This window comes from Rhinopithecus bieti, unplaced genomic scaffold (assembly GCF_001698545.2).
Source record: "Rhinopithecus bieti isolate Rb0 unplaced genomic scaffold, ASM169854v2 scaffold_13348, whole genome shotgun sequence".
In the NCBI taxonomy this organism is placed as follows: domain Eukaryota; kingdom Metazoa; phylum Chordata; class Mammalia; order Primates; family Cercopithecidae; genus Rhinopithecus; species Rhinopithecus bieti.
The window spans coordinates 5,094,156-5,166,244 of NW_016808764.1; positions in this window are offsets into that span (position 1 = coordinate 5,094,156).

Sequence of the window (72,089 nt, forward strand, 5' to 3'; positions counted from 1 at the left end):
ACTACTTTCTCTTCTAAATGATATTCTATGATTCTGTGAATTCTTATGTAAAAATACCTATGAGTAATCTCCAGAAAAGAACAGCTCTCAAACTCTAAGATGCCTCCCAAATCTTAGTGTAAGCAAAAACGTCTTAAAGATAGATATGCAGTTATTGGGATGAAACCATACATTTTTGAAAACAAAACTTCTGAATTTGAAGGAAATAAGTGGCAATCTTTCAAAAAATCACATCTGTTTTTAAAGGCTACATTTTTTTCTTCCCATATTCTGACCATTTAAATGCCAAAACTCAAAGACTCTTTTTGGATGTCCTATGTGTGACGCCCACAATACAAGCACGTGGGTTCCTGAGACACTTGTCTGCCAAGTAGCCACGCAGTTTCTGAACTGCATTTGGAAGCATCTTTCAATGAAGAGCATCTTATATGATTTCTCAAGCAAATAAAATTCTTAGGTTTGGTCATTGATTAATTTTCTCTGACTGATGTCCATTGATAAATTTTAGATATGAGAAAAGCCTGTTTTAAGGGTCCCTCCGTGTCTTTCCCGTTTTGAATTTTTCTCTTTTCTTCCCACTCCTCCTACTTCAACATAAGGACAGGATCCTCTGTATATACTGCTAGAGTTTGAATGTTTAAGGCTCAGAGATTGTATCACTTGTACTAATGTGGTTTATTACCTTTTATCTCTGTGTGCTCCCATTATTACTTACAAAGGCTGAAAATTTCAAATAGAGTACTTAATTTACAGCCTACTTTGGGATTAGCTGGGACATAACAGACCAATGAGACCTCAGAGAGGCAAGAGAATATGCATCAAGAGAAATCAAGTGTGGAGGGAGGTAAGATGGGAGAGATAAGCAGGGGACTTACAGAGAGATGTAGGGAACATATTCTTCTTTCTGCCTTTGGGTGTGGACATCTGTGAGCGTGTTATCTGTGGTAGTGGCAGCCAGCTTATGATCTAGAGAGCATAGACCTGAGTATTGAGGCCAGCAAGCTGGACACAGCTAAGGAGAATGATGGAAGCACTTGAATCATTGATGGCGCCATTGTTATGTTTAATGAACAGACCCTGGGACACTCTATATCTTGCTTCGTGGCAAAAGAAACAAGCATATTCTAAGTTGTTTTAATTCTGCTAAATGCAGCTAACATCTTTCTGATTTAAGTCCAATGTATACTTGGTGAGAATTTTCACCCTCTGCCTCTTGCACCATGTTTAGTTCACAACCACACTAGAAGGGAGGTGATACATTCTCCCTAATTTCTAACAATTGGGGGAAATTTTTGATATAGTGAATAAAATTTAACTGTGAACAGTACATGGAATAACTATTTATATTTTGAAGCATAAGCCAAAATTTATTTACTTTGCAATTGTAAAAAAAAAAAAAAAAATCACAATTTTGGTTAAGGTAAACATAAAATTAAGGAAAATTTGAGCACTTGGTGGGGTCAAGCAGGAGACACTTTGTCTCAGGGCTAAGGGATGTAAACATACTTTATTACAAATAATGTTTAAAAACCAAGGCTAGTAATACCCAAGGCATCCGAGTTATAAAGCCTGTCCTTCGTTCATTGGATGGGCTGAGGGCAATGTAATGCAGATAAATGCACACTTATTTCTTCCTGGTTTTCATCTGAAGTGTTCTAATATCTAGAGACCATAACTAAGCAATAATAGTCACATATCTTAATTATGGCCTTTGTATTGCTTTAGTTACCTGCTTGGCCTCAAATCATCGCTTTCAAAAAGTATTATAATTAGCTAAAAGATGGCAAATACCTTTCTTAGTCTCCTGTGATAAACAAGTGTCCTCCTCAAATCTCGTAAGCAGCTTCAGTACTATTTGAGAGAATTGGGGGAATTTAAAAATGGCATTTTAGTTATCACTAGTTAATATTTTGTTCAGTAGAGAAATATTAATTTGCTTAATTTGTTGGGGGTGTTATTTGTCTCACACTAGCTGGCCTCTGTGATCTACTGGGATCTACTCATCAGCTCTGGCTCACCGTGTTGAATATATTGCTGTAGATTATTACTTTCCTACTAAAAATACAGAGAGAGAGAAGGAGTTTAATTATTGAAATAAAATTTAAAAGTATATTTTATTTCTGAGAACATAGCCTAGTTAAATGGAAATTAGAGTAACATTCATTACTGAATTGTTGTCCACAAATGCATTGTGTCCCCTGGGCTAGGCTGCTTTTCTTGGTAGCAGAACTCATTGCTAATTGCTTTCATCAACATGTCAGACTGAGGCTGAAAAACAAACAGTATATTTCAAAATGTCTTCTCTCTTAATTAATTATGACAGACTAATTTGATTCAAGCTTAAGGCCAAGTCGGAACTTGGCAATATTTTTTTAAGATGTTAAGAGGAGCAAGTTTATAAAGGCATAGAATGAAAGGGCATGTCCTTGCACAGTTTTTTTTTTTTTTTTTAAATAAGGTGTCCAAACAATTTTACCATATTTGCTGAACTAGCTGTTATAAATATTAACTTTATTTAACTGACACGATTCTTCTGCTATCATTAATGAACTATGAAAAATTTGGTCCAGATGCAGAAATCATTTGGCAATTATTCAAATGGTTGGAGTGTTTTCCCAGGAACAATGATAAAAGTGTAGTGCCAATGTTGGATGGGCACATATTTTATACATTTATCAGTACTTGGGTAAAGAGTGAGCTTCTTTCTGATACTGAGTGTGCTAAGGGTTCTTTACAGAGAATATTGAGTGAAGTCATTCAGTTCAACAAGTATTTATTATATCTTTACTGTATTTATGGGAACCACCCCTTCTGTCCCACCCACACTCAATCAACCAGCTACAAAAGTGAGATTACAGATAGTTTCACACTCAAGAATAAACACATCTGCCATTTATTAAAAGCTCTTGGATGCAATGCTTGAACTCTTGAAAAATCAGGCCCAAGGAATTTATAAATTATGCCCAGGAAGGAATTGAATCAGGATTCAGATAGTGGCTATTTTGTTATTCCATAACTGTGCTCTTAATCTTTCCTATAACTCAACGCACGCACACACACACACACACACCCCACACACACACCCCACACACACGCGCGCAGCACAAGGAAGGTTGCTGTGGTGCTGACACTAACTGCATTGAAGGGAGAAAAGAAAAATATATTCTATAGGAGAAACTAATGAGGGTCAAAGCCAGTGGGTCTGAAAGCTTCTCCCACCAGATCCTCAAAGGTTTTGGTGACTGTCATAAAGAAAAATTATGAGACAAAACTGTGGGCTCCAAATTCAAAGTGTGAAGACAAAGTCGTGATGAACTTCCTGTATCTCTTCCTGTGAAAATGTATTAGACACTAACTGAATAAATCCAGTACAGGTAGGACCAGCGCATAATCCTATTTTATTTTCTTTAAAATACGTATTTACTTAAAACATGTAAGAAATAATTTTAGATACACACTTTGTAGTATACATGGGTCTTATTTCCCATTTTATTTTTAGAACAAATATAGCTAAACCAGGAAACATATCATGCCATACTCAACTAAAGGATTTTCAAAACTCAAACATCCAGAAAATTATAGTATCCTCTTTTTATTATTTAAGTATTATTCAATGATATCATAAAGCTGGTTGAAAGTGAGATAAATTATACAAGATTTGAAAGGGACAATTGTAGAAGTAAAAGGATAGTAGATATAAATATTACTGAGAAGACCTGAGCAAGGCAGCCTAGCACATGTAGGTGGCAACTAAATATTTGATAGATTATTAAATAAATTGGCAATGCGCCGGTGCGTATTAAACTATTGCTTTAGAGTATATGAACAATTTATATCGTATAACATTTTACTTTGGTCATTGGGACACAAATGCTCAATGTCTTGAAATTTTATTTAAGTTATAACACCTGGAAAATATCATTCATTCTGGAAGACATACAGCGAGAAAAAATTCCGCATTTGATATGCTAATTTTTTTTAAATAATATTAAAATATCTCCCAGTGCCTTATTTCATTTGATATATAAGGGATTTTTGAACAAAATAATCATGGAGGGGAAATTCTTCAAAAATTTAATTATTCCCTGTATTTATAGACGGAGGATATTCATGAGGGTCAGGAGAAACGCTTTCCTTTTTTCAAAATGCTTGTAGGGTTTTTAAAAATAAAAAAAATTATTTTAGGAAAAAACTCTCTTCATGGGGTTTGCGAAATGGGGTTGGGATTTTTATAAGTCTAATCTCTTCTGGTGAAAAATAATTTTAAATGGAATTTCACAAAGACTGATTTAAAACAAAAGTGGGTTTCTTAAGAGAGGTTCAGATTCAATTTTATTTTAGTGGTGGTTGCTCAGTGACTTGCATAAAATAAATTAGCCTTGTTTAGAACAACAGAAAGTACATAATAGAAAATGTAGTTAAGATTGATTTTAAAGTAAGACAGCATGGTTGCTTATCTGGCAAAATAACAGAAGAAAATATTCAGCTCATCTTTGTTAAATTATTAATCTAGTTCCCTTTTACAAAATGGTTAATATCTGTGGCTGAAAAGGGGAGGGGATGTAAAAGCCAAACTTATCTAGTCAGCAGCCTGGTTGAAGAAGAAAATTATGTTTACTCACACACATTATATTTTCATTAGGCTTATCTCAGTCCAAATAAAAGATGGATTTTCATTATTGATTATTTTATATGAAGTATATAACAAATTCTTAGTTAACTTTTTTCTTTTTAAACTATTCTCATATATTTTTCTGGATGAACCAAAATAATCTAATGAATATATTCCATTTGCATCAATGTTAACAACAGATGAAGTGCTGATTTTATGCAAGGTACTGTGTGTGCTAGGAATTGGAGCTATATGGCGACTCGGTACTCCAGAGGCTACTGACCTATCTAATAAGAGTGGAATGAAAAATGCAGTCATTTATGAGGTTTAACAAAAGAAAAGCTCTCTCACCTCTGTTCCACACAACTGAGGCTCATCCACTGACAGAGTCTTTAGCCTTCTCAGAACTCCCTTAGCATTCTCTCATGCTTTCTTGTTGTATGAGGAAAATTATAGTGTCCCTTGTTCCTGAATATTTATTTTTCAAGTTGTTTTCAGAAGGTTGTTTTCGTCTTATGGAATCTCCTTCAGTGATCAGGAGTTTTGATTTTTTTTTTTCTTGATTTTTCTCTCAGGGATACTTAAGGCAGGTTGAACATAGAACCCATATTAGCATGTATCCACATGAGCACACTTCCCATGTTAGCACATGCCTGATATCAGTTAATGGCCAATGTCAGCTCATCCCAAGTTAACTGGCATTCCGTTTTAGAGCACGTCCCATGATCATGCACATCCCAAGTTAGCACATGTCCACAATCGTACAGACCCTGCGTTAGCCATCTCCCAAGGTAACACATACCACATATTAATGCATATTACTTAATAAATGTAAGAAATAATTTTAGCTACACATTTGGTAGTACATATGGGTCTTAGTTCCCATTTTATTTTCAGAAAAATATAATCTCTTTTCATTATTTATTATTCAGTGATATCATAAAGCTGGTTGGAAGTGAGATAAAGTATATGAGATTTGAAAGAGACAATTGTAGAAGTAAAGAGGACAGTAGATATAAACAGTACTGAGAATGGTGCCTAGCACATAGTAGGCACATCCCAAGTTAATGCACAGCTTAGGTTAGTGTGTATCCCATATTAGAGCATGTCCCATACCAATGCATGTTCTCGTTAATGCACATCCCATTTTAGCCAATCTTCTGTGTTCACACACACTCCATATTTGCCCATGTGCCCTGCCAGTGTGTATCCCATTTTGACAAACACCCAATATAAGCACATGTACCGTGTGAGCATACAACACATGTTAACGCCCACCCCCTGCTAGGGCTCATCCCATGTAATGCATGCCCCATATTAGTGCATGCCCCAGGTTAGTACCTGTCCCACATACAGCATATCCCATGCCAGCACATGTTCTGTGTCACTGCACATCCATGTGAGTGCATGTCCATGTTAGTGCGCATTCCATATTAGTGCATAACTCATATTTCCTCACATTAATGGCATCCAGATCTAGGGAATCTCGAGCTGTACAACTTCTATGTGATGACATCTGCAATACAGGCCCATGATATCTTTCCTCCTGCCTTCCTTGGTGCATGTTTCTGCACAACTGTCACCTTGCGATTTGACAAAGGCCTCTGTGCTCTGGTCCTCCAGTCTGCATTCTGGCAGGAAGGGAGATAATGGGACAGATGTGGAAACAGCAACATCTGTGTGTATGTTTTTGGTCAGCACTGTGTCTTATGGCCTATTTCTAAGTACAAAAGAGCTTAGTAATTGGATATTTTACCTTCTACAGACTCTACAATAAGGAGAGGTAAAGGGTAAATGGATGAAAAAATGGAGATAGTTTCACCAACATACAGTGTCAGCAGTAGTGGAAATGTATGTGTATCTCTACACTTTACCTGAATGTTAATAAGAGTTATCACTAAAAGCTCTTGGAAGTTCTGTAGAAATTGGGAATTTTCTCTGCCTTAATATTAATTAAAGGCAGTGTTTTCTTCCTAATAAGTGGAGAGAATTTTTTTAATTAAGAAATCTAAATCTTCTGAGAATTATATCTGGTTGTCAAAGAATCTGCAAACACTCACTGACTATGACATCTCCCAAGTAAAGAAATTCTAAAGACCTTGGTTATGTCCTTTTCTCACTTGCTTTCACATTTGCTTACTTCATTTCTCTGGATCTAAAGGTTGATTCAATCATTTTGGAAATGTCATTACAACTAACTCTTCAAAATGTCCTGGGTTTTATATATTTCACTGATAGACTATCTGATGTCTGTTTTTCTCTCTAATTTTTTTATTTGGTGTCTCTAAGTGTCCTGCTCTGGGAAGAAAAATAGCTATTGACCTGAGGCTGACTCTAAGATTGGTATCACTCAAGAAAAGCAACTGTCCTTTATTTATTGAATTATTTTCTTGACATGGCTCTATCTCAACATTTAAGATATAAGACATCTGTAGCTAACACCGAAGCTCTCCACTTGGTACAGTTTCAAGGATGAATCCAGTCCCTGACACGTCCCAATATGGTTTCTTTCCCCACCTCCAGCCTTTTTGTTCTGTGTGTGTGCTTGTGCATGTGGGCTCTGATTAAAAGTGGCTTCCTCCTGTTCTCTCCTATCTGAATGTGAATGTCAACAGGCATCTGAGGGTGCTAAGAAAGTAACAACAGCTGGGTTTCTTTTATTGGCTTTGTCCTTTAATGTTGTAGACTTTCTTCATGTCAAAGACACAAAGGGAAAGCACTGATGACTCTTTCAAAACAGCATTAATAACATGGAAAAAAATTTCCATTTTTTCCATGTTAAGAGTCCAGGAATAAGCACAGAGTTCATTTAAAGAGCTGAAAGATGGAACTGTAGTGAAACTGGCTTTTTTTTCCTTTTTTTTTTTTTAAAGGACATCATCAGAAGTTAAGGGCTAGGACCAGAATCGGTCAGTTATATAGGTTTGTGCAATTCATGCCTATGGGTAGCAAAAGAGATGAATCAAAATAATCAACATACAGGCAAAGTCAGTCAGCTGGTTCTGCAGATTCTTTAATCCTCAGTCATCCAGTCTTTCATTCTCACCCACTATTATGTTTTGCTCATTTTGCAAGGCTCCAGCTCAAAGAGGCCATGTGTGTAAGAAGGACATGTTTGAGGATCCCAGAGGAAGAAACTAGAACCCAAGAATCAGAAGTATTGATGGTTTGCAGAAAAGCAAGTGGCCTAAGAAGAGGTAGCAGGAGAAGGTAGAAAAAGCAAAGTGTTTGGCCTCCAGGTGACCAAGGTTCAAATTCTGACTCAACCACTTTCTCCTGTGAAACTCTGGGCAATCATTGCACCTCTGTGAGACTCAGTTTCCTCATCTCCAAATTGGTGGAAATAACACTTACCCTACAGAGTTCTTGTGAGGATTGAATTTGATAAGATGATGTGTATAAAGAACACAGAGTAGTGTTCAGCAAATTAGGGAAATTATTAAGAATAACTCAAACTATGTCAACAGGAAGCTCAGGATTTTGGAGTGTTACATAATGCTGCGATAGGGACAGGTGTAATTTTAATCGTGTTTATTATTTTCTATAAATAATTGTCGGTGCTGAGTGTCATGTGCGTCCGTGTGAAAAGACCACCAAACAGGCTTTGTGTGAGCAATAAAGCTTTTTAATCACCTGGGTGCAGGCAGGCTGAGTCTGAAAAGAGAGTCAGCAAAGGGAGATAAGGTTGAGGCTGTTTTATAGGTTTTGGGTGGGTAAAGGAAAATTACAGTCAAAGGGGGGTTGTTCTCTGGCGGGCAAGAGTGGGGGTCACGAGGTGCTCAGTGGGGAGCTTTTGAGCCAGGATGAGCCAGGAAAAGGAATTTCACAAGATAATGTCATCCCTTAAGGCAAGGACTGGCCATTTTCACTTCGTGGTGGAATGTCATCAGTTAAGGCAGGGCAGGGCATTTGCACTTCTTTTGTGATTCTTCAGTTACTTCAGGCCATCTGGGCAAATACGTGCAAGTCACAGGGGGTGCAATGGCTTGGCTTGGGCTCAGAGGCCTGACACTGAGAGTGGAAGCACTTGCTTTATAGCTGTATGTTAAAAGCTCATCTTTCTTCCTTTAATGAAAGGTAGCAGTACAGAGATTTTCTTTGATGTCCATCGTTTTAAATCTTTTTGATTAATTATTCCATAGACAACATTTTAACTGCTGAATTTTGGATCTTATTTCCTTCATCTCCTTTTTGCCTATAAAGTTCATTGCAGAAATTTAATTATAATCACTTTATAATTACTGTATTACATCATTAATTGATGTCACATCAAGCCTTTAACGATATTATTTAATATAAACCTCATCAAGTCTCAATGATAACCCGTGATGTCTCTATAGTGACTAATCTCTTCTTGGGCTGTTTTGGTTTCCCCCACCAATACATTTGAAAATGCTTTTGGGTGGTAGTTGGTCTTCAGTCCTACCCTGGTCATAATCCACAACACCCACAAATGTCTTGTAGAACCTCCTTTCTCAGTCACAGCTTTGTTTCCCTCCACAGACAATTACTTTCTTCCTCTCCCCTACAACTAACTTGAACTCTTTTTTTTTTTTTTTTTTTGTGAAAGGACATCAAAGAGTAAATAACAGTTTCAGAAACAGTGCTGCTTTGTGACCTCCCTCAGCACTGGCCTGTTATCATGCAATGTCAATCCAATGCCTGTTATTCCGTTATCATGGCTTTGCGACCTCTGTCTAGACAGCTTTGTGTATTCTGGACCAGACCCGCAAACCCATTAGAGGAAAACTATGTAAAAGAGAATAGGACTCTTTCCAAGAAGATTTCTATTTTATTTCTACCTAAGCTCTATGTGAGATTCTCAGTAAGTTACGTCGCCGTTTTTGGGCTTTAAGCTTCTCATCTGTGATATGTGAAAATTGGATGGGATAGTGGTGAAAATTCATTACTGCTCTATGTTTTAAATATGTATTTAGTTCAATTTATATTTTAATTGTTTACAAGCTAATGGAATCCCATCACTAGCTTTTATGTGAAAAAGAAAATTCTCTTTATCATTTGTTGAAAATTACTGTATAAATTTTATTAACATATAAATATTATCTGGCCGGGCGTGGTGGCTCAAGCCTGTAATCCCAGCACTTTGGGAGGCCTCCCTAAATCCCTCTCCTCCATTTTAAGTTGGTAAACAGTAGTTCCTCCTTATCTGCAGTTTTGCTTTCCCTGATTTCAGTTTCCGATGGTCAGTGAAGAACTGAAAATATTAATTGGAAAATTCCAGAAAGAATTCATAAGTTTTAAATTGTGCGCCAATCTGAGTAGTGTGATGAAGTCTTGTACCCTCCCACTCCTTCCTGACCTGGACATGAATCTTCCCTTTGTTCTGGGTACCCATGCTGTATATGCTACCCAAGGTCACTTAGTAGTCTTCTCAGTTATCAGGTCAATTATTTCAGTGTCATAGTGCCTGTGTTAAAGTAATCTTTGTTTTACTTAGTAATGTTCCCAAAGCACAAGAATAGTGATGCTGGCAACTTGGATATGCCAAAGAGAAGTCATAAAGTGCTTCCTTTAAGTGAAAAAGTGACCTTAGCGTTCCTTGGCCAGGGTTCAGTACTATCAGTGGTTTTGGTCATCCACTGGGCTCTTGGAACATAGGGGAATCCCCTATTAATGCCTAGAGGATTAGGGGGAACTACTGTATAAACCTTTTATCTGACTATTGAGTGAATTACTCATCACTGAGCACTCCCATGACAAACATAAATAAATCTGTCTTTTCTCCTATCAACCTGCCTATTATCAGATAACGTCCAGGTCTCCAACAACTAAACCCAAATTGGAGGAGGGAAAGTATTCCTCCCAACAGATTTGTCAGTGAGGTTGGGATGGTTGGGATTCTCTGCTTGTTCTGAAAACTGCAACTGACATCCCAGGACCTATGACCCAGCCAATGAAAATAAACATTTTACCTGTCAGACCGTAGATCTCGGGGTCCAGCTGAGCAAGGATGTTAAGAGGTTCTGCTTTCCTTATCTCCCTTTGCTGACTCTCTTTTCGGACTCAGCCCGCCTGCACCCAGGTGAAATAAACAGCCATGTTGCTCACACAAAGCCTATTTGGTGGTCTCTTCACATGGACACGCATGACATTTTGGTGCCGTGACTCGGATCAGGGGACCTCCCTTGGGAGATCAATCCCCTGTCCTCCTGCTCTTTGCTCCGTGATAAAGATCCACCTATGACCTCCAGTCCTCAGACCAACCAGCCCAAGGAACATCTCACCAATTTTAAATCGGGTAAGCGGCCCCATTTTTACTCTCTTCTCCAACCTCTCTCACTATCTCTCAACCTCTTTCTCCTTTCAATCTTGGCACCACCCTTCAATCTCTCCCTTCTCTTAATTTCAATTCCCTTCATTTTCTGGTAGATGACAAAGGAGACACGTTTTATCTGTGGAACCCAAAACGCTGGCGCCGGTCACGGACTGGGGAAGGCAGCCTTCCCTTGGTGTTTAATCATTGCAGGCACGCCTCTCTGATTACTCACCCACATTTCAGGGGTGTCTGACCATGCTGCAGGGATGCCTGCCTTGGTCCTTCACCCTAAGCAGCAAGGCCCGCTTTTCTGGGGGAGGGGCAAGCACCCCAACCCCAACCCTCCCTGTCTCTACCCCTTCTCTCCTTTTCTGGGGGAGGGGCAAGAACCCCGACCTCTTATTTTTGCGCCCTGACCTTATTTTTGCAAGACTGACACTGCCCCATCGCCTCAGAAGCCTCCTGGACCATCACAGACGCTTTTGGGTAACTCTTACAGTGGAGGGTAAGTCCGTCCCCTTCTTAATCAATACAGAGGCTACCCACGCCACATCACCTTCTTTTCAAGGGCCTGTTTCCCTTGCCTCCATAAATGTTGTGGGTATTGACGGCCAGGCTTCTAAACCACTTAAAACTCCCCAACTCTGGTGCCAACTTGGACAACATTGTTTTATGCATTCCTTTTTAGTTATCTCCACCTGCCCAGCTCCCTTATTAGGTCGAGACATTTTAAATTATCTGCTTCCCTGACTATTCCTAGGCTACAGCCACATCTCATTGCTACCTTTTCCCCCAGTTCAAAGCCTCCTTCGCATCCTCCTCTTGTATCCCCCACCTTAACCCACAAGTATAGGATACCTCTTCTTGGCGACTGATCAGTCACCCCTTACCATCTCATTAAACCCAATCACCCTTACCCCATTCAATGCCAATATCCCATCCCGCAGTACGCTTTAAAAGTATTAAAGCCTGTTATCATTCGCCTGCTACAGCATGGCCTTTTAAACCCTGTAAACTCCCCCTACGATGCCCCCATTTTACCTGTCCTAAAACCAGACAAGGCTTGCAAGTTAGTTCAGGATCTGTACCTTGTCAACCAAATTGTCTTGCCTATCCACCCCGTAGCGCCAAACCCATATACTCTCCTATTCTCAATTCCTCCCTCCACAACCCAGTACTCTGTTCTGGATCTCAAACATACTTTCGTTACTATTCCTTTACACCCTTCACCCCAGCCTCGCTTGGCTTTCACTTGGACTGACCCTGACACCCATCAGGCTCAGCAAATTACCTAGGCTGTACTGCTGCAAGGCTTCACAGACAGCTCCCATCACTTCAGTTAAGCCCAAATTTCTTCCTCATCTGTTACCTCTCTCGGCATAATTCTCATAAATACACACTCTCCCTGCTGATTGTGTCCGGCTAATCTCCCAAACCCCAATCCCTTCTCCAAAACAACTCCTTTCCTTGCTAGGCATAGTTAGTGCGATCGGACTTCTTACACAAGAGCCGGGACCGCATCCTGTAGCCTTTCTGTTCAAACAACTTGACCTTACTGTTTTAGCTTAGCCCTCATGTCTGCGCGCAGCGGCTGCCACCGCTTTAATACTGTTAGAGGCCCTAAAAATCGCAAACTATGCTCAACTCTCTACAGTTCTCATAACTTCCAAAATCTATTTTCTTCCCCAACCTTTGCTCAAGACAATGCTTATGCTGATAAGTTAGCTAAAAAAGCAGCTAGCATTACAACTTCTATCCCTTAGGGCAGTTTTCCTCCTTCACATCAGCCACTCCCACCTACTCCCCAGCTGAAACTTCCACCTATCAATCTCTTCCCACACCAGGCAAATAGTTCTTAGACCAAGGAAATTATCTCCTTCCAGCCTCACAGGCCCATTCTATTCTGTCGTCATTTCATAACCTCTTCCATGTAGGTTACAAGCCGCTAGCCTACCTCTTAGAACCTCTCATTTCCTTTCCATCCTAGAAATCTATCCTCAAGGAGATCACTTCAGTGTTCTATCTGCTATTCTACTGCCCTCAGGGATTGTTCAGGCCCCCTCCCTTTCCTACACGTCAAGCTCGAGGACTTGCCCCTGCCCAGGACTGGCAAATTGACTTTACTCACATGTCAGAAAACTAAAATACCTCTTAGTCTAGGTAGACACTTTCACTGGATAAGTAGAGGCCTTTCCCACAGGGTCTGAGAAGGCCACCGCAGTCATTTTTTACCTTCTATCAGACATAATTCCTCGGTTTGGCCTTCCTACCTCTGTACAGTCTGATAACGGACCAGCCTTTAATAGTCAAATGGCCCGAGCAGTTTCTCAGGCTCTTGGTATTCAGTGAAACCTTTATATCTTTAACCGTCTTCAATCTTAAGGAAAGGTAGAATGGACTAAGGGTCTTTTAAAAACACACCTCACCAAGCTCAGTCACCAACTTAAAAAGGACTAGACAATACTTTTGCCACTTTCCCTTCTCAGAATTCAGGCCTGTCCTCGGAATGCGACAGGTTCCAGCCCATTTGAGCTCCTGCGTGGACACTCCTTTTTATTAGGTCCCGGTCTCATTCCAGACACCAGAACAACTTTGACTGCACCCCAAAAAACTTCATTCCTACTGTCTTCTGTCTAGTCATACTCCTATTCACCATTGTCAACTACTCATAAATGCCCTGCTTGTGTTTACACTGCTGGTTTACAGTATTTCTCCAAGCCATCACAGCTGGTATCTCCTAGTGCTATCCCAAACCGCCACTCTAAATTCCCTTTTAAAGGTAAATAAATAAGTCTTTGCTGGCAAGCTATGCTCGAGCCTGCCTTGAAGTACTCTGCTAGATGGCTAGTATGTCCTAGGTCCTCCCAACTTCCTTAGGTCCTTTTAATACCTGTTTCTCTCGTCTTTGTTGCTGGTATTCAGGACGTTGTTTGTCTTCCGTTGTTGAGTTTTTTAAAGTTCATACAAAGCCGCATCCAGGCCATGCACCAATCATTCCAGATACGGACAAGATGTTCCCCCCACAGTATCACCCCTATACCACAAGATCTTCCTTCAGCTTAATCTCTCCCCCTCTAGGTTCCCACACCGCCCCTAATCCCGCTTGAAGCAGCCCAGAGAAACATCGCCCATTCTTTCTCCATACCACCCCGCAAAATTTTGCTGCCCCAACACTCAACACTATTTTGTTTTATTTTTCTTATTAATATAAGAAGGCAGGAATGTCAGGCCTTTGACCCCAAGCCAAGCCATTGCATCCCCCTGTGACTTGCACGTGTACGCCCAGATGGCCTGAAGTAACTGAAGAATCACAAAAGTGCAAATACCTTGCCTGCCTTAACTGATGACATTCCACCACAAAAGAAGTGAAAATGGCCAGTCCTTGCCTTAAGCCATGATATTATCTTGTGAAATTCCTCTTCCTGGCTCATCCTGGCTCAGAAAGCTCCCCCACTGAGCACCTTGTGACCCCCCTCATTCCTGCCCGCCAGACAACAACCCCCCTTTGACTATAATTTTCTTTACCTACCCAAATCCTATAAAACGGCCCCACACTTATCTCCCTTTGCTGACTCTCTTTTCGGACTCAGCCCACCTGCACCCAGGTGAAATACACAGCCATGTTGCTCACACAAAGCCTGTTTGGTGGTCTCTTCACGCGGATGCGCATGATAAGTATCTAGCAGTTTTTCAACCCTGGCCTACCCCTTCCCTCCTCCCTCTAGGAGTTCCCCATGTCTATTGTGGTCAAGTCATAATGGCCTCTAAACTCATACCTCACCCCCTTCCACTACATACCATGCTCAGTTCAAAATTTTTCAAGCCCCCTTCCGTTTTCCCTTATGGTCATTCAAATCCTATTAGTCACCAGAGTTGGACTCAAGAGCTATAGGCTCTAGGAAGGCCTCTGACAATTCTAATTCTTATTTCTCTATTATTTTTGGAATCCTGTTGTCACTATTTTATAGTTTAACATCAAATTATTCACATGGTAATAGGCATGAAGAGCTGTAAACTTATTAGCTTTTCCTAAGCTATGCTAATTAATCAAAAGATTTCAGGTGTCTTAAATAGCATACTATGTTGATAATAATTATAATAGACTACAACTTTAGCTTCATAGATAATTTAATCTTTTCCAAAAGCTTTCACTTGAAATCTTCCTCCACCCTTAGACTCCAAGATAAAATACACAAATTACTTCAGCTTTCCGAAGGAAAAAAGTTACACCATTATAAATCACTAGGAAGTTTTCTTAGAGAAGAAAACGTGAATGTTATTTAAAAATTAAATTCAGAATTTTAAGCCTTTACTTTCTCATGGTGATTGAAATAAAGATATGCTCTGATGAAAAAAACCTAAATCAATTTTGGTGTTCTCATTGAGTTGCAAACTTTGTTATTGTCCCTCTAGCACAATATAGATGCCATAAACTATGTCTAAGTAGACAAAAGAAATTACTTCCATTGGAAGTTTTAAGTTGGATGAGACTTTCAAGTTCTCGTGTTCTATCTTATAAGTGCATTTTAATTTAAATGTATTCTTAATCATAGTTTAAGAAAATTCATCTTATGAACTAAACAAAGTGCATTAATTTCTAAAGTAAAGGCATATTTTAAAAATTCATCCAAAATGTTCTTAGTTGAGGTATTTAAACATTCTACTTGTATTATTTTTTAAACATATTCAATTGCATTGCAATTATATAGAGGCTTTTTTAGTATTGGAACACATGAGGTGATTGCAAATTGCTCAGCTTCCATTTCCAGGCACATTACTAGAAGAATCCATGTAACAGAGTTTACCCAAAACAGGAGGCTTCAGGAATCCACTTGATGAAGAGCATGGAGACACAAACTTCTGAAGGTTAAGTCAGACAAAGATAAATTTAATTAAGTATAAAAAAGTGGGGGTTTGAGATGGAAAAGAAAAGAAATTTTAATTTACACACAGTACTTTGTAGGATAAATGATCTGCTGAGATAAAATGCCAACTTTATAATTTTCATATTCATGGCAAATCCTCACTTTCAAAGCCTTCATTTTGAAGGACTGGGCAATCTGCCAGGCGAGAGGGAGGGGGTTATTTCTGGTATATGAGTGACAAAATTGAAGTGTCAGATTTCTGAACATATATCATCTTAAGAACAAAATCTATTGATTCCTTCAAAAGAGTATGCTGAGCAGAGATGAGATCAGCATTCCACAGGGACAGATCTTCCATTGGGATATTTCTTACAGAACGATCAGGCCCTTCTGTCTCTCCTGTCTCTTGAGAAATATGTTCAAGATACCCTAGAAAAGGCGTTGAAAAAATAATCCTAGAAAGGGGCTGGTTACTCATGGCCACTGACCTAGAATGAGTCTTGAACCCAGATTAGGCCTAAAGAAAGTCAGAGATAAGTAATTATCTTATGTGACACTCACTATGTGCTAGGTACTGTTTTAGATGACATATAGATAGGTAGATAATTAAAAGGTGGATAGATAGATAGATAGATAGATAGATAGATCCTTATTTAGTTTCACAACATTCCTGAAAGGAGTTAGGTAATCTTATTAAGAGCCTCCTGCAGATCCCCATGGGGACCTACATCTGAAAATCTTTGTTAACTAAATGACTGCATCAGTAAGCAATCAGAGAAGCAGAACCAATAAGAAATATACACATATATAGTGTGTACCTATCTCCAGTACTAAAAAACCTCTATACAATAGCAATGCAATTGAATATATATGTATATAAAGTTGCCTTTAACAGACATTGGACCACACTCAATTGTGGAAACTGGTAAAGCAATTTCTATAAGAATATGACCTTTGCATTGTGATGCTAGAATTTGAAGTCCATGAGTCAGAAAGTTGAGATTATACATATCGAGGGGGTGGGGGAGATTAAGAATAAGTTGGAACCCACAGGCACAATTTGGAGTCCCAGGAGAATAAAGTAAAAAAAAGTGTCACTTCTTGTTGCTTCTGATCTTAGGGGTATAGGTATCCTGCAGAAGCTGGGCCCCTTTGCTGTGGAGCAAAACATGCACATCTGGCCCAGAGGTCAGAAAGGTTACATGATGATCTAGAAAAGGTGGAGCACTTCCAGATCTAGCAGCTGTCTCCCACCAATGAGGTAAATCAGCAGGTCCCTCACAATATGCGGAAGCTGCTCAGTGACTACCGCTCCCCTCCTATTCTCCAAATCTCACACAGTAATGTCTTTTGTAGCTCCCCCTAACTGGAAATGGATCTCTGGGAACTGTAGTTGACACCTTACACATTTCCAAGGTGACAGAATGCTACCACAATGACATTTCTGACCAGGAAGTGTTACCGCAAAAAATCTCATTCTTAACCCCTCAAAACATTTAATTCACTACAGGGAAATTGTCTACTTAATTATCTTTCTATTTCTAGACTAGAATGCATTTGAGGGCAAATATGTGTGTCTATCAATGTTATAGCTCTAATACTGTAGAACTGTAGACATAATGGGCAATTTAGTAGCTATTTTGATAATAAATGAATAGGTGAATAAGAGGAAAAAATCACAACAAAATTATTTCAGATAATACAAAATATTTTCAGATGGCTTAGGCTCAGGATTCTTAAATGCCTCACTCAGTTGAATATTTACAGACAAAAAGAATAAATGCATAAATAAATAAAGGAAGCCAAAACTTGCCATTGAAGTTCACAGAAACTTACTGCATTCAAAAGTAGTCACAGGAATAGCAGCCATGGTAAATGACCCCTAAGTCTTGTTTTGTCACTGTTGAGATGTTGATAGCTCAGAGGCAGATATTGTGTCCATTCTCTTTTTTAATTATCTATTGTACCTTGCTTTCAAAAGAGATGATTACTGATTGACGATCATGAAAGGAAACACATTCCCATTTGATGCTTTTGGTGTAATTTAGTGTTTCTGTCTCTCTCTGAGATAAATTTTCATTGTTTTGTAGTATGTTTGAATTCCTTATCTTGATAAGCAACAGTAAGACTTTCTCTTTGGGTTTTAGCATTTCAAGGAGAGGTTGACATACTTTTAAAATGATTTTGTTGTTTTTATCAAAGAAGAGTTGATGCCTATTAAAGGGTTTTCCTTTCCCTTAGTATTACCAAATCTCATTTGGGGCATGGTTTCTACAGCTCTCAAGACTGTTCTTTTATTGAAGCAAAACTAAATTTTCTTTGCAATATCTTGAACCAAAAATGGAGATGTTATTAGTTCCACACGTGCAGTGGTATTATACTCTTGGAAACTACCAGCCATGACTCTGACAGTCAATGTTGCCATCTTCATTAGCCGAATATAATGACCTTTAAAAAGAGCGTTCAAATTTTTGGAGCAAGCTTGAAAGTGATTCATCCAAAGATGTAGCAGACAATAAGGATGAGGTGCCTCTCTGGAGACAAGCATTCATTGGAAGATTTTCGTTTTGCATCTTTAAGGAATTTTACTAGGCGTTACTCTAGGCGGTGATTCTTCAGTGTGTCCATATAAATGTGTGTCTGTGTGTGTGTGTGTGTGCACTCGCACGTGTTGCTAAAGCCTGAATTTTTGTGTTCCCCTTAATTTCGGTTGTTGAAATGTAATTTCTACTGTAAGGTGGTGTGGAGTGGAGGCAGGGCATTTGGAAGGTGATTAGGTCATGACAATAGAGGCCTGTGGAACTAGAGCCCCTCTTAAAGAAATCCCAGAGACCTCCCTCACGCCTTTAGCCATATGAGGACACAGTGAGAAGAAGGCCAGCTATCTATGAGCCAGGAAGTGGGCCCTTACCAGTCACTCAATCTGCCGTTGCTTTGAGTTATTTCCATCCTTCAGAACTGTGAGAAATAATGTCTTCTGTTTATAAGCCACCCAGTTTATTTATTTATTTGTTATGGCAACCCAGACTAATACACACACACACACACACACACACACACACACACACACACATTTGTCAACAGAACCTATGGTTTTCCCAGAAGAAAGTGGTTTTTCTTTACCTTTTTTAGTTTCTCCCTACAAAATCTATTGGGTTTTTTTTTTTTTTTTTTTTTTGATATTTTATTCACATCTCTGAATGACAGTTTTGAGCAAAGACTGGAAATTTAGTGCATTGAAAAAAACATATAGGTATAACCCAGGCCAGGAAGGAGGCTCCCAGTGGCTAAAAGGGGTTGGACTTTCTTCAAAAGCCAGTCAGAACCACAGTGTGTGAAGCCCAGTTGCATCTGGAGTATAATATTATGCTGTGATCTCAGGGCACTGCCATCGTTACATCATCAGTTGTCTACTGAGCACCTTGCTCATGCCAGGCAACGTGACAAGTGCTGAACACAGAAGGCAGAGCTGGACATCTAACATCTATGGAGCTTCCAAGGGCACATTATACACATTGGTTCATCTTTGCAGTAGCTATCATGATCTCAATTTAATACATGAAAAAATTAGTGTTCATAGAGGTTAAGTGACTTTCAAGAAAGCAGTAGAATCAGGATTCCCACTCAAACCTACCTAAACTTAAAGCTGTTCTCCTTTCTATATTAGGCCACAGTTACCAAAGCCTGGCTAGAAAACCAACATATGTGTAAGTTGTAATGAGGTGGAGATAATTGTATTTACTAAGGTTTCTCTTAGGTTTTACTACACATTTTTAGAAGAAATACTTGGACAAACCCCTTGGAATAGTATATTACTAAGTAAAAAATTATATCCACCAAACCAATCTGTATGGTAAAATAAGAAGGATTTATTTTGCTCTTAGAATGTGAGGGTGGAGACTGAGAATACAGGAGTTGGAGGAAGCTAAAAAAGTAGTGGGGAAATGAATAAGATGGTGGAAAACTGCACTATGGATTGCATTCTCTCCCAATGATACACAAATGTTCAGTTGCAGAACTCATCAATGCTTGACATCAGTGAAATATTTATGAAAAAGTAGTTCAGGAATTTAAATGTCCAAATCCAAAGTGGAGATAAACATAAAAGTCATGTGCAATGTCAAAGATGGAGGCCGGGGGCCAGGAGAAAGTAGAACTTCTAACTTGGTAGAGGTTATTGCAGAGACTTTCAAGGGCAGTGCAATTGGGACTTTTAACCAAGTTTTAACCAAAAGATAACTTGGAGTGCCGTATAATACAGCGTAAAGCACCTGAGTCCTAGATCTCTAGTGCAGTGAGTAGTCGGAGGAAAAAGTCATTATTATCTGCTCGGCTGAGAGAGATTTCTCAGCGGAGGTGGGCTTTGACCAAAGGTTGAGTGACAGGTGGTACTAACGTATACAGAGAGGAAGGAGGCTTCCTTCCATGTAGATGGAGCAGAATGAGCACAGCTGTTGGTAGAGGGTTGAGTATGTATTTTCAAAGGTATATTATTCAAAAATCTAAGTGAAAATTATTTAAACACAAAAGATTTATTGTCTCATGACATTGAAAAATCCAGATAGCTTTTCTGATAGTAGGCAGAGCTGGAAAACAAGTTCATCAGTAATACCTCTCTCTTTCTTTCAGCTTACTTTTCTCCATATTAATTTAATTACCGAACAGTCAAAATGTGTAACTTAGTAATTTAGTTTCAAAATATATTTTAAAACATTTTTTCTTGTCTCCTTTCTTCTCTCTCAAGATGTTAATATTAAAACAAACAGTAGAAACTTTTTTCCTTAATCTTAAAATACAGCCTTGAAAGATACTTTGAAACTCCCCTCCCTTCCTTTCCCACTATGTACTCCTTTACCTCATGCACTTTTGCAAAATTCCAGAGATTACCTCATTTGCAAAATTCCAGAGATTACCTCAGGGTAGCCAGTCTAAAACCCAGTCATTGCTGAGATGATACCAGCCTGCACTCCAGGGGGATGGTGGCTTGAGATAGCCACCAGAACAAGATACACAGAACTTATACCCAACATCCCTCCTGCATGCCTTCCATTCCAAGTTCCTTTTTTTAAAACTCCTCTTCCCAACCTAAAGTTTGAAGGGGTTTCTGGAAGCATAAGCTGGCTGCTTGCCCACTGCTAACTCTGGAAGTAAAGTCACCTTCCTTTCACTGCACTTTGTCCTTTTTATTGGCTTTGCAAATGTCAAGTAGTCAAGTCTGCGCTCTGTTACAAAAATGGTAGCAAAATGGTCTCCACTAATTCTAGGCCTAAAATTCTCTATATAGGTTAGCCCTCCAAAAGTGAAGACTCTGTTTTGCAAAGGTTTAAGAAATAGTCTTGGCCTGAACAGGTATCTTACTTTCCCAGCTTAAATCACATGCAAGCAATTGGAAATTTTCATTATTCAATAAAAAAAGGATTTAAAATGTGACACTAGCATTGAGACCAGGTGGCAGGTGAAAGGAGGAAGAGACTTAAGAAGACTGTTGGTGAAGTCTGAAAGTATAAGGAGCAAACTCTTACTTGAAGTTAGAAGAAAGGAGACTCGTGATATGTAGTGGCTGAAAGTTCAGCAAAACTGACATCTCCCATAAAATAGAAAATGCATTTAATGAACTTGATAATCTAGTTAAAGAGAGTGTTGAAGGTGCCACCTGCCTTCTTCAAGCTGCGTGTAGTAAAGTTAGGAGAGATATGAACTAAAGAATGAACCAATCAGTTGTCTAATGGAAACTGGAAGATATGTTAAATGCTCAGAAAAGTCTGTTCGATCAGTAGAAGGTTCTCAAAGTAATAAGCAGCCTCAGGGCAAAGATCAAGTACAGACCTCAATTGTAAGATCCTTTGTTGAGACCTCAGAGCTAAGTCAGTGCTTTATAGACACTTCAGGCACATAAAAGGCACCTGATGATCCTCGATTGTGTTTCTAACAGTCCTCTGTTAAACAATAGGATTTTTAAGAATCTTAAGAGCATTTTTCCACAAGAAACTCATAGGGTGTTTAAGGTCAAGAAGGGATTATTTCTAAGAGAGTTGTAGGTTTGGCTTTGGCATAATTGAGTGGATGATAAAATAATAAATAGGAAGTTCATAATCATTTTAAAAATTGTATTGTAATGGTTTATATTACAATACCAAAACTGTAATATTATAGTTTTTTTTTTCTTTTTTTAGTCCCAGTTTTGACAAACAGGAACACTATACAAAATGAAGAGAGGCTTTTGCGTTCCCAAATTTCCATGGGCAGAAATCAGATGAGATGGCCATTGTAGTCTCCCTTTATACGTGTGGAATTCGTTCCAAGACCCCCCAGTGGATGCCTGAAACCATGTATATTGAGGACCGCGGTGGTGGTGGTGGAGAATGAACAGACATAAGAGACAAAGACAGAGAACATGGCGGCCGCGCCTAGAGCCTCTGCCTCACTTTATTTATACTCCATAAACCCCACGTCAGCAAAAATAACACAATGCAAAACAAACTTTCTGCACCCAGATGTAACCTTCTGCTTAGTTCCTTGTCTCTAAGCTCTTTCTTATTTGTCTGCCTTCTTGGCGCCTACTAGAGTTCATTAAAAGTTCAACTAGAGATACTGTCCTTGACTACTGGAGTTCATTGAAAGTGCAACTAGCTAGAGATACTGTCCTTGAGCCTTATCTATTCTTAGCATATTGTTTTCAATGGCCCCTGCAATGTATAATACTGAACCCAGTTGCTGCCTATTGGAACACATTTCAGTTCATGTCTTCCACCCACAAATTTAATGCCCTTTCCATCTTAAGCAAGCACATATTACACACTCTGGCTGTAATTTTTGCGGTTTGAGGTGGAACAGCTAAACTAGAACATATTTCTTTCCTTCACAATATTATGGATAGAAGATTTGTTCTTACTGTAGTCCTTGGCAACCTCGGCATACAATTTTTTTCTTTTCCTTATTACGTCAAGAACTTTCATTGTTTTACTTAAAGAAAGTACTTTATAGCTTCTCTTTGGCATATCCAAATTGCCAGTATCACTTCTCTTGTGCTTTGGGACTATTATTAAGTAAAATAAGGGTTACTTGTCCACAAGCATTGCATTACCTACATGGTGGGTGTGATAGCCAAGATGTCTACTAAGTGAATAACAGTCAGGTAGTGTAGACAGCATGCACAGGCTGGACAAAGGGATGATTCGCACCCAGGAGGGATAGGGAAGAATGAAGCAGGATGGCATGAGATTTTATTATGCTACTAGGGAGGTAATGCAGTTTAAAATTTATGAATTGCTTTTTTCTGAAATTTTCCATTTAATATTTTCAGACTACAGTTGACCAGGAGTAACAGAAATCACAGAAAGTGGAACTGTGGATGAAGGGATGACGACTGCACTGTGTGACAACTACAGGCTATTTCTTACGAAAGATGACTCAGAAAGTAGAACCAAAAGTCATGGAGAATAATACCCAAGAAGTGAGAGTGAGCCCTAATCATGAAACTACCCACATGTGTGCAGCTGAATTTCGGGATAATTTTACTCAGTAAGCGCTGGCTGCCTCCCATTTACCCTGTTTTTGAATGATAGCTTTTGTAGCAGATATTCTATGTCAGTTTTGACATTGTATGTTGTTATCCATGGGGTAAATTTCTTGTTTTTTATAGAGCATGCTTCTTCAGATATAGAGGAATCACAGTAGAGGAATGCACACAAGGAGTCTCATGCACATGGGAACTGACTTAAATGTTGATATGCTGGACCTTGAACCTGGTAATAAAATGAATGAGATTCGGTATGGGTGGAGGGAACGTAGGTGTCTCCAAAACAGGTAAGAGTATTTTAGATATGGGAGAGATATAAAGTTTGTTCTCAGAAGATGAATGGTTGCAGTTTAATTTTATTTTAATAATTGTGATTTTTTTTTTCTTGAGACAGAATCTAGTTCTGTCTCCTAGGCTGGAGTGCAGTGGAAAAATTACAGCTCACTCTAGTCACAGCCTCCTGAGCTCAAGCTTTCTACCTCATCCTCCTAATTGGCTGGGACCATGAGTACATGACACCACACCTAGCTACTTTTTTTTTTTTTTCCTTATTTTTTTGTAGAGACAACACCTTGCTATGTTACCCAGCCTGATCTCAAACTCCTGACCTCAGGTAATCCTCCAGCCTCAACTTCGAAAGTGCTGGGATTACAGGCCTGAGCCCCTGTACTTGGCCTATGGATTTTTGACATTATATTCACCAGTATGCTCACTCTCCTTTGAATCTACATGGGCAGATGACTTGCGTGTAATCAGTACAATGCAACAGAATTCACACTGCCTGGTTCCTAGGCCAATGGCAACTTCTACTTGACTTGCTGGAACACTTGTCTTTGGAGCCTTAAGCTGCCACATAAAAAGTCAAGCTACTCTGAAACATGCATGCTTTGAAGAGGCCAAGCCATATGGACTCATCACATGTACACTTTAGGACTAGTAGTATTAATCTTTCAGTCATTTCATCCAGGTGCCAGATGCACCAATGAATTATCCCTTCAAAGATTTTCACCTCCAGCCATTGAGCCACCCACAATTCTGAGACCCAGACATTATGAAAAAGACATACCCCTGAATAATAAGAAAGTTTCCAACTTGCAGAATCCACAAGCACAGTAAAGTGGCTATTTTAAGCAACTAAGTTTTGGAGTGATTTGTCACACCATAATTTGACCTTTAAAAGAAATTGATCTGTAATTTAGGACAAACTAAACAACATATATTCACCATCAGTGGACTATGAATATAATAATTTAAGTGAAACAAGTGTGATTTTAAAATTCATTTCTTTTTTATAATTGAGGTAGAGAATGTAATAATAAATAAGCCTAGATATTTTGGTTGAAACTATTACTTTTTGAGTGGAATTCACTTTATATTCCTTGCTGCCATTTCTCTTTATATTCCTGTTGGCAGATTTTGCCATGTTAAGCCGTAATTTCAAAGTCCGTACCAAGATTTATTTCTCACTTTCCAGAGTGTCTCAGAAATGCTCAGGCACAGAACTATTGCTAGGCCCTTTGAGCGTCACACACTTGCTGACAATGAACGCCACCCTTTGGAGATGTCCTTGGAAGAATTGAGATTTCAAATTGTAGTGTTTATTAACTTCACATTTTCTTTAGTCAGAAGATGGGGCCTATAATTAAACCTTGAACTTTTACAGTAATGTGCTTCGTACCAGCCTGTACTTTGATCTGACGTTAATCAATCTTATTCCACGTTCCTCTATGTCAGTATCAGTATAGAAGTTGCAGAGTGCTTTCCTACCTTTTAAAAAGCATATTTCTTTGATTTTAGAAAAAAAAAAATGTTTCAAGGTAAGTGTGACATTGACAGTTTTATTATTTTTCTGAAGCATCGCATCACAGAAATTGAGATGCTTCTCCAAGGTTAAACAGTTGGTTAGAGACTCATTCAGGACTACAACCTAAATTAGAGAATTTAAGAAGTAATTTAACAAACATTTATAGACCACCTCTCCAGTGGTAGGTTCTATGTTAGGTACCAGGGTTACAAAAACTGATAAGATGTTCCCCTTGCCCATGGGGATTTCAAAGCCTATTACATAAAAAGAGCCTTTGCAATTAGCCTGGTAAGTGATAAAACTGAGATCTGAACCAAGCCCAATGAGATTCCAGAGGAAGAAGCAAATGAAGCCAACAGGAAAAGCTGATGTGTTTTAAGCAGAGTCACTGAGTAGAAAAATGATATTATTGACTATGATCAAGTGGGAGCAGTGGGAACTTTAACTGTGTTCTATTCTCATGGAGGAGAATGGGCAAGGACAATGAAGTAACCAGCATGTTGAAGGAATGTGGGGGAGATGTGGGTGGGAGTTTCAGTGTAATTGGAGCAGGGCCCCATAAATGCAGGTAGGGACATGAACAGGTTAATAGCCAGGTGCCCCTTTAGACAATTATGAATAAATCGATATTAATATAAATACACACACATACAAACACACCCACACAGAGACATATTGATTTATTTTAAAAGTTCTGGCTTATTGTTAATTGGGATAAAGGTCAAGGAGGGAGATTGTTAAGGAGCTGCTTGGTTTAAATTATAGTGAAAAGTACGCCTCTACCCTGAATTCACCTCTAGCCAAACTTCATTCCTTGGTTACACTCATCATAGATGGAATTGTAGTGGCTAGAGGATAAAATTCAGGCTTGCATTTTGGATCTTTCAGCAGAGACTCAAAGCAACGCAGCAAAATATTACTTGCAACCAAAGTAAAATTATTCTGAAATGAGCTGCTGTTAGTAAAATAGTTTTTTAAATAACAACTTGAGCACTATTTTAGTGCTTTTTATAGCTTAGTGTCCTGGACAGCTAGTTTCCCCTCAGGTCTTTTCTGGTTGGAACATAAGGAGGAACATGGAAAAATGGCAGGTGACAAGGCTGATGGTGAGTGTCCATGCTTGTCAAGTGACAACATTTGGATTACATTCTGCAGTTCATTGAAAAAAAAAAAAAAGTGTGTGTGTGTGTGTGTGTGTGTGCACAGCCTGGCATCCCCTCCATCTGGCATTAGTTCTTGAATGCCTGGTGAGCAATCCAAAAAACTTAGTGTATAACTTTAGGGATAGGTAAATCCAAGGAATACCCTAACATCCTATTTTAAAATTCTCCATTATAAATTCAGTGGTTTTCATTTTCTTTCAGCTTCCCTCCTAACTGTAGGTCTGCCTCTCCGTTCTTTCCTAGTTCTTCCTTTTACCTCCAGTCTCCCTAATCTATGCCCAATGCTTCTTTCATAATACTGTAGAGATTCCAAATATGTTTTGTCACCTGGAGACAAAGGAACCTTGCCTGCATTAAATCAATAAAGCCAAAATATTATATAATTTCTCAAAATATTCCTCTTGTGAAAGGAATCACTTGATCCCTTTAGAATCACTGCATCACAAGATGTTCCAAATATCTTGGCAGATAAAGAAAAGCAAATAACCTCGCACAGTGTACATTCAACAGACGATCCGTAAATAGGTACTGCCTCAAGACTAACGTGGAAGAAGTGTGTCTTACCATAACTCTGCTCTCACAGTGATAAGTTAGGGGAACCTTAAGTTCCTCATCAGAGGAAGGCTTCACTGAATGATACATCCCTATTAGATTTATTTTTTTCTACTGAATTTATTTTCCTCCCATAAAGAAAATATGTAGTAGTATTTCATTCTACCAAGAAATTTGAGCACACAATTTCAGGAGTCAGTTGTGGATCTGAGGACAGAAAGTAACTCATAAATTTTTACCCTAGTTACTTCCTGAAACTAGAAGCCAACAGTGTATCCACAAATGGATTAGAGTATTTCACTAATACAAAGTGCATACCTGCAGGCAATGATTATATGGAACTTGTTTCATAGTTTTGACAAGGCCAGGTGTTATTTTGGTGCAGAATAGCACTTGTAGCCATTCCACGTATGTCAGCTAAAAGAATAATCAGGTCTCAGTGAATAAAACTATTGTCTTGAAAGAGCAGAAGTATTCTTTTCACCCGTGGTGCACTATTACATAACGTTCAGACTGGGGACAAAATTGTTAGATTACCTAAGGCTGCTTTGAAATCCAAATAGGTCACAACTAAGACTTCAGGAAACCTGGGAAATACCTCTCTTGTTCCTCTCTGGAAAGCACTTTTAAAATGTTTATTTTATGATTTCCAACTTTCTTTTAGCCACAGACATATTTTTTCTCTTTAAATCAATCTTGGACAATTACTTCAATACAGATATACAGGGAAGCTAAGTGCTTTGATCTTTACTCCTCCAGTTTCTAAAAAATGTAAAATTGAAAGGTCACTTAACTTCTTTGAGCCACACTTATTTTAACTCTTTGAATGGGAACAATCGTACCTGCCTTACTTTACAGGATGGTTGTAAAAAAATAAGCAAGTAATTTATATGAAAATACTTTGAAAATTTAAAACGTCATATGTAACTAAGATATTATTAAGGCATGAAGATGCAAGCACTTGAGGCAGCACATATGTAAAATTACAAATGGTCTTTTAAACCAAGAATGTTCTACAAATGGAGGGAAGGATATTTTCTTGGTTGTTTATATAATGCCTCTTCTCTAGACAGCCTTTATATCCCCAGGATTAGGACTTAGTGTCTTTGGAGTTTGGGATAAGAATACATGCTTTTTGCCATGTGTGGGAAAGGGGAGGGTTGTGCATTTGCCATCCCTGACCTATATTTTCTTCTTTCTTTTGACTCTTTACTCTCTGTGCTTTTTTCTAAGTTCTCCATTTTTGTTCCTCGGTGCTAGGACCCATACCATTTATTAGGATGCCTAGGGTACGCCATTTATACTTGTGCAGTAAGGCTGGGATTCCTGCACTGGGGATTACATTAAGACAGTCTGTGTTTTAGTATTCAGAGTCTTGCTGCTGTGAATTCTGACTAGCCTGCCAGCTCTTCAGTGTCCTCTTCTTCTTAGCACACTCTCTCCTTTCAATTACACCAGAGTAAATAATCACCTAAGGTAACTGGTGATTACCTCCATTGGAATCCATATCACTGAGGACTGAAAATTTTACTAATATATATTATAGATGCCTGTTTCCTCTTTCTAGCCCATTTTGGATAGAAAACCAAGTGTTCTATGTCAGAAGAGGAAAGGTATTCTGAATATATTTTCAGTAGACTAGTGAAATAAGAAGTGGAGTTTGTGTGGGAACAGTGGCTGAAACTCCTGTATCATGACATAGCCGTCTAGTTTCAAACCTTGCCCACCTTGTTGGCCATGGAACAGGAGGATGAGATGCTCAGTCTCAAAGGTTTTCTATAGATGGTATCAGGAAACCAATCCTCCATGCCCCAGAGGCAGCCCTGGTGCCTCTCGATACCCCATATTTATGTCTTGCCACAAATTCAAGGATCCCTGATATATTTGCAAATATTCTGCTGCTTGTAGCAATAATCCAAATTATGCCAAGGGAGAGGAGGTGGCAACAGCATTTCTAGGTCTTCATCTTGCTTTTCTAATTGTGATGGCTCATGAAGATACTAGCCTTAAGTCTGTCTTAGAATCAGCAGAAAACAACCGTTTTCCATTCTGAAGCAGGCACAATGACTGATTGGAGTAGGTATAAAATTCCCCTTATGCTTTATGATGTGTGGATTAATGAAAGTATTAAACCATTCTAATGATAGATAAGGAAATTATTTCCACTGTATCTGAAAGAAATAAAACTACTTCATCTTAAATTAAAGAGTTCTGAAACTTTGCAAGCTCATCAAAAGAGCATGGGAAACAAAGAGGTACAAGTTTATAACCCAGAGCACTTTAATTTCTTAACGTCTATCATTTTTCTGCTACATTACTGTTGGAGTGCTTTTCAAAAGCTTCTGGGAAAACTAACTTTTGCAGAAAAAATAATAAATATGGGTCAGGCTAGTATCTTTTTAAAAATAGAGAATAAGGGATTTCCCTCATTTTGTTAGCATGCAGCACTGTTCATTTTATTTCACTGACACTGTTGCCTTTTAGCAGCTGTGTCCTAAGTTTGAATGGCATAATTTACTACTCAAATATGAAATCCAGACTTGGGCAAATCCCAAGGAATATTATGCTTGTGAATGTTACAATTTGTGTGCATACTCCCTTAAACTGGTAAGGTTCGGTCAAGTTTTATTCATAGAGTCAGCATAGGCTTGTTGCAAAAAATAAGAAGAGAAGGAGTGATGCCAGAATATATGTATCAGGTACCTCCTGTGCACTACTTTTTCCTCCCAGCCCTTCATCTGATTTCAGACATAGTTGTGGTCCCCAGTTCAACAAGACTTTGTGCAGATTTGTTCGAGTTCTTCCCCAGGCCCTGGGCCTCTTACCACTTGCTTAATAAAGTTGTGGTCTGAGATACTGACAATAACTTATTTGGCCTCATGAACACAAAACACAAAAGTTCAGTGAACTAATGGTTGGAGGTTACTCTTGACCAGTGAGTCAGGGGCTTAAGAATGCATGCTTTCGCCTTTCATTCCCCAAGAAGGGAATGTTAAGACTCATTTCATAAGTTCCCCAGAATGTGCCTGAAGATCAGCCTACCTAACAGTGGCCAAATCAACACTTTGCTCTTGTATTGGCTTCACTTTTTTCCTCTTCGTGTTCCCATTCCCTTACACCGGCTCCATGAAATTTCATTCACAAATAAACTACCTTCTCATAAGGCTTTCTCTTATGATAAGCATTAAGGGGAATCCATACCAAGATAACGTTTATGTTGCCTTTATCAGGGATGTTAATTATGTGTCACTTGTCCTGATGTTCACTCCTCTGCCACTCACCACTAATCAACCATGGAACTATTTTGCACTCAGCCAAGGAACGGCCTCACAGACCCTTTCAGTATAAGGTTCAGGTAGATTCATCGCTTGTTTTAATTTGGCACACATTCACCATCCTTGCCTATCTTCCCCTATTCTTGTTCCAGAGGGGATCCAGGATCAACATGGATCACTGTTTCTCATTCTGAAATCAGCTGCTTTCCATAAACGCATGAAAAACTAAGGCCTCTGACACCTACCATGCTGTTTTTTCATGTGTTTCAACTTGGATGTTGGGCAGAGGCTAGGCTACAACTTAGCTTAGCTGATATTTCAAATTTCTGTCTCACGAAGTATCGATCACTTTTGCATTTTTAAATCCATTGATAATAGTTAAAACTTCCCTTTCGTAAAGTTAGTTTGTTTTTAAGTTCAGGGGTACATGGGAAGGTTTGCTACATAAATAAATTTGTATCATGGGGGTTTGTTGTACAGATTATTTCATCACCCAGCTATTAAGCCTAGTACCCGTTAGTTATTTTTCCTGATCGTCTCCCTCCTCCCACACTCCTCCCTATGTCAATTCTGAAAATGACATGTTTCTACCATTAAAAAAAAAAAATTCCCTGAGAACATTTGTTCCCTGACCTAGAATAAGGACCACCTGTATACTTCTGCTCTCCCAGAGGACCTGAATTTTTGAGTCTAGAGTTTATCTTCAATGCCTGGTAACTTTTCTCCAACTGATTGAATTAATATCCCGAAGTATTCAGTCTGTATTTGACAAAATTAAACCTCTGAGATGCCAAATCATGTCTCAGGTTTTTTTACCTTTTTTAAAAAGTTTCATTCCTGAAGCCCTGGAATAGTATCCTTTAACACAAGGACACAAAACTTGTTTCCAGAAATAAGAGTAAGAAAATATGACAGTAAGAAACTTCTGATACTGTTTTCTCCCTAGTGATTTCAAAGCAATGTGAAGGTGAGGTATATATCTGGTTAATCATTGGATCTCCTCAACATCATTGTACATGAAGGATTTACTGTAAGTAACTGTTGAAATGGATAAATGTACACTGGCTAGAGAAAAGGCAATAATCATGAAGGATGTAGATATTGTGAAAACATGAAATGAAGAATTTCAGGCAGCAGGAAGAGAGTGATTCCTTGACCTAAAATTATGTAAGCATTTGTAAATTCCCGAAACAGGCACTGGAGATTGTGTTAACAAAGAATCTGAAGGAAAAAACATTTGTCCCACACTCTATGCATGAGTGGAGATATATGCTCCATGAGATACCACTTTTACTCAAACTTCCCATTTCCTAGTCCATCCACCTGTATACTCTAGCCATTGTTGCAGTAACCAGTTGCATTATAAGTTGTTAGTGCCTCCTCTGAGCTGCTTTTTTCTACTCCAAAATATTTCTGCCAACTCTGAATTGGATATCTGTTCAAAACCACCCAACTATTTTGATGCATGCACAAATCTGGACATAGAAGGGATTTAACACTCCAGTGAGAAACAATGATCAATGAGAAATAGAGCAAGGGGATAATAAGCCCCTGTCTGTACCTTGGGTGGAAAATTCCTATCTTTATTTTAAATGACACTTCGGAGGATCTATAGTGGGGTTAAGTTACAATTGTGATAAACTCAATAACTCATCCTTGAATTCGCTTGCTTGCTTTCAATTTTTCACTCTTGGAAATCCTCATCTTTAATTCCTTGCTGTCACTTCCTTAAGATACTAACTGCATGCAAGTCCTTACCTCAGGCTCTTCTTTTAAGAGGAGCCAGATTTCAGAGTGTTTAAATGGGAAGTACCCTGAAAAGTAATGGTTTGGGTCTGGATTATGAAATTGGATTACGCATAGTTCAACAAAGATGTCTCCCAAAAGTAGTGGTAAGTAGAATGGTGACAGCACCTGACATAAAAGCATCATGATCACCAGGATTGTCACTGGTAGTAAATTGAGATGGGATGAAGGGGAAACATCAGCTTATATTGAATGGTGATATTAAAACCATATGTGAGCAATTAAATTATAAATGTTATAAAGTTGATTGGCAGATTTAGAAGATATGAGAAATGAATATCACATACACAAAGCTAGATAGCTATCCACTCAAGGCATTACATCAGTTAGAATGACTCCATGGAAGCATTTAAATAGATCCTTCACTCCCGAAGCAACAGGGTGACAGTGCTAAATATTACACTTAGGACCTAACTGTAAAACTAGTTTAGCTACAAAGTTGAGTAAATGGAAAGCCTCAATAAATTTGTTATGATACAATCAGAATTATAGGAAGACACAAGTGAGATCTTGAGTGTTGAGCTGGGGATATTTGAATAGATAAGCATGAGTAAAGTGATTGCCTATGGTTTTAGTTCATTTTATGTGGCTATAAAGGAATACAGAAACTAGGTAACTTACGGAGAAAAATCACTTCCTTGGCTCATGATTCTGTGCTAGAAAGTGCAAAATTGGGCATCTTCATCTAGTGCAGGTCTCAGGCTGTTTCTACTCATGGTGAAAGGCAAAAGGGAGCCAGTGTGTGAAGAGATCGCATGGTGAGAGAGGGGGCAAGAGAGACAGAGGGGAAGGTACAAAGCTCCTTAACAACCAACTTTTGTAGGAATGAAGGGAGTGAGGACTCTCTCACTCCCAAGAGAGGTCAGCAATCTATTCATGAGGCATCTTTCTCAGTGACCCAAACACTTGCCATTAGGCACCGCCCTCTAACACATGGAATCAAGTTTCAAGAGGTTTGAAAGGACAAACCATAGCACCCGTATTTCCCTAATCCCACACAGCCAGAAGTAGCAGCAACCTTCTCCTTACAAGAAGTGGCCTTGAGATGTGGTCAATACTTCCCCTAAGTCAGATACCTAAGAAATTGATGCCTGCCCTTCTCAATATTGGCCTCAGCTTCCTTCCTTGCATCCATACTAGTAAATATGAGCACATTACAGCATCATCCAAGTAGAGAAATACAATGCATACGTAGAAGATAGTAGTATACACTCCTCCACCTCCTGCAATATTGCAATATTTGACTATTATTTACTGGAAGAAATCAGAGAACCGCTTGTCAGAATGAATATAAGCGTGCTTGACCAATGAGGCTGAATATAATGCTGAGTAGGGGATGGACATAAGAGCTGGTGAATAGAAGGCTGACTGTAGATTCCACAGTGAAAAATCATGACCTCTCACTGAGTTTTCAAACATAATCCAGTTCTCATAGAGTGAAGAGAAGGCTGTGTCTGCTTTAGGAAGGACCCTGCAATGCCACTGCTTATATGGATGATATTTAATATCCCATTCCTTTTCCACATGGGCCTGTGGTTACTTATGAGAAAAACTGTATTCCAGGGAAAGGAGCCTGCCTATCATTACCAGTGGTTATTGGTAAAGGATCTGAATTAGGATTGATACCAGTCAGCGCTCTGGAATAGGCACAGTAGCACCTAGAATGTGGGCTAGTGGTAGGCAGATCATAAGTGGAGTACTGGCCCAAGTTAATCTCATACTATGTTCTATAAGTAAATGACTCACCCTAGAACCTGTATTTGTAATTGGGATGTAGAGTTTGGCAGAACTCCCCAGTTGGTATCTTAACCTGTGAAATAAAAGCCAGTTCCCCCACTCCTGTTACATGGGATTACTGCCCAAAGAAACTACCTGTATACAAACTCTCATTTTAGGCTATGCTTTCTGAGAGAGAGATCTAATCTAAGTCCAATGCCTCAATGCACTGTAGAAGTCAAGATTCATTTCTAGGTCTTCTGTTAGAAATGTGGAAGAAAAAAAATCACTTCCAAACTTGACACTTTTGCTGTACACCTGTAGCTGCAAACAGCCACCATGCATGTGAACCTGCTTTGAAATAAAGCCATCACAATATAAATGTAGAATGTAAATATGAAAAGAATGATAATTACTTGTTAAGTTACTAATAAAACTATTTGAACCATGGATCAATTTTTTATTTTATTAATTAATATGGCCAATATATTACCTTGTATGCAAAAGCCAATTTGGGTTATATTTCTACCAGAAATATATGCCTACCAGAAACCCAGACACTTATTTCTGAGTGGCCTGAGCCTCTGGTAACATGTACTTATCAAGCTACAGTTGTGAACTTGCCTATTTAAGGTTAAAATAGAGCAAGAAAGTAGCAATAGATGTCCCAGCATATTAATGGTCAAACACAGTCTTTTTCCATGTCCTCATAATGAAGCAGCACCCTACCTTTTGATAATCAGGGTAAATGACCCCTGCCTCTATGAAAACTTTTTTCTTTGCATGCTGAGCCACCGGCATGCAGAGGCAAAAGTGACTGAGTAAGTGCTCCTGTAGCTGCCTGGGGTTTAGGTGTATTCTGGAAAGTAGGACTGCTATTTTAAAACCTGGATAGTCATAGAACATGTTGGTCAACCTAATCTTGGTGAAGGCATTCCCTCATCCCTCTATCCAAAGGAGCACGATGCATGAATGTCCCAAGTAATTTGCTAGGAGGGTTGAAAGCAGGCCTACACCTATCTTTACCCCATAGATGTCAGACTCATATATTCTATCTATTGGGACCACAACACCATAGAATGACTGCTTTTTAAAGTTTTGTTTTGTTTTGTTTTGTTTGTTTTTGAGACACTCTTGCTCTGTCACCCAGGTTGGAGTGCGGTGGTGTGATCTCAGATCCCTGCAACCTCTACCTCCCAGGTTCAAGCAATTCTTGTGCCCTATCCTCCCAAGTTGCTGGAATTACAGGTGTGCACTGTTATGCCTGGCTAATTTTTATGTTGAGTGGAGAAGGGGTTTCACCATTTCTCCTAGGCTGCTCTCAAACTCCTGACCTCAGGTGATCCGCCTGCCTCAGCTTCCTGAAGTGCTGGGATTACAGGCATGAGCCACCATGCCTGGCTAGCTTTTTAAGTTTAAAAATATTGCCCAACACTCAGAGAATGTCAATTCAAGCAGTGCCTCAACTGTGCCTTCAAGAGGCAACAGTTACTGCAGCTTGCTTCACTAATCTTGGTGTATTAGGTCTTTTGAAGAAATTAATGGTTTGTCACAACTTAAGAGTTGACTTGGGTGCTGTTAAAGGCATACAGTTTTAAAAGGGAATCAGAGCATAAAAGTTTGGAATATTTGCAGCCTGGTAAAGTGATAGAAAAGAAAATCTTATTTTCTGAGGAGAAATTCAAGCCAGCTGAAGAAATTTGCTTAATTAATGAGGAGTCAAATATGAATTGCCAAGACAATGGGGAATATGTCTCCAGGGAAGCAACCCCTCCCATTACAGGCCCAGAGGTTTAAGAGGAAAAAATGGTTTTATGGGCCAGGCCTACAGTCCCTCTGCTGTGTGCCAAGCCTTGGCAACTTCCACATAGTGTTGAGCCTGCGGGTACACAGAAGTCAAGAATTGAGGTTTTGGAACCTCCACCTAGATTTCAGAGGATTTATGGAAATGCCTGAATGCCCAGGCAGGAGTTTGCTGCAGGGGTGGGGTCTTATGGAGAACCTCTGCTAGGGCAGTATGGAAGGGAAATGTGGGGTAGGTGCCACCACACAGAGTCCCTACTGGGGCACCACCTAGTGGAGCTGTGAGAGGAGGGCCACTGCCTTCCGGACCCTAGAATGGTAGATCCACTGACAGATTTCACTGTGCACCTGGAAAAGTCACAGGCACTTAATGCCAGCCCATGAAAGCAGCCAGGAGTGGGGCTACAGCCTGCAAAGTCACAGGGGTGGAGCTGCCTAAGACCATGGGAACCAAGTCTTGCATCAGCAAGACCTGGATGGAAGACATGGAGTCAAAAGGAGGTCATTTTTGAGCTTTAAGATTTGACTCTCCTGATGGATTTTGGACTTGCATGGGGCCTGTAGCCCCTTTGTTTTGGCCAATTTCTCCCATTTGGAATGGCTGTATTTACCCAATGCCTGTACCCTTATGGAATCTAGGAAGTAACTAACTTGCTTTTGATTTTACAGGCTCATAGGTGGAATGGACTTGCCTTGTCTCAGATGAGACATTGGACTGTGGATTTGATTGGTTTTGAAATGTGAAGATATGAGATTTGGGAGGGGCGAGGGGCAGAATGACATGGTTTAGCTGTGTCCCCATCCAAGTCATATCTTGAATTCCCATGTGTTGTGGGAGGGACCTGGTGGGAGGTAATTGAATCATGATGGCAGGTCTTTCCTGTGCTGTTCTCATGATAGTGAATAAGTCTCATGAGATCTGATGGTACTATAAGGGGAATTTCCCTGCACAAGCTCTCTCTCTTTGCCTGCTGCCACCCATGTAAGATGTGACTTGCTCCTCCTTGCCTTCCATCATGATTGTGAGGCCTCCCCAGCCATGTGGACCTGTAAGTCCATTAAACCTCTTTCTTTTGTAAATTGCCCAGTCTTGGGTATGTCTTTATCAGCAACATGAAAACAGATTAATATAAGAGTATTTTAATGGATTGGACTCAATGAGTACACAGATGGATCTGAGCAGAGTGACAAATGGAATATATCAGATAACTCCTGTTCTCTGCTGAGAAGAACCCTGCAGGAACCTACTCAGCCATTTCTGATGTCTGCGCATGTCTATAAATGGAAATAAATTAGAACTCTGTGAGGTAATCATTATGCGCAGGAACAGGAAACAATAGGTAAATATTCTCCTTTTCCATTTCTCACATGCACAGTACTGAAGGTCATTCTACATGGTTTCTCATAAAATCCCTTATGGGATCCACCCTCATTTGCTTATAGTGGTGATAAACTTGGCAATTACATGGTCTGATTTGACTCCCCTCCTTCCTTGTTTCACTTTTCCATCCCTGTTCCTTGGAGTTAATTCCCAGAATAAACTACCTGTGTATAAGCCTTGCGTTAGGCTATAATTCATGGGTTATAGTGTGAGTTAGGGGGTGAAGGTGTTCTATAGCCTAAGAACAATGTTTTGATACTTTGTATAAGTCAGAACACTTGCTTAGCAGTGACAGAAATCTAACCCAGACACATTTAAAGACACAATATGACTCATTAGCCAACTTCACTAGTAAGTCTAGGCAAGTGTGGATCCAGGAACTCAGATAATTGTATTAGTAATTGGCCATGTTGCATCTTTCTGCTCTGGTTGCTTTCTGATGTGGCTTCATTTTGAATCCAATTCCTCTGTATGATGGCCCTGTGCAGCTACAGACTTATAGCAAAAGAGTTTCAAGTTCAGCAGAAAAAAAAATTGTTGTTTTGTTTTCGGTTTCCTAGCAATTCTACTCCACCCCCACCCCCCCAAAAAAATGGAATTGGAGTTTATTGTCTCATTGTCTTTGATAGGAGTGGGTTGTGTCTCCCTTAGAAAAAAAATCATATCTGGTATGATGTGATTCTCTGAACCATTCAGGAGGTACATTTCAATCCCTGGAGCTGAGGGAAGGATGCCACACCCTCATCTCACCAACATAATTTGAGTATAGGAAAACAGATTCACCAACACAAAACAGGAGGAAACACCATTAAAAGAGGAATGGATGTTGGGCAGGCAAAAATAGAGTCCACTACATACTTCAGGCCTCTCAATCTTGTGCTCCAGCCCCTTTTCATACAGAAAAATTGTGAGCATGTGTGCTTCCTCTGCCCTAATCTGGGCCCTATGCAAAATTCATAGCCCTCCTGCTAGGACTCCACTTCTCTTCCACTGCACTTCTTGGTGAACAGCCATCCCTTTGTAAATCCTCCATTTGTTTTCACATTTGCCTCTGTGTTTGGGGTGTGCTGAGCAGCTTCTATAATTTCTGCTGACACGTCTCCAGTGCCCTCCGTGAACTTCTCCTTTTCTTTTCAGGTCCATCATTCAGGGAAAGTCACTTGCTTCATCCATATCCTTTAACACCGTTTGCTTTTGTGAGCACATGGCCATTCAAGCAGCAAGGGAGGCCTACGCAGGTCATCAGAACCTCACTGATGCATTTTGTCAAGTACCAGGGAGTCTCCATAATACAGAGGCAGGCTGAAGAACTTCAGCTGCTCAATCCATCATGGAAGTAACAGGTCATATCCAGTGGGGTGACACTGAGGAGAAAGGGAAGAGACAGATTGCTGAAAGTATGTAGCAGATACTTTGGTTTGATTTTTTGTATTTACTGCACAAGGTTGAGACTTGAAAATCGATCTGGTTTTCAAGATCTCATACAATAATTCTACCTTAAATTTTAAGGAAAGATGCAGTCCCTGTTCACTCTGCTGTTTGCCAGCTGTGCATTGGGGAAAACTGAAATTTTCCTGACTCAACCAGGTATTTCTTTACCTACTCATGTCAAAGGGACTGAAAAATATTGCCTCAAAAATACTATTATGTTGCCCGTGGTTAAGGCTGAATGCAGAGTCTACAGTGAAGGGTCAATTCCTAGGTGGCCTAATTAACTTTGCTCCCTGGTCTTGGGCTGCAACTTAAATCCTTACCAGTCATTTCATACAGTAGCATTACTTTGTTACAATATGAATAAGTGAAAAGAGCATATTTAGGTTAGGGTATTATAAAGACTTACCCTACTAGAAAAAAGGACTTGAGGTTTTTAATTTATTTATGGTGAGTTCAGGAATGTCATTTTCAATGTAAAAAACATCTAGAAGTAGAGCATGATTCATGCATGGACAGGTAGCAAGGTGCTTTAGAGGCTTGGCCAGAAGCCCTCATTCCTTTTGCAGCTACAGTAAGATGGATTCCGAAAAGCCTAAAAGAGTTTATCCTGTGTTCCTCTCTAGCTCCATTTAGGACCTTTATTAAGCGGCCCTATCGGAAGAATTATGCTACCTTTTTCCGGAGATCCAAATAATTTCTGTATATCTGAAAACACTTATCTTCCCAAATTGGATTATGTTACATACTGACTTGAGAATTAAATCTGATCAAACACTGTATTCTCACCTAAGTGTTTTGTTTGTTTGTTTGTTTGTTTCTGGGATTTGTATTGCCTAAAGATAACATTCCAAATTCTTGACATGCCGTATTTAAAATTACACGTTTTCACTGGGCATGGTAGTTAACGTCTGTAATCCCAGAACTTTGGGAAGCCAAGGCACGCAGATCACTTGTGGTCAGGAGTTCAAGACCAGGCTGGGCAACATAGCAACACCCCACCTCTGCAAGAAAGAAATTACAAAAATTTAGCCAGGCATGATGGTGTGTGCCTGTTTTCTCAGCTACTCAGGAGGCTGAAGTGAGAGGATCACTTGATCCTGGGAGATTAAGGCCACAGTGAGACAAGATCATGCCATTGCACTCCAGTTGGGGCGCCACAGCAAGACCCTGTCTTAAGAAAAAATTTTACAGTTTCCTTCCAATCTGACATTCCATCCATAGCTACAATTACATTCTGGCCACTTCCCAAATAAACTATGTTCCTTGATAAAATGTTTTTACTTCAGTCTGAAATGACTTTATCTGGTCATATCCTATGTATATTTTCAATCCAATCAAAATGTTACCTTTCCAGGTGACCTTTCTAAATCCATAGACACATCCTCCCCCTTTCTTGAGAAGAAAAGGACTACTATATGCCCCTCAAGAAAGGGGTCCGATGTAATTTTTTATTATTACTATTATTATTATTGCTACTACCAGACCTAGCTTTTGTCACCACACTTTATACAAATGGCTTGTAGTAAATGTTTCTTTAATGCGTAAATGCATAAATAAGTAAAAAATTGTAAGTTAGTTACACGTTATTAGTATTCTTTCTTCTATTACAATGACTTGTTTTTCTTTCATTTCTTTTGTTTTACTCCTTCCTTTCTTCTTTCTTTTAAATTTATTTTTTATCCTGTTTGCTTTTGTTCTCTAATTTAATATATTTATTCTTATCGCATGTATAGTTAACCATATGTATAGCACTAAAAAGAAAACAAATAGCAAAATCCATATCCTCATAGCATATTCACTTTAGTGGAATGAGTGTGTTCAATGTGGATATGAACTATGGGGGAAAGTAATTAGAGAAGACTGACAGGGAATGATTTTAGATAATGTGGTTAAGAAAGGTTTCACGAAGATGTTCATGTTCAACCAAATCATTAAAAGAGGTAGAAGAGAAACCTGTATCTATCTGGGAGAAAAGCAAAGGCCAGAGGCAACAACCTGTCTGTTGTATTGTGAGAAAGTAGCCACAGGGCAGCCAGTGGGACTGGGAGAGGGTAAGTATAGAGCCTCATCTGACCAGACAGTCATAGATGCCTCCCCCTGGGTTTCCCTGGTGGAAATATGATATATAATTTAGTCACTTAGCTATTTCTATGCAACAAGGCATCCTAAAATTAGTGGTTGAACACAACAGCTATTTATTATTTCAGATAAATCTCATGATTTGAGCAGTTATGCAGGTCCAGGTCAGGATTGTCTAGTATCAGCTGGGCTCACTCATGTGTGGGCAGTCTGCAGACAAATGAGTTAAGGGCTGAGAAATCTTGGATTGCCCCTAATAACATCTTGGCTCTGATCTGAGTAATCTTTCATCCTTCAGTAGAGTAGTTTTTTGTTTTGTTTTTTGATGTTGTTGTTTTCATGGTGGAGGCAGATATCAAAGAAAAAAAGCAGAAGCATGCACAGCTTCTAGACCTGACACACTGTTGTTTCTGTCATATTCTACGGGATGGAAAAAGTCATAAGACCAGCAAATATTAAAGGTGAGGGAATAGAATCCACTGCTTAATGAGAGTACCTCCAAAGTCACATTGCAGAGGGCATAGATATAGAGACAAGTGGAGAACTTGCACTATGTTGGCAATAGATCTACCATAGTTTACTCTCTTGCCACAATTATTCACATCCTCACACATGAAAAGTGCACCCACCCATGCTCAAAAACTCTAAAGTCTAATCCAATCATGCATCCCACTCAAAATCCAGCATCGGTTGGTCTACTTCACCTCAAATAAGGCATCTCTTAATTTGAAGAGCTATGAATCAAAAAGATATGCTTTATCCCACCTATCCCTGATATAAAATATGAAACAGTGAATAGGAACAGAATAGCCACAGTGGACACTCTCATTCAAGAAGGGGAAGAAGATGAGGGCTGTAGCAGTTCCTAGTCCATAGCAATTCCAAAAATTATGCTAGGCAGAAGTTGTTTGTCTCTTGGGATTGGAAGTGTTGCTTGGTTGGGCCCCAGAGACTTCTGAGATCTTCTTCTTAATCTGCTCTTTTGGTTTCCTATGAAGGAGATGTTGGAAAATAAATCCTTTGAGCCATTTTCTCAACCCACTTCCAGCCTATAGTAAATTCAAGACCAAGAAGCTTTTAAAATTATAGTCAAGGATGGCATAATCTTTGGCTTTATAGTCCCTTTAAAATTAGTGAAATTTCTATGGATTTGACATAAGTTCACTCAATTCAATACATAAATTCAAGTTCAATACATGTCACTTCCATACTTATTTTCAAGACAAGCATTTATGTTTAGTTTTAATACCACCTCAAATGTAACAGATTGTTGTGGAAAAATTTCTTAAAAGTTCTTAGAAATCATTTTATCCAGATAAAGGGGTGTATTCATCAGATTTCCCCAGAGAAACATTACTAATAGGAAGATTATATATATATATAGAGAGAGAGAGAGAGACAGAGAGAGAGAGAGAGACAGAGAGAGAGAGAGAGAGAGAGAGAGAGAGAGATGTATTTTAAGAAATTGGTTCATGTGATTATGGAGGCTGATGAGCCCCATATCTTCAGAGGACCAGCAGGCTAGAAACTCAAGAGAGGGCTGATTTTGCATTCAAGTCCAAAAGCCATCTGTGGCAGAATTCCTTCTTGCTTAGGGGAGGTCAGAGTTTTGTTCTAGTCATCTTCCAATTGATTGAATGAGGCCCAGACACATTATGGAGGGCAATCTGCTTTACTAAAAGGCCACTGATTTAAATGTTAATCTCTTTCACAAATACCCGTGATAAAACATTCAGAACAATGTTGACTGCACATATGGCCACTTGCCCCAGCCAAGTTGACATGTAAAATTAACCATCACAAGGGGTCCATTAGATGCTATGTTAATTCTTTAAGAAGTCTTAATGAACAACCCAATAGCCACACCCTTAATTTAATCTGCCCCCCTCACCCTGGCTTCATTTCACTTTGAAATATCTTTTATCATGTAGAAAATTGGGAGATGACAATAGTTTTATTTCTGAAGTCTTCTTGTCTCCTGTGTATTATTTCCTCTGTATTCCGTTTGCAAACTGAACAATTTCATTGGCTCATCTTTCCATTGTTTCTTAGCTTTTATTTCCTGAAAATCTCATTACTCATATTTATAAGATTGTTAGATAAATTTCCTACCTGCCATGTTACTGCAGAAGATTTATTCGCTAATAATTTCACTAATGTGTAACACAAGTTGAAATTTTTCCAGCCACTTATAATAATTTTTTCATCATATTTCCAGCTCTCACTTGCATCTCCGTCTCAAAGCCAGTGCCAAGTATTTTAAGTTTTAGTCATGGCAGACCCTCACAGATAGCTATCAATTTCTGCTGCATAATTTCTGTTAATTATTGCTGCATAACAAACCACCCCAAAATTTAGTGGCTTGCAGCAACAACAACAACAAAAACACTTATTATTACTTATGAAACCACAAATTGGCTGGGCAAATTTGCTGATATGTGTCAGGCTCAGCTGATCCAACCTGGACTAACATAGTTCATTGGCGTGTCAGTTGGAGAATATCAAAGCAAAACATTTACTGGACAGAAAGTTTAATAGGCAAGAAAATCCTTACTCAAATCTGTTGCAATAGGGAAAGAAGGCAGAACTCAACCTGAACTCAATTTTTCTGCAACAAAGGGTGGGAGAGCTATGAAGCCCTGGGTGAACTAGTGGGAAGGTACTGGCGGATGTTGGGGGGAAGTCATAGGTCATCTCTGATGCTAGTTGGCTTTATCCAAAGGAAAAATAAACTTCTCATATCTTTATGACAAGAGGTAGTTTCACAACTTGGAGCAAGGTGCCATGGAAGTTAGGCTCCTACCACAGAGACTGGAAGTTAGGGTTCTATCTTCCTCAATGACTACTGACTACATTCCAAAGAGATGGCTCTCAGGTCCTTGGGAAGGACATTCCTGGGCTCTAAAATTATCCAGAGGCTTAAAAACAAAAAACAAAAAAGAAGCTTTATATCTTACAGGGGCAGAGAAAACATTTATAAGTTTTCAAAATAAAATGCTCTAAGTAAAGGGAGTTGGGGGCCTAGAGTCAGGAAGAAACCTGTCAAAAATGTTGGCAAACTGAAGGAACCATTAAGACTCTCTTTGTCAGGGACGACTGGGCAAGGACAGTCTCGGATGGGATAATTTTGCTGCTCCTAAATAGTCTCTCATTTTCCAGAGGACCAACTCAGATTTGTTCTCATGTCAGAGTCAGGGGTTGGAGAGTTAGAATAAAATCCAGAAAGGCCTCTCGAGGTCTCGGCTTCAGATCAGCCTAGTGACAGTGGCTTTGGACACTATCACTTCTCCTGCATTCTGTTAGCCACATTACAAATAGATTTATCATGGGGCTGAAAGGTGGGACAATCAATTCAACCTTTAATAGTGGGAATAGGAAAGTATGAGGAGTTGCAAGTTGTTTTACAAATGTTGTGGATATGTGTTGGGCTGAAAAATTGGGGTATTTTGGCACTCAATCAATCACAATAATTTTTCTTGCATATCTGTAATTGTATGCACCATATATACATACAGATTATTATTATTATTGTTATTATTGAAACAGAGCCTTGCTCTGTCACTAGGCTGGAGTACTGTGGCACGATCACAGCTCACTGCAACCTCCACCTCCCGGGTTCAAGTGATCCCCCTGCCTCAGCCTCCCAGGTAGCCGGGACTGCAGATGCGCGCCACCATGCCCGGCTAATTTTTTGCATTTCTTAGTATAGATGGGGTTTCACCATGTTGACCAGGATGGTCTCTATCTCCTGAACTGGTGATCCACCTGCCTCGGCCTCCCAAAGTTCTAGGATTAAAGGCATGAGCCACTGCGCTGGGCCTCATATAGATTATTTTCTTTAAATTCCTGAAAATCAAGACTTTGTAATCTGAGAAGAAAAAATTTTTACAAGCCATATTCTGAAGTTTTCTCATAACTGCTAGCATGGAAAACACATAGTATCCCATGAAATGGGGTACTGTGTCAAATGGGGTAATACGTTATTGGTCACATATTAACTGGGCTTTAACTTTCAAAAACTAATGTTTTCCCTATTTTCACAACCAGTTTGTGTAGCTGAATGATCAACACTCTTTATGCTGTGCATAGAGCTTACTGACTTGCTTATTGTCTATGCATGTCAGCCTGCTCTCTTTGCTTTCTGTTTGTACCGTCTCCATCTGTGTTGTCACAGGTTCAACCTTATTAAAGAGCTCTCTTAGAGGGTTTGGGGGAAAGGTAGAGAATAAGCAAGAATAAACTGGCCATGCACCTGAAAGAAGTTAGGTTAGGTAGTAGTAAAATCTTTGGAACAGTTATACATATAGGCTTTAGAATGCAGGTCAAATGTAAGTAACTGAAGCTACATGTCTCCAGGACAAGAGAGATTCTTACTTATAGTTAAGAATTCCATAATGTCCTTGCAAAATTACTTCTTGTTACAGAAACAAGATATTAAGGCATGTGGTTGAATAAAACACACAGATGAGTAGATTATTCCCCCTTTCTCCCTTCTCTAATGCATGTCATAGAGGAGAGATAGGAAAGGGAGAAGAGAATGAGGGTGATGGTGAAAAGAATGGATGAGTAAATGAATGAACAAAGGAACAAAGAAGAGGCATGACAAGAAGGAAGGAACTGAGAGGGCAGAAGGAAGGCTTGCCAGAATATAATCAGTTATGCAGTGACCTGACCATAGAGAAACGGTGTAATCAGGTTGAAGTGAATATGAGCAGCATTGATGGAATAAGAATAAAAGTCATGCTATAAGGTGGCAACTTTCAGCATGGGAGCTTAAGTCAGTGTATGACAGCTGGAAGAGGGATGTTACTTCAAAGTCAGCCATCCTAGTTTTCTTTCTCAGGGTTGAGGGATGACTTAGACCTAGGGATTTCTTGTTCATTGAATGAGTTGTTCATTCCTTTTGTAATGTGCGAGTAGCAGTGCTTTTCTCTATTTCTCTCCTCCTCCATTTCCCTTTCTGTTTCTCTAAGTTAGTACATCAAATCATCTGGTCTTGAGAGTAGCATGGGACTAAGCCAAGTGTCCCAGTTTAACACATGCTAATTATGGCTGGAAAATAAAGGAGGGAGTAAAGATCTGGAGCAAGTGATGTGGATTGGGAGAACAGTCAGACAGATCTGGGCATGCTGTCCAGCACTGCAATCTATAAATGCTGTGTCCTTGGCAAGTTCCAAGACTCAGTTTCCTCATCTTCAAAATGTTAATAAACACATTCCTCTTGGGATTGTGATGAGAAATGAAATTCAAAAGCGCTCATGGTTCTTGGCAGTGAATACTATAAAAATCCCAAAGGAATGAGGTAAGCAATTAATCCAACGTTAAATTCCTGACACTGAGAAAGAACAAGAGGTGGTAGGGTCCCAGAAAGTGCTTAGGAGACGGGCAATCCTCAATTAAAATTCCAACGTTTCAATGTCCCAACTCCAATATTGAACATGTTATTTTAATTTCCTGAGTTCCAGTGTGTCAATCTGAAACTGAAAATAGTAAAATCTGCTTTGTGTCTCTTGTGAGGATTAATTAAAATGCCCGGGAAAGAGCAGCTTAATCATGAAGAGGAATAGTTTTGGGAAAGAAGATGTGGAAGGAATATGTGTCCATCTCATGACCCTCCCCCCACGACTTAGGCTAGAAAGATTGAGGTGATGTATGGCCCATGAAAAGAATATCAATCCTTGATCAGAAGCTGCAGAAATTGCTTTCACTTGTTAATTGAGGCTCAAAGAGCACCTCTTATTAAAAGTGGGATTAATGTCTAAAGGCTAGAGATGGTTGAAAAAACAAAGTAAACAGGTCAGCATCCAGAGCCTACAACCACTAACATGATTACCCTACAAAAAAAAGACATGGCCAGGCGCGGTGGCTCAAGCCTGTAATCCCAGCACTCTGGGAGGCCGAGATGGGCGGATCACGAGGTCAGGAGATCAAGACCATCCTGGCTAACACGGTGAAACCCCGTCTCTACTAAAATACAAAACTAGCCGGGTGAGGTGGCGGGCACCTGTAGTCCCAGCTACTCGGGAGGCTGAGGCAGGAGAATGGCGTAGACCCGGGAGACGGAGCTTGCAGTGAGCTGAGATCTGGCCACTGCACTCCAGTCCGGGCGGGCGACAGAGCGAGACTCTGCCTCAAAAAAAAAAAAAAAAAAAAAAAAAAAGACATGGAAAGCTTAAGAAAATGAACCAGTCAAACAATTGTCTTAATCAGCACTGTTTGCCTCTGTCAAATTCACTACAACTTGGCTAAACACACAGTCAGACATCCAGAAATTTTCAGAGCCTGAAAAATTAAAACTTTCAAGAACCTGAGACATTTTCATTTTTGTTTCTCTATTCTCTCTCTCTCACAGAACTCTTTTCTCTGCTGTAAAACCTTTATTTCTGTAGAACATAGCTTCTTCAACTCTGAAATGCACATATTGCAAAATTCCACATTAAACAAAGACTTTCTATGTCCACTTTTCCTAGTTTTAATTCAAAACACTTAGAAAAGACAATATTGACTCAGCTCATATCAAGGTCAATAGATGTTTCAGTCAAATAAGGCCAGAGGGTCAGTGTCATCCTGTTGTCACAACTATTATGAGCTGGTAGATACTACAAAATGTAAACAAGCAAGAGTTGCATAGGGGAACATAAGCTGCAATAAGCTCTCAGTTTTCCACTTGACACCCATGTAGTGAGTATTTGGCAATTTTTCTCACTGTTGGCTTTGTTTTAGTGAAGTAAAGGGAGACAGAAGTACTGAAGAGAAGAAATGCTCAACTGGATAAAGGCAGGAAGAAGAAATATTTGGTAGACTGTTCTTCACTGTCTTTCTGTAGGACAGGGAAGAGATCTCTTTCAATTACTCTTCCTATATTTCAATATCCAATTAGAAAATGTTTATTTTTCACTTTGGGCTAAGAATTTTTTCGAAAATCAGAATGAAAGTAGTTTTTTTCATCATATCCTGTACAAATCAAGGACTGCAGGTCGATGCTATGCATCAAATCCCATTCACTTATATGTAAACCTGGCGTTAATCCAGTAATTATCTGATTTGAGATTTAATCAATCTCCCCATAAGTGAAAGAATAAATTCCATAGTAATTCTCCACTCATTAAGGATAACTGCTAGCTGATATTTTCTGTTTTTCCCTCCCTCACACTCCAAGTTATACAGATAAATTTTACTGTCATTTTATGGAAGCACCTATATGAATCTGAAACTTTTATTATTTTACTCTTTGCATTGATAAATTTCCAAAATGAGCTAATTTTAAGGTCTTGTAAATCATCATTCTGGGTTAATGAAAGATGAGTGTTCCTGAAATGAAAAGAGCGTAACAGAAGGTATCGGGAATATCAGTCAATCTTTGTTCTCATTCTGATCACCTTAGCCAACCTTTCCATTTTTTCCTCCAGTTAAACTCCCTACCTGAGCTGCAATTCAGAATTATATCAGCACAGCATAGGCACATTGGCTGTCTCAGGTTCTGAAACGAGTTAGTAACACCTCTCCAGAATATGTGTTGGAAGATTATGAGGTTTTATATAGACTGAATTTGGAAATAATGCAGAGATTGATATTATTCACACTTGTAAAGTACAAGAGGAGAATACCAGAATTGATTACCTACCTCTGTCTACACCTTTCAGGTAACAGGCTCAATCTCTCGCTCTCCCAATCTCACCCATAACCACTCTAGGCATAGTTTCTATTATCCACCTTTTACAAATCAGGAATCTGAGAAGCAGCATGCCCATGCCCACGGTCATGTGGCTAGGGAGTGGTGGAGCTAGGAATCTAGGCAAGATGGTCTGATTGCAGTACTCTTAATACCCATGCTGTGCTATGTTATACAAGCTTTAGGGTGTAGGGGGCTAACACTAGCTGAGATGTAGATGCAGGACAGTTAGGTAGGGACCCTCATTAACCGCATAATGTGCTCTTTCCCACAAACTTCACTTACATATTTGATGTGGATCTCTCAGTGTCTCTTACTTCCCCCAAAACTCTATGGATAGCTGTAATTACTCATAAATATGCACCTATACATGCACCTATACAATTACTTGCAAATAGTCAAATTTATGATGATTATCGTAATAAATAACAAGGAGAGATGCTAGTATCTCACCCTATAGCTAAGATATTGGTTTTTGGAGAAAAGAGAGTAATAAAAACATGACCCCAACACATTTGCAGGTCCCTGTTAAGTTTTGACAATAGTAGATTTCAGTTAAAAACATCCAAAGGAGCACATTAAAAATAATGCTTGTTGCAGTAGTGTTTTATATTTGTGCATATTTATTGTCAAATAGTATCAAATCCACTTCTTTATGAACTCATTTGTGTTTATAATTCATTGAGTAGCTCATTTTTCTTCTGTCTGTTATTTATGCTTTATCTTAAGGAATAACAAAACATAAAATTGCAATATTAGCAAAACCTATCACCAGTCACTTCTCCCCTCCCCAAAATAATTTGTATCTGGAAAATCTCTTTCAGGTTGATTTTTAAAAATCAAATATTTACTTGGGAAAGTTTGTTTTCTGCTTACAACCAGTGCAGATAAATCTTGGTCTGCTCATTCCCAACCTATTGCCTAGGCAACTCATACACAGATGGTCCATAGTTCAGACAAGTGGGCAACAGGCCATGTAAACAAACCTTCACATTGTTGCTAGTACGTCTTGGTAATTAAGCCAAAATTTGGCATAGGAGCAGACTGTCTGTGTACACCTTCACATCAGTTCTCTTGGGAAGAGGAAGTTGGCTTCAGGGGAATGAACCTTTAATACTAGAATTCTAAAGCTTTGATGCATTTATAGATTTGTCTGGGTCATAATTCATAAATCAAACTTGACCAATGTTGCATATTTTAAGCAGATGTGAGCAGGCATTGTGTTTTCATTGCTATAAGTTATTTGAACATAAGAATTTTCTGTTTATGGTAGTTTTAATATTTTCTATTTTTTTGAGAAAGAATGCATAGTAATAAAGGGAAATAATAGTTTTTTTTTTTGTCCTTTTAACCTGCTAGTAGAATTTTGATTGGGAAAGATACTTTAGTTTCTGTGTGCCTCCATCACCTCTAAAAGTAAAGATAATTCTCCTGGGCTATTAAGCTGGGAGTTTATTTTTGACCCTTTGAACACATTGTGGTGATCACTCTCAGTTTTTAACCTTCCTATGAATCATTCTTTTCCTTATATGTTGAATCTTGAGTCATAGTCCTCCACATTGCCTTTTTGCAATTGGATTGCACAATCATTGAGGACAAGGATAGGGTCATATTTATTAGAGGCATAGCATACAGTAGGTGCTAAATTAATGTGCTTGAGAGGGGAGGAGAAGGAGGCAAAACTAATACACATTTATTTTCTCATTCATTCATTCTTTCATTCATTCAACAAATACACATAGGAGAAAGTCATATGAGTATAGATATTACAATTCACAGCCAGTAAGTATGCCTCTTCTCCTGAGGCAGTAACTTGTTGATATCATGTCTCCTTTGTCATTCCTAAAAAGCTCTTAGGGACCTAAAGCACTGAGCATACCTAATCATCCACTAAAAAGGTCAGGAAAAGGCTGACCAAACTGGAAGGAAAAGGACTGAATGAAGGTGATGTGAAAATTTCTCAGCTAATTTCTCTGAATGTTAGGTTTCTCCAGCAAAAGTGAATAGGATTCCTTGATATGGGGGAGAGGACTCCCCTTGCTGCTTCAATCTTCCCTCTGCTTTGTAATACAAGTGTTGGCTTTGCAATGTGGACATAATTCCACTAAATTTGCTCACTTAAAAGTAAATCCTCTAATGCAGCATGTTCCAACAAAAAAATTCTAAGTCTGGATTGGAAATACCAGACTTAGAAAATTTTTTGTTGGAACATGCTGCATTAGAGAGTTCTTATGACTTCTCTTTATTTTCTAAAACGCATTTTAATTGTTCTGAAGTTGAAAAATAAACATCATAGAAACACCATTTTCCCCCTGAGGTATATTACATTGACAAGTTAACCTCCTGTAACACTGCCCTCACAGGTATGTGACAGCCCATCTTCCTGGAACAAACATTAAGATAAACATGAATATATGATGAACAGAAGGAGAAATCTATTTTCATTTTATGATAAGGCATTTGAATAAAGCCCTGCACCAGGTCAATTCAGATGGCATGATTAGATCCCGTAAGAAATTGTCAAGTTCAGCCTTACCTGGGATTCCATATTTGGAGTGATTTCAGTTGGAGTAAAATTTGCCTTAACTAAAAAGTGTCTCTTTCTCTACCTATTAACAATTAGGTTAATGTCTGATACTCTACCTTCAATGGTTTCATTCCCATTGAATCTTTTGTTCACCCTTCGAGTTACTAAGACTTAACCCCTCACTTTGCTCACGGGGGCCCATGTGCAAGGAAACCCTTTTCTGACACTCAATTCCTGTCAAATGTGTGCCCAGATTCATCCCATTTTTTAAAAGCAAGCTCAACTTTTCCTTGTACTTCTCAGCAACTTCTTTGTATCCTTCCCCTTGTCACAACTCACAAGAGTGTTCACCATTCAATAACTACCTACTAAGTCTGCCTTCCATGCTAGCCACCATGTTAGCTATTAGAGATAGAACTTTGGGTAACAATAAAATACATTTGAATAAGTTCTTCTTTGATATTCTACTCTTTAATTGAATTATATTTTTTGAATAGCTGTAGTGTGTGCATATATATATATATATATAGGATTTAGCAAAAAAACATGTATTTTAGAAAACAGCAGATCCTCAATTTAAATCAGATCTCTACCACTGATAATCTGTGATCTTAAAAAATTGCCTAACTTCTTTGAACCTCAGTTTTTTCCTTTTAAATGTGGGATAACAATACTTACTTCGTGTTAGTCATTAAGTGAAATAATGCATGCCTATAATACAACATAACCTTGTTTGTATGTAGGGTGAGGGCTAAGTAATAAAAATGTTAAAATCTTTAACACTCTAAGATGCTAAGTTCTGAAACAATATTCGAGTAAAATTCACTATGTAACAAAGATATGTTTGATCTGTCATAATTAGTTTGATCTGTCATAATGATACAAGTGGCTGCATCTGTCCTTCTTGAGTTCTTTGTCGATGGGAAGAGTTTGCACTCATTTCAGAATCAAGGCCAAGACCTGACAATCTCCCCATCCCCCAGAATCTAGCCTTGGTAGTGGTAGTTATTTCAGGAACACCTGCTGTTCTCAAGCAGATCACACAGTCGTGATGGAAGATTTCTGTATGTATGGGTTACAGAATGTCTTGGATTATTCCCCAAATCAGGAAGCTGTCTCTGGAGTTAATATGTTCAATCCTGAAACCCTTTAGTCATTCAGTATCCTCTCTTTACAGATTTGGTCTTTCTTCTAAGTGACCTAATGTTGCAGATAAATGTTTCCTGAGGTCTGGGAATTTGTAATGGGCAGTAATTAATTACAGGTTAAGAAAATAAAACAGGAAATAAGGCAGTAGTTTTAAAATTCTGAACAGAAAGAGTCAAGGGTTGAACCTAAACTAATGGGTTTCCTGATAAAGTTTTCCCCCAGGGGCTCCAAGAGACCTTTTATTTTAATGAGTATTTGCCAAGATTAGAGGCTTCTCCAAGCTACTGCCACCTAGTTACCAAGAAAAAAGGCTGAAGAGCATAAACTGTAACAGCCTCCAAGATTTGCTGAATTCAAAAGGGATATCATACCAAAAATTACATTGCAGTGTGAGGGTAATTAGTTTGCCCTTCTCCAAGTTTCTGCCCAAAGGGACCTTATTTGCATTTTATGAATACTATAGAATTGAGACTCAGAGAGAAAGGGATTTGCTCTATCAAGAGTTTCTAAATTAGAGTTGAAGTTTCCTGGTCCTCAGACCTGAGCTTTACCTATAAACCTGCTCAGCCACGTAATGAAGAAATTTCTGTCATTTATCAATTATTAGATAATAGTGACATAATAAATATCCCCTTAATATCCTGAATTAATCAATGAATTAACCTCTGAAACATGTTCTTATCTTTTGAAACCTTACTATATCTTTCTAGTTGGGGAGGTAGACATGTATATCAAAAAGGATAGCTAGTATTGCATATAGTGTAGAGTGTTGCAGAAAGTGGTCCAGACATCTTTAGTGGTTACTAACTTAAGTGAAGTCTCCCCAGAGGAAGTGACAGTTAACTGTGATATGAACATATATAGTACTGACCGGACGCGGTGGCTCACACCTGTAATCCCAGCACTTTGGGAGGCCGAGGCAGGCAGATCACCTGAGGTCAGGAGTTTGAGCCCAATCTAACCAACATGGAGAAAGCCCGTCTCTACTAAAAATACAAAATTAGCCGGGCGTGGTGGTGCATGCCTGTAATCCCAGCTAGTCGGGAGGCTGAGGCAAAAGAATCGCTTGAACCCAGGAGGCAGAGGTTGTGGTGAGCCTAGATCACCCCATTGCACTCCAGCCTGGGCAACAAGAGAAAAACTCCATCTCAAAAAATAAAAAAGCTATATATATATATATGTATATAACTTAGATGAGTGGAGAAATAGGGTAGGCCTAGGAAATGGTATCTATCTCTATCAATGCAAGAATCTTGAAAGCACGAAAGATTTTTGGGGTGGGATAATGGTTTTAAAACATACCCATGAATTGACTTTACACTTCTCCAATTGAAAGCCAAAGTTTAATTGCATTCCCCTTGAATATGGCCCTGGCCTTAGTGACTTGCTTATAACAAATAGAATATGGCAAAATGATGCTGCATGTCTTCCACGGTTAAATCACAAAAGATGTTTCTGCCTAGCTCTCTCTTTTATGGGGTAGGTGTCTTTGGAAACCTGATCCACCAGGGTTTCGACCCACCAGCTACACCAAAGCTACCATGCTGGGCAGACCATATAGAGATACTACATAAAGAAGAAGATAACTGAAGAAATCTAGAAGATTAATCCCCCAGATCTTTGAGTCTTCTCAGCTCATGGTCTGTACTTGTGAATAAAGAAGCCTTCAAGATGGCTTCTGTTCCAGCTGCCACCTGTCTTCAATTGCATGAGAAATTCAAGCAAAGAATGCCTAGCTTAATTCAGACAACTCCAAGAGTTGTGAGAGGTAAGCACAAAAATGACTGTTGCTTATTGTTCATGCTACTAAATTTGGGGCATACTATTACTTAGAAATAGATCACTAAAACAAGAGAATAGTGACAAGATCTCTCTGGCTAGAGGAAAGACTCCATTCTGGGAAGATGAGTGAAATAAAACTGGAAAACGTGGTTAGACCAGACTCAGGGGACCTTGCAGGTTGGTTGAAAACTTCAGTTTTTTCTTCTTTGACAAAAGTAAACCATTAGACATCTTCAGAAGAAGATTCTGGCAGGGCCAACAGACCATGACTTGAAAAGAAGTTACCAATAATACAATGAAAGCCCTAAAAGAAAGGAGTGGTGTAAATGGTGATGAAGAGATTCATTCTAAACTCATACAGTCCCACAATTGCCTGGGGGCTGATCGTGTGCCTTCTGCTTGTTTCTTAGCTCTCTAGTGCTTTACGCATGCTGGGCCCCAATAGCTACTTGTGGGCAAGAAAGACATCATGACTCAGCAAATGATAATTTTGATTAAGACAACTTGGTTCTATTTTTGGCTTCACAACTTAGTGACTAAATAAAAATTAAGTAAACTCCAGGGGACTAATTTTCTTCTATTAAATTGGAATAATAATGTCTGCTTCATAGAATAGCAACAAGCATCTCATCTTACTTTTAAACCTCTCCCTAGCTAATTACATAAACACCCATGGTTTCTGTTAGCTTGAATATACAGACCCTTCTAAACATAATTCTTTAACCACAATCTGTCCCCTGAATACTGACATATGTATCCACCTTGACCCCTTCATCCTGATGCCCACAGACAACTAAAAATCAGCATGTCTAAAAATGAAGTTGGTCACCTCCTTGTTCCAAACTTCTCCTACCTCTCCTCTACTGAACACGGTAGTTTAAAAAAAAAAAAAAGTTATTTCAAGGTAGCCATGACCCAATCCAAAAAAGTAAACTGCAGTGGCAAAATTGGCCCCGGTAAGAGACTACCAGGAGGAAAATGTTTGATTGGAAAGGTTCCTGGCACCACATTTCCCACCATCATAACCAGCTATCTCTTCTGTAAAAGGTATAATTGCCCTGCTGACACTGTACAGGCTTGCTCGTGCCCAGAGAAAGAGAGAGCCAGAGTTTTCTGACTTTGCAGATGAACAGGGGAACAGGACACAGCTTGGCCAGCTTGTGCCCAGAGAAAGAGTTAAGCTGCTGACCCTGAAGAAAGAACAGTCCACACAGTTGTGTGTGGGAGCAGCCAAGACAGAGCAGACAGTGTAAGAGAGCTACTGATCAGAGAATGGCTGAATAAAGCCATATTTCACCTACCTATGGCCCCCTGAGTGTTCTTTCAGCTATGTGTCATTCATCCACCCACTCCCTTTGGACCTCAGCATGGACTGAAACCTGAACTTGAACCTAACACCTGCATTTACTGTTTATTAAATATGAATGAATTAATAAATGGAAAGTCTTATTGCAATGTATGGACATGTAATACAAGAATTTAAATGACATATGCCCACATTCACACACTTCAGTGCACCTACAGCTGAATCAGCTGCATCCCAAAGCAAACAACAAAAAATGAAATGTATAATCAAGATGCTCAATAACATCATAGATTACGTAGGTAAGTGTGTGTGATGCTAAATTTATTTCCTAATGTCTCCAAAACATCTTATAATTCCTTGAACGTAGAAAACATGAAACATCTACAGTGTCATCTGACTGTGGGTTCTCTGGAATGAGAGCATGATAACTCAAATAATAGCTGACACACAGGATTGATAGTCTGAAGACCGTCAATTAGGACTTCCATTTGAAAAGGACCAGATGACAGTTCAGTCCATCTTTTGGTAACAGAGCATACATAGATCCCAAACAAAACGAAAAGACAAATCACTGCCATTTTCCTCTGCTAATGATGACTTAAGAAACTTGGAAGGGGATTCTGCATCTCACCAAGTTCCCTGGGTAACTTTAAACTTGTCTGCCTCTGTGATATCTCCTGTCAAGGAGAACTCTTAGCTAGATTTCAAATCAATCTCAATTAAGATCACAGCTGAGACAAGAACGTCCCTCCTAGTCAGAATAATTAAACTTTTACATAGTGTTGGTTTGATGTTTTCTTTTAAATAACAAAGAAGGAGGAAAAGATTATAGTTGCTTATTCTAGAAGCTGTCTCATAAGTCACTGGGGTAAAGAGTTTTGAAGAGTTTCTTCTGCTCTTTTCCCTAGTGTCCCCAGGCTTTTTTTTTTTTTTCAGCAGCCTGAGCTCATTTACACTTGGCAAATTTAGAAGCAGCTGGGATAGAGCCTAGGTTTACTGAGGGTAAGTGGAAAAGCTTAGGCTGATGGAAAAACACAAGCCAAACTTTAGTCCGCACAAAAGGAGGCCAGGCTTGACACTACCAAAGATGCCACCTGTTTCTGGGTAGCCCAAACCTGCATCTATCTTGCTTTTCAGGTTTTTGTCTATGTACAGGTTCAATTGGCTCTGAGTCCTGAGAAATAATACATAAATGCATAAAAATGTCAGTCACCTCTGGACCCTAGAAATACCTCATGTGAAATTATTTTTCCACTTAAAACCTGTAAGAAACCTATTCTCTAGGAGCTTGTTAAAAGGACCCTTGATCATAATGGAAAGATAGGAAAATTATTTCTATCAGTAGGAAAAACTGATGTTTACTCATTACCGGAATATATTTAAATGCAATTAGTGGTGAATGCTTAACCAAGAAAGTCATTTAATAACTACCTTTGGAAAGTTTCATTCAATGTGAAGAACTCAGCATAAGCTATATTCTCACCTACTCTAAGGTACCAGAATGCTAGAGATAACGTTCTTAAAAGCATATTATCTCTAGAACACAAGAATGAGGAATTTCAATAGGTCAGAAATATAGAAATGTCCTAAAATGATACAAATGGAAAAGGAATGGGTTGGATTACAGTTCCAGTAACATGAGAGTATCTTGTGTTATATTTACTCCTCTTAAATAAACTTTAAAACTCTGTAAAAAGGATAAAAATACTGTTTGAAGGCACTAGAGAATGATCAAAATCAGGCAAAAGCTGGAGATCATTTGACCATTTGACCTTTGAAGAAAGGAAGTGGCACTGGGTATTTTACAGATTTTATTTTAGGGTTACTTCACATCATTGTGTGGTATATGATTGCTGAAACTCAGGTAAAAAGCTGCAGCCTGGTTGGTTTGGTAGGCTAGACCTGGGGTGCCAGCCCTCCAGCCACCATGGACCATACCAGTCTGTGGCTTGTGAGGAAACGGGGCGCACAGCAGGAGGTAAGCAGCTAAGGAGCATTACCACCTGAGCTCTGCCTCCTGCACATTAACAGAGCATTAGAGTCTCAGAGGAGTGCGAACCCCGTTGTGAACTGCGCATGTGAGGGACCTAGGTTACGCACTCCTCATGAGAATCTAATGCCTGATGATCTGAAGTGGAACAGAAACATCCAGAAACCACATATACACACACACACACACCCCGCCTCTGCCTCCGCCTCCACCTCCAGTCCATGGAAAAATTGTCTTCCACGACACCAGTCCCTGGAGTCAAAAAGCTTGGGGACCACTGTGTTAGAGGACAGAGACTGCAGCTGCCACGGTATCTGGAAATTGAGAGACTAGTCCTGAAAAGGGGAGGGCCGCACTGGGTTAGCTCCACAATTTAGCTGTGAATTCCTCTCACATCCTGGCTGACCCCGAATTTCGCATACACTCAAAGAACATAGAAGAGAGTAATAATTACATACCTGAAAAAGCTGAGTGGAAATTTCAGCTGTTCTCTACCACAGGTCTAAAAAAAGACTTTGGAGTTTGGATACTACCATTAGACAAGTGGTAGTCACCTCGTGTTTTCCACTAAAACCCCAGAAGCTTTAGGAGTGGAGGCTAGGTCCCAGGACTAAAGACTGACCATAGAATTACGGGGAAATCTGAAGTAATGAAGAAAACAAACCTAAAAGTGTAAACCAAAGAATGCACAATTTCATTGTGATCCATCAATAATTTAATTACTTATTAAAATAAAAATAAATGCACTTCAGAGGAAGATAACTGAAGCCAGAGTCTACAGGGTATCATATATTCAAAATGTCTAGTAGACAATCAAAATTTATCAAGAGTGTAAGGAAATGGGGCAATGTTAGGCAAGATTCAGAGAAAGAGCAGCAATTTAAAAAATGTCAATACATGTGTTAAATTAACAGAAAAAGTGATTTCAACGTGAAAATCAACAGATTATTTGTAAAGAAGCAAACGAAAATTCTAGGATCTCAAAGTAAAACATATAAATTGAAAAATGGACCAATGGTCTGAACAGCCAATTGGAGGAGCAAAAGAAAATCAGAGTCAATGATAATGAAACGGATCAATAGAAATCACTCAATCTGAAAAACATAAAAAAGAGATGAACAAGACTTCAATAACTTGTTAGGCAATATCCAGTGTTTCAGTATTGGTATAATGGGACTCCTAGAAGGAAAGGAGAAAAAAAAGTAGTGGATTATTTATTTATATTAATAGTTATGATCATTATCACTAATATTTACTGGACACTCACCGTGTTCTCGGCATTATGCTAAGCCCTTTCACATAGGTTATCAGATTTAGTTCTCTTATCAACTCCATAACTTAGGTATTGGTGAGCAACCAATTTTATAGATGTGCAAAGGGAGACTCAGAAAATTTCACTGACTTTCCCAGGTTTCCACATGAAAGATAAATCTAAATATTGCCACACAGATACGAAGTCTTTCTGATACATATGCTTCTGTTCTGATCACCTCTTACCTCCCATTACTAAGTCAGAGTTGTATGATGTATCTGAAGTATTCTAAACCTACCCCTACCCTTGTGTTAATGGGATATGATGTTATTCTTCATCCTCTGCTGACAAACTGGAAAGGAAGTGTTCCAGGTATCACCATGTCATAGCAACATTTAAAGATTTTTGAAAAAGGTGTGATGTTTCTAAGATGATTGATAAATACTAGGAGAAAAATTGTTTGGACTTACTGAAAGCCAGCATATAATCTAACCAGTGATACCTTGGAGCTAGCTCTCATCAGCTGGCAAGAATCTATAGTATGCATCTCTTCCCAGGACTGTGTTCAGTGACCTCAAGCTGGTAGTTCAAAGTTGGCATAGGAGAATGTTTTTGGAGATTAGAAAACACTATAAATCAGAGTTTTACCCTCATCTCCCTCTTAACACACACACACACACACCTCAGCCAGTTGGCAAATATTTGGCAGTCAGCCTACCACTGACATTTACCATTGAATGCTACCTCAGTATCTTGATGTAAAAGTGTATTTTTTAATGAACAAACAAAAAATCAAAGGTAAAATGTACCTTCATATGAAGCATGAATCTAGGACACATGATATCATCAATGTATCATCTCTCTGTACGTGGGCTCCACTTTCTTCTTTGCATTGGCCTCATTCTCAGACAGGCTGTCCCGTTGTGATGAAAAGATGGCCATGGAAATTATAGAAGGCGAAGGAAAAAAGACGTCCTTTTTTTGGTCGTTTCAACCATATCCTAAGATTAGTTTTATTGGCTCCAATTTATTCCTCTATTTACCTGTGCATTCAATTTTGTGGCCAAAAAAGCGGTTCAGGGCTAAATCAGATGTCTCCTTTGGAGCTGGAGATAGTCTCAATTACACCCAAAGCACACATTGTGAGATCAGAGAAGTTCTAGCTCCTCAGAGAGAAATGAGGGTATTTTTTATTTAGGAAGGGGGATTCCAAGTTGCATGGCTAAAATGGTAACAGACATTGACTAAACTGAGCATGTATGCAAATATGCTAGGTTAAACTAGTGTGTAAAATAGGAATCACACTGATTTTTAGACCAACACATGGAATAAGGCTGATAATAACTTTCCCAGATTATAGGGATTTTCAGCCTTGCTATAATAGGTTGGTCTTTTATGCCCACTGAAGTCCTCTCATAAAATGAACACCTTCCTTGCCACTGAGCTAGGATCTCAACCAAATTTCTTAGCACTAAATCTTGTCCACATCGTGCGTTAGAGACTCTCTGTGCCACCTAGCACAGTCTCAGAGCAGTGTGAATGAATGACACTGACCTGGTTAAAGGATTTAAAAAAAATAAAATAAAAGGAAGGGCAAAAACTTTATTTTGCCAGTATTGCAACAGTATAAGAAAAAGAACATGAGTTTAATCTTCTGTGGATTTTTCAAGTGATCTGGGATTTAGCATGAGAAATATTAAATGCAATCTGAAACCTTGAAAAAGAATGTGATTTTATGTTTTCATCTTATTTAGAATGAATGAGGCTGCCAGTTCCCATTTCAGCAACTATATTTTATAAAGCTATGCTTTGTAGGTTGATTCTGTTGCACACACGGATTACCAGAGAGGTACTGTCTGGTTTTGCAGAGTTGGGGAACAGCCCCTTGAGACACAGCTAAAGCGACAAGCAGAGAAAGGTAAATCTCTGGCTTTCCACTTATTTTCCCTCTTTTCACTTCCACCTGCTCTTTGAATAGGGTTGCCTTGCTTTACAAACGCTTTATTCTGCCTTGGATACGTTTTTCATTTTCTTTTCCCCAAAGTGAAACCTGTCCACACATTTCCAGATCAAAGTCTTATGGGGGGAGAAGGGACTCTGTTGCTCAAATGCCTGGTCAAATTTCACTGTTATGGAAAGGCTTGTATGTCCACTGTGCTGGATCAATGTCTTTTCACTAAAGCGTAACGATCTACTTTGAAGTTTAGGATCTCAACCCTTGTCCTGATTAGTATAAGCACCTACATGAGTTTGTATATATCTCTGTCTTCAATACACCCTCTCAACCCTTCATTAACCTAAACCCCTATATTTACTCACACCTCACATCTATTCATGTTGTTCCCTCCTGCTATCACAAAATCCCCCTTTTCTTTTATCCATCCATGTAAAGATTAAACATATTTTAAGACCTACTTTATATCATATCACTTCCTTTCCAAATTGTTCCCATTATGCTTCCTTGGCCCATTCCCAAAACCCTACAGCAATTATTATTAGCAAAATTCATTCTCATATTTAATCATAGATGTTCTTATTTTCTTACGTAGTTCTTTTTTTTTATTTTTACATTTTCAGAGCCAAGGAAACCTGCATACTTCTAAAAACCTTGACCTACAGCTTTGTATTCCTCATATGTCTAAATTTACAGTAACACTTGTTGCTGGAGTGATGCCAATTCTGTCTTCATCTCTATGCCTAGTTCAGAGGCTATCACATTTCTCCGAACATGGATTACTTAATTTTCAAACGTTAGTGTATTTCAATAATCTAGAGAGTTTGAAGGAAAAAAGGAGAGAAATACACGTTCCTGGGATCCACTCCTGAAGATACATTTAAAAGGTCTTGAATAGGTTTAGAAATTTCAGTTTTCTTTTATACAGTTAAGAATAGTGATTCTGTACCAGATGAGACAAGACCAAACTCTGGAAAATGTTTATGAGGAAGTGTTAATTGATTCTTTCGGGGGTGTTTCTGAGGCATTATTAAATGCTATCTTAAAAAACAAGAACATTCCTGTTCTTCACACAACCACACTGCCCCCAACATTCTAAGCATTTAAAAAATGGTAGGACAGGAAAGAGAAGAGATTGTGGCTGAGAATGTGAAGTTTGAAGAGTGTCTCTGGCCTGGAGATGCTGAGTAGCCCAAGTTTCTCTCTCAAGTTAATTTTCCAGATTCAACAGAGGGAAGCCATACACAGAGCCAATACGTTATATAAGACTCTTAGAATTTGCAAAGGTCATGAGGTAGAGTCCCAGGCTACTCATTTACCTAACAAATCTTGTAATTTGATTCTCTCAATGTTTTATTATTTACCAATTGTTTTCAAATAGACATAAAAGTATCTAATCCTACTCATAACCCAACCTTTGTCTATTATTGAAGTGTCATGTCACACAGAGCCTTTTTCCTGTTCACCACGTAAGAAGCTTTGGGGACAGGGCAGGTTGAGGCAGGGTGTTGAGATGTTTCCATTGCTCATCTAGAACCAAGAGGTATCCCAAGCAGGGATTTCATTTATGAAGCTCCAGAAACTGTGGCAAGGACACACATGGAACCTAAATGTGTAGCAGAATTGCACAATAGAAACAGTCTCATTTTTGGTCCAGGATATACGAGTTCTGGTACCCAGTCTGTACAAAATAAAGACAGCTAATTTTATTAAGCCCTTGGCTAAACGTTTCTATTCCATTCATTTTCTGCTTTGAGCTTCTAATAATGTTACATTGTCCATTTTGCAGAGAAAGAAATCATGTTTCAGAAAAATGATTTGCCTAATATTGCACAGCTTGTAAGTGGTAAACTAGGGATTTCAAGCAGACAGGCTTATTACTCCAAACCACTCTAAACTACTCCAAACCACTAAAATACTGTGCATTACTTCACGTTAAGAACCTCAGATAACTTAATGTGTATACCTCTAAAATTTATGGGTATGTATATGCCAATTCTGGGTATTGCATAGTATTAAACTACAGTTCAAGTAAAAAAACATACATATAAGGGAGAGGCAAGGTACAATTAACTGTCTACAATATCTACACAGGTAAGGTGGAGCATGTAATTCTGTCAAAATGGGTATGTACCATTTAACTCCAGCCCACTGTTACTACTTGAGAATGCTGCCCTAAAATTACAAGCTTTCTCAGTGTTTCTTTTCCAGAGTAGTATGTGAAATCTTTGACTTTCAATTCTTAGCTTTATATATATATATTTTTTTCACTAAATATATATATATATATATATGCACACACACACACATACACACACACACATATATGGCTATAATAAATTAAAACAACATGTCTGCAGGCTATTAGCCTGAATTCTATGCATTATACAAATGTAATATCTTAATATAAGGAGCCTTTTGTAGTAGGAGATAGGAGGAAACCACTTAGTCCACCGGGATGTCGATGTCTTATCTCTAAAATGGATCTAAGAGTTAGGAAGTTGCACCATATGAGTCTTAATGTTTTCAACCCTACCTACTTCGACATTTTCAGATTCTCATGCTAAAAATCACAGTGTTGACATTAAGAAAACCTATATTATGATTGAGAATATAGAAATCATATAGATAAAAAGACCTAAAATTCCTTTTGCAAAGGCTTACAGGCAAGAATATATTTCCAACATGTTTGTGGAAGAAGTGACTGAAATAAGACATTGAAGATACTTTAAAGAGGGACAGTTATCAGAAAAGTATAAAGATAAGGCCACTGAAACTCTAGCAATGAAATAGCCTTTGGTAAAATCTAGTAAACAAGAAGCTGGGATTCCAGGACAAGGGCTTTATCAGGATGCATTGGACACATGGGACAAAAGATGTAGGAAAATAAGTATTTTCATATAACTGGAGCATTTTCAAACAGAAAAAAAGTGGTTAAGTTTGTTCATTCATAGCCCCCAGGGTTAGAATTGGCTTTAATGAATGGACATATTCAATATTTAATGAATATGACAGGTTTTCTGTGTGTAGACGGAAGAACTGTGCAAATCTGTCACATGGGGACATGCCTGTTCCTGGAGATAGTCAGTTCACTATCTGAAAAAAAAGCTAGAGGAACAAATGGCAGGGCCATTGAGAGGATGATATGAGCATTGGAAGAAGGAGTAAATGATGTACTGGCTTACAAACCTGACTGCTCATCAGAATCATCTAAGACAATTTTAAAACATGAAAGCAGAAGACAGTCTGATTCACTAGATCTGGGGGAAGCCTGAGCACCAGTGTTTGGAGCAAGAAATCCCTGGTTATTCTGTTGCAGGCACCTGCCAGTGGAACCTATGGACTCAGTTCTCCTCAAGGTCTCTTTCAGGTTTAAAATTCTCTAACATGGTTTTAAATATGTTTACCTTGTATTGAGCAGACATGTTGTGGGATGCACGGTGCTATTTGCATTTCATTCATTACCTTTTCTAATGCTTGTTCCATTCCATGGGCTTGTCCCTTTTATAAATGAGTAAAGTGATACTTTATGAGGTTATGGTGATGAAATAGAAACATGAATACACATACAGCCCAATCCACGTTACATTGTGCCCGAAGGAGAGAGTTGTGCCTGGAATCAAGGGATAAGGGAAGGCAGAAAGGAAGTGCCTCCAGGAAGATGGTAACACCTGTGCCAGTTTTATGAGTGATGGCTCCTATAAAGTCTTCTATCACCAATAGAGCAATTCATTACCAGTCATTCAACTCATCCCTGAATCCTGAAGTGCCTTCTGTAGTATGTAAGTACAAATAATTCAAGGAAGAGGGATAATGGAAAGGGGAGATACAAGAGAAAAACCTGGGAAAAATATTTTTCCGGAAGGAATGATATTTATCCCATTAATGCTTGGCTTGCCACACACAGAATTTTCTCAAGAGGAGTTGGTTGGGCAGGAAACTATGGTAAATGTGTAAGGCAAACCTAATAATACAAACACCATCAGTGTGACCAGTTTCAGAAAGGGGGCAGTGCCTGTATTATTATAAATTTCAATTTCTAATACCTTAGTTGCAGAAAGGCAGCATAGGCACTTTGTAATGATCAGGTAAACTTATTCACCTCTTTAGCATCCTTTTTCTCTCCAGGATAGGACAATAGATTTTTTTTTTTTTTGTCAATCCAAAGCCAACCAATTTTGCTAAATAACCTCTGAATAAGTAAAGGTCTCAGGTCTTAGATCTCTTTCTTCATTAACAAGTCAACATCCAGCATTGTTGCTTCCAGCTTTTAAAAAAAATCAAACAAAGATGCTTGCAGACGTCATCAGCCAGGCCAGTGAGGCATGCATTACATTTCCAGAATCATAAATGCCAAAGGCAGGAGCTGGTGATTACTTAGAGTGTGTGTGTGTGTGTGTCTTCATATAATAATATTATTATTAGATTTCACTGTTTTAAAAGAACCCTATTCATACTAAAGGTGAGGACTTTTCCAGAAATAACAAAAGGGAACTTGGGCTGTACATTACCACTTAGGTGTTTTGTGTTCTTCTGTAATAAGATGATTAATAACAAAGTAAGTTAATTGGCCTCTGAAATGCTGTTCTCTCTGTATCCATGACTTGGGCTATGTTGACATACTCTTGTGGTGTGGTAGGAGTTATTAAGAAATTATTTTAGGCAGATAGAGAGGAAAAGGGGTGCTTGGAAGGTTTTTTCGCAGCTCCAAAAAATGTTTCTTGTCTAGCATGAAAGCTCTGGCTCTTAGACCCAGACTGGCAACCTTAGAAACCGGGTCCACCCGACATGGCAGTTCCCACTGTTACTGTCTTGCCCTTGCCCCCACATGTGCCTGCAGCATGGCCACCCCCACATATCCCCACATGTGTAGAATATTATGGTGTCCTGTAATTGCATATTAAAGGACTGGGGTGGGAGGACCAGGTTTTTCATGGTCTATGTAAATGAGCCCTGTGCAAATCAGACACCATCTCCTCCAGCCTTTGCATAGAACTGGCTGGTATCCTCCAAATTCGAGGTCTCCTCTTTAGGCTTTGGAGACCCCCTCCCTCTGTCTCTGTACTGGGGAGCTTCTTCCTTCTGCCTTCTCCCCCTTTACCTATTAAACTCTCCTCTCCTTCAAACCACTCCACATGTATCTGTGTCATTTTATCTAATTCAACTCGAAATGAAGAACTTGGTGTTCCTCCCTTCATCAAAACCATATCAGTGGCACAAAATATCTGTGACCTCAAAAGAAAATACCTTCAAATCTGAAGGGTTTAGAAAGAAATTAGATGGAAGACCAAGTATGAGGCTTTTTATACTGGGACAGTAAGACTACATAGTAGTAGATATCTATGCAGCTTGCTTCAGAGATAAGAGTTGGACCTTAATCCTGTCCAGTAAAGAGCACATACTTTGTGAGTGTTTGATAAACTGATATGAATTTGAGATTTGATTGGATGCAGGAGTTACAAATGATTATTGGGTGTAACACCCAGCTCAAGGGTAGGCAAACTACTTCCCAGGGGCTGCCTATTTTTGTAAATAAAGTTTTATTGGAAGATAACCATACCTTATATAACCTTTGTTTACATAATAACTATAGCTATTTTTGTGCCACAGTGGCAGAGTTTGAGTCATCACAACTGAGACCATATGGCTCCTGTCCTACATGATTGGAAGGGTGTTGGTGGGAAACACAGAGGAAGTATATGTTTGGGGTGGGTAGAAAATAAGAGTTTGATTTGACTGGTTGGTTTCCTCAATAGCTACTATTGCTGTAAGAAACAATGTATATAAAAGAGGAAAGAAAAGTATAAATTGTATGTTGTCAGTATTATGTAATATAAAATAATGTCTTTAAGAAATATTGTGGTTTTTTTTAACACTAGACTTTTTAGTAAAGTATGATCTGAAAATCCTGCCATGTGGTCTAGAAGTAAGGAATAAATAACACCCAAAAAATATGAAAGAAAAAGGATAATGATTATTGTCAATTTTAAAAGATCTTGAAACTGTTTTTTGAATAATTTTTTTTTTTTTTTTTTTTTGAGACAATGTTTTGCTCTTGTTGCCCAGGCTGGAGTGTGATGGTGCGATCTAGGCTGACCGCAACCTCTGCCTCCTGGGTTCAAGTGATTATCCTGCCTCAGCCTCCCGAGTAGCTGGGATTACAGGCATGTGCCACCATGCCTGGCTAATTTTTTATATTTTCAGTAGAGATGGGGTTTCTCCATGTTGGTCAGGCTGGTCTCGAACTCCCAACCCCAGGTGATCTGCCTGCCTCGGCCTCCAGAAGTGCTGGGATTAAAGGCGTGAGCCACCCCGCCCAGCCCTTATGAAGAATTTTTTTAAAAGGTGTATTAGAATGGTATATTAGAGTGTAGTTAAGAAATTAAAACTGCACTAGTTATTTCAACAGAGGGAATGTACCACAGGATTTGTAAGTAAAGGGCAGGCTAGATATAACAAGAATGATTCAGGAAAGGTTGCTGCCTAGGCATTAGAAGTAGAAGACCACACCTAAATGGCTTAAGCCTATGGCCAAAGTTAAGAGCTTAGAAGGGTCTTTCCTAACAGACTAGTTTTCTTGGGCCACTTCCTTAAAAGGGACTATTCAGACATTTGCTTGTGAACTTAAAGTGACCCATGTCCTATTCTGTTATATACACTGCTAGTTGCCAAACATAGTGTCTCTCTCTATCTGACTCTTCATTCCTGCCTTGGATGGCCCAGGGATGGAAAACTGTCCTCCCGACTCATTCTGCCCTGTCTGCCCAGAATCTGTAAGTAAAATTCTTGCACTTGTTTCCTATTGTGGTGATGTATTTAATTTGCACCTTTCATCTGAAGAACCATGAGCTATCCCAGGCCAGTGTTTCTGTGGGATATCAGGGAGAACACAAGGTTGGATTCCCAGCTCCAGAGAGAAGGCCAGGTAGGCATAAACTGGACACAGGTCAGGAAAGAGTCACAAGGATGTCTGCCAGTATAAACAAGTTTCCTGTGTTTGGCACCCCGGTCACATTTTGGACAACAAGGCCTTAGGCTGTTCACCAGGTATAAGACGTGTCTTGTGAAAGGCACACTGCAAATACCCTGTCCAGCTTCCATTCATTTTCCATTAGGGCAGAGTTGCTAGCTGTGCTAATACTGGAGCCCCAGGGTAGCTGGGGGCTCTTGAAACACTATCCTTCTTTGATATTGGGGGGCAGGATGTTTCTGAAGTCAGCACAGAAGCAGAGAAACTTAAAGTCTTGAAATTATTTGTCTCAACTAAATCTATCCAATTGTTCCCACCAATTTTCAGAGGGAAAATTTAGAGGTGTTTCAGAACCCTATCCCATCTCTTATCAATGCCTTGACTATCACATAATAGACACAGCAAGTCTTTGAATTCAACTTATGTTGTAATTCTGCAACCCAAACAATCATATTGTGTAGGTTAATTATCATGAAGGTTATCCTTACTGATATAAGGAGTTAGAGAATTAGAAACATCATTGATGTGCTCTAATTCTTTTACCATATATTTTTTACCACAGTTCTTTTACCATAATTTATTTAAGGGGTTTAAGGCCCACAGCTTGTAATCTTTTTGTGAGCTTTCCAGTAGTTACAAATAGTCATTCTGCTCCCACAGTCCTTACAGCTATTATGACAACCACAATGATAAAGTACATCATTCACTTGATTCCCCAAAGCTCCTGCATCATCACATCAAGTTTACAGTGAGCATTAGTATACCCACGTATATTCTCCCACAAACATTTTACTATATGTATTTTATGATGTATCTGTCCATGAGTCTATACTCTATCCATCTCATTTTAATATACTTACATAAATTGCATACATCATTATATTTCATTCTAAATATTTATTAACTAGACTTCAGTATTTGTGTAAAGTATTTTCTCTCCTTTTTAGGCAAGGATTTACATTAAATGTAAAGTGTAAATTTAATGGGTTTTGACTCAAACCTGTTATAATATTTCACTTGTCTAATTTTTTGCAGATAGATGATACTATTGGTTTTTAGATATTAGCAATATATTTTGCAGTCTTGCTAAATGCACTTACTAGTTCTAACACTTGTTTTGCAGGTTTTGTAAGACTTCATGAAAATAATTTATTTTTATCTATTTTAATTATTTATCTTTATTTATTTCAATGACTGGAACCTCTGCTGTAACATCGAATAAAAGAAGAAAAAGGAGCATTTCTGCCTTGTTCCCAATATCAGGGAGAAAGTATTCAACATTTTTCTATTCAGTATGTTTGCTTACGTTTTGGTAGATGCTCTTTATCATGGATAGTTCTTCATTATATCAAGAAAATTCCCTTCCAAATTGGTGAAAGTTCTTTGAAACAGAATTTTTCAAATGTGCTTGTGCAAGTATTGAAATGATTATGCAGTTGAATACATTTCTTTAATATTTATTGTTCAGTTCTGGGGGCAATTGAATCTCTCAGGTTTGTTTGAAAACTATTTTTTAAATTTATTTTTGAAACATGTTTTTTGTGGTTATAGAAATCTGACCAGGTAGTTTTTTGTTCTTTCGGTGTTTCTCTGCTTTCTACTTTAAAATTTAGAGGTGCTGCTTGCTTCATTTTTTTCTAAGTTTCTATGTTTTGAAAAGAGATCTGTGGTTACCCAGACATATTTTCTTCTGTACTTTTATATTCCCCCTGCCCCGGCTACATTCAAGAGTTTTCCTTTATTTTGATGCCTCGGGAGTTTGACTATGGTAATGCCTGTGTGTGTCTGCGTGTGTATGTTTGGTTTGGTTTGGTCTGGCCTCGGTTTCTTGGTTGTGGGTTTGTTCTTGTTTTTGCCTTTTTAAGTTCTTAATTGGAATTTTGAACTTTGTGGATCTGTGGTTTCTTGTCTATTAATTTTGAAAAATTCTTGGCCATTATCACATTAAACACTTCTTAAACAACCATCTTCCTCTCCTCTACCTGGGACTCCAATTACATGTATGTTAGAGAAAAGCTATTTTCCCACAATTCTTAAATGTTCTGTTCAGTATTTTCTTAACAATTTTTCCTCCTTTTATTTCATTTTATTTATTTATTTATTGAAATGGGGTCTCACTCTGGTGCCCATGCTGGAGTGCAGTGGCATGATCTCAGCTCACTGCAACCTCCACCTCCTTGGTTCAAGCAATTCTCCTGCCTCAGCTTCCCAAGTAGCTGGGATTACAGGGACCTGCCACCACACCCAGCTAATTTTTGTATTTTTAGTAGAGACAGGGTTTCACCATGTTAGTCAGGTTGGTCTGGAAATCTTGACCTCAGGTAATCCACCCGCTTTGGCCTCCCAAAGTGCTGGGATTACAGGTGTGAGCCACTGTGCCTGGCCCCTTTTATTTCATTTTAGATAATTAATATTGACCTACCTATTCTCAAATTTGCTGACTCTTTGTTGTGATCATATTATTGAAAAGTCCTTTGAAAACTTTCATAGAGAGTGTGTGTGTGTAAGTGTGTGCATGTGTGTGATTTCTAACACTATTATTTCACTCTTTTTATTGGTTCCTTTTGTGGTAAGAAGAAGAATGTTCCCCTCCCCAATATGTTCACATCCTAATTCTCAGAGCCAATGAAATGTTATATTTCATGGCAAAAGGGATTTTGTGGATATAATTAAAGTTAAGAATTTAAGATGGGGAGAATATCCCAGATTACCCTGGCGGGCCTAATATAATCACACCAGCCCACAAAAGCAGAGAATTTTCTTTAGCTGGAGGCAGAAGAGGTGTGGCAGAAGTAAAATCAGACAGAATTGAAGCACGAACAAGACTTCACACCATGATTTGTAAAGATGGAGGAGGTAATGTGATGAGGAATTCAGGTGGCTGTAAGGAGTTAAGAGAAAATCCTAGCTTGACAGCAAGAAAACAGAGACCTCAGTCCTACAATGACAAAAAATGGAATGCTGACCATTTAGTTGTCAGAATAATTGTCAGAACATTATGTAGTTCACTATTTATTAAGGTCTTCTTGCTTCCTTTTCTCAGAGTTTTGTTTTTTTCAGCATCCAGATCTTTCAAATATTTTGCTGGATTATAATACTTTCATTTTCTGTTATGTTGTAATTGGTAATTTTCTAAATAATGATCTTTTAAAAATGATTTTAGAGGCTGCCCTAGAGTTGAACACACCTTACATATTTAATTTATTCAATTTTCAAGTATACCACTTCACATGTTGTTTAATTATCATACAACATTATATTTTCTCCCATCCAAGTACTAAGCAGGCCCAAATTTGCTTAGCTTCCGAGATCAGACAAGATCAGCTACATCCAGGGTGGTATGGCCAGAGACATATAACTGTATTTCTTCTAATTTATACTTGGCCTCGTTTGTGCTATTGTTGTCAGATATTTTAGTTTTTCATATGCTATCAACTATTTGTGCTTTAGACGGTGACTTATCTTTTAAAGCAATGGAAAGGAGAAAAGTAATTTTTAGTTACCTTCATTTTTTCCAATTTCAGTGCTCTTCCTTTTCGTGGTGTAGATCTAAGTTTCTGTTTGATATCATATTCCTTGTTTCTGAAAACCTCCTTTTTAACATTCAGTGTAGAATTGGGGTGTCAATGAATTCCCTCAGTGGTTTTTTGTATGAGAAAGTCTTTGCTTCTCCATTATTGAAACATATTTTCTCTAGGCAGAGAATTCTAGGTTGAATGTGTTGTTGTCTGTATTGTTTTTCAATTTATCATTTTAAAGATGTCATTGTATTTCCCTCTACATTGATTGGTTTTACACAAGAATGGCTAACTACTTCCTCAATAATTCTTATACTTGTTACTCTGTGTGGGATATCTTTTTTCTCTTTTGCTGCCTGCATTCAAGATTTTCTATCTGGCTCTTGTTTCCAGTAGTTTGAACATGATATAGTTAAATGTAGCGGTCTTGGTATTTATTCTGCCTCTGTTCTCTGAGGTTCTTAGATCTGTTGTCTGATGACTATCATGAGGTTTGGAAAGTTCACAGCTATTATTTCTTCAAATGTCCCTTTAGCCTAAATTATATCTTTTCTTCTATGATTCTAATGACCCTTACATGCATTGTTCTACACACATCTTAATGTTTTGTTCTGTTCTCTTTTTCTATCTTCTGTTTTGTTTGTTTGAAAACTTCTATTGAGACATCTTCAGGTTCCTTTGATTCTTTCCTCCTCTGATGAGCCTGCTGAAGTCACTGTTCATTTCTGTTATTATGGTTATCATTTCTAGCTCTTCTATTTGATTGTCTCTTACAGTTCCCATCTCCCTGTTGAAACTACCTACTTTGATCTTGTAATTATTCAACTTTTCCATTAAAAAATTTATCATTAAATAAACATAGTTATTCTAAATTATCTATTAGATAATCCTAAATTCTGTCATATCTTAGTCTCATTCTGAGGACTGGTTTTATCTCTTGGTAGTATTGGCCTTTCTTGCTTTTTCACATTTCTTAATGTGCTTTGTTTTTGAAAGCCAGAGATCTTGTACAGCATAGCAAAGACTGAGATAAACAGCTTTTATGCCTGGAGATGGGCACATTTTCTTTCTGCTTGGTCATTAGTGCTGGGGATTGAATTAATCTAGTTAGAAATTTGACTAATGTTGAGATTTCTATTGCGATGGTTACTGCCAGCACATCCATTCTTCAGATCCCTGTAGCCGTACATTTTATTTAAAGAGGAGGCTGCTTCCCAGAGGCTTTTGGCTTCATTTTTGTTTTCCTTCAGTGCTCCTCCATTCTCAGGTTCATGCCTTCTCTTTGCCAACACCGTGTCTTGGGTCTTGGGGGTGTCCCCTACACGGTGGTCCTACTCTTACCCTGGTCGTAGTTCTGAACCCAGCACACATTCCTGCCTACCTTCCAGGATAGGGATTTTTTTTTCTGTTTGCTTTCCTCAGTTGCAGTGGATCCTCACCTGTACCCTAAGGGCAACCATGTTTTTTGTCCTTCCCAGCATAGGTTAAGGCTTTTGTTCCTGAGCAGAGACAGAGGAGAATACTTCTCTGCATAAACTCCTGTTCCCTTCTCCTCTCAGCTCATGAGAACCATGAGTACTCACCATGGTTCGTGGAGAAGAATCCCTGAAAAAGGCATAGACTTCCCCAGTTTGTGTGAGTTTTAGGGGCCTCACATTATCAACAGCACATGATCAGCTTCTG